Here is a 62140-nt window from a genome sequence, read left to right on the forward strand (position 1 = left end):
TGATATTTTTTCATATCTTAAAATTTGTTAAGAGTTACAGCAATCAAGGACTATCTTTGAGATTGCTGTGGTGTTGTAAGATAACTCTGCAGTATAGTTAATGCTGCATAACACAGTGGTGATGAAATATCTCTTGAGGAATATGAAGTATAGAGGATTGAAAGGTTTTCCCACATCTTTCTTTTACATTAAATTCCATGCTGATTTTATTTTTATATATTGCCTCTCAGGCTGTAATGCAGAAAGCTGATAGTGAGATAAAATCTCATAAGTTTCTTCTTTGGTATCTTTTTCCTACTTTGTTAGCAGATCTTACTGTCAACTATTTGGGGTCCTTCTCTGATAAAAATGGGAAGGAATAAACAAAACTTCCCAGCTTTTTTGGTCTGATCTCACTATTGTAAATGGCTGGCATTTGGCTAGCATCTGCACAGGTTCAGATAAAACTTTTAGGATAGGCTATAAAGGAAGTCATCGTAATCACCTGATTTCTTTCTGACTCAGTTACTGTTGACTGTATGTGAACCATGCATGTATCTTACAGGCCCTTGTTTGCACGTCCTCTGTTAAGTATGATGAGCTATTAGCTAGTAATTCTCCAAGTATAAATGCGTATGTATTGCAGTTCTTGGCAGAAATATATTTTAAAGGGGGTGCAGTGTTGCCTCTAGGCATGACGAAACAAACCAGTTTCTTCAGGGTATGAAGGAGTATTTTGTTCAGTGAGAAAAATTCAGGCCCTCACTCGCTGCACCTACAAAGCGGACCTGCAGCAAAGGAGCTGCAAGCTGCAATCGTAACTGTCCAAAGAAAATTTACAGCCTGGGGGGAAAGGTGGCAGAATTCCTGAAGCACCTTCACAGGGTAAATGGCATGCTAGTTCAACAATGTATAGTTAATGAGTCAAAGAAGAAATATGTGGCCCGTCCCAGGCTTCCAGGGTTCGGTGGGCACCTGCGTAGATGTACAGATGGATGGTGTTATCTGGAGCCTGGGAGGCGGGGCCTCGGGGTGCTGGAGCCGAGCCTGCTCCCTCTGCACCCAGCGGGTCAGTGGGGACGCAGTGGGTATCGGAGTGATTTCCCCCCCCAGTCCTGGACCCTGAGCACTAATTGCACCGCTTAGGTAATCCCTGAATCCAGACTCTGCCCCAGCTAGGACTGACAGATCAGATGTGATTACTGCTGTCAGATCGAATTATGGCCTGTTTATTAAACATAAGGTGGCTTTTCAAGCCTAGTGGTGCTAAGCTTGGTGTAGTCTTCAACTTTAGTTTGTGTGATCACTTTATAGATATTGATTGTAAAATTAAGCAAAAGTCATTAATGAAACTATTTAATGATATTTAATATCCTTCTGAAGGAGGGATAGCTTTCATTATTTTTCTTATCTCCTTTTCCCCCTTAGTGTGGGGGAAAGGGGATGGTTTGGGCAGATTTTTGTTTTTTAAGATAAAGTGCTTTTCCATTTGTGTTGCATAAGCCAATTGCAGGAAAACAATGAGGCACCTTAATACTTTTTATAAATGGCTTTAGTAGAATTAGGATATTACCTATGTAATCTTACCAATGATTCAGAAAGAGCTTATAGAACTAATTTCCAGAGGCACATAATAAAGTTTATGAGACCACTGCAAATTAATTAATAATAATTAAAAAAACAATTAATATAAGTAGAAGAATTACAGGTTAATTGCCATCTAGTCATCTCCTTGGTGCAGGCTATCACAACTCTTTTGATTTTGTTTTTTTATTAGCTGACGTCAGTGGCACCAGGTTTTGTCCCTGTAAGCATCCTGGTTCTGGTAGCAGGCAGATTTCTGCATATGTATAATTTTTGCCCTTTAGAGAACAGAGGTAGTACATAACACAATAATAAGTCACTAATTTACAGGTTTATTCCTGTCTATTCAGAGTTGCATATTTTCACACATGATCATGCTGGAAAGTTTATAGGCAAATTACAACAGAAAGCATTGTAGCAAGGAAGCACTAAGCCTGTATGAAAAAATGATGGGAAGATGCAAATAAAACCTTAGGCAAAAAAAATAGATTTCAAGGCATTTCTAATAAATGTGCAAATTAAAAATAAACTGGGTTTGCCTTGCATTGTCTCTAGACATCAGTCTAAGACAGGACCTTCTTCAGAAATAGCTTTGTTTTTCCAAATCATTGCTCTTTGTTCCCTCCGTCTGACCACCAGGTGAACAAAGATAAGCCAATTAAATGTTCTTTGAATGAGGCCTGGAACACAAGAATAGCCATACTTCACTAGTCAGACCCAAAGTACTTCTGGTCCACCATCCTGTCACTGCCAATAGCCGGTAGGATATACCTAGGGAAAGGGTACCCCAGTCACCTGCCCTGCTTTGAGCAGCTGATGCCTTCTCAACCAGATAACAAGTTCAATGGTTTAATGGGCTTTTCCTCCATGAAATTGTCTAATTGCCTTTTGAACCCATATTTACCTGTGGCCTCCACACCACCTTGTGGCAATTTCACATTGTAACGATGCAAACGTTTGTTCTTTAAAACTTCTGAGTGATTCTGTCACAAATCATTTTGTGGGAATATTTCAAAGAATCCCAGAAAGCCTCTCCTAAGACTGTCTTTCCTTTTCAAAGGAAAACAAGACTTTTCGGATCGGTGATCTGCTATTTTTATGGCCACAGTTAAGATTGTTGCCTGTCACTGTAGCAAAGGGATCAGATAAAAATTCAAAGCGATGCAGGCTTTCTATGGCCTTAAAGTTTGAGCGTCTTATTCCCATGAATTGCAGAGACTGATGGTGCTAGTATATAGCACTTAGAGACACTTGGTGAGAATTTTGCTGTGGGGGAAAAGCTTAGTCCCTTGAAGCTTGTCCATAAAATGGCTGTTGATGTCTCTTGCCTTGATATCACAGGCTTCACTGTCTGCAATTTTTAGGTTAGAAATCCTTCATTACATTTTCTCACCTATTTCACAGCACTGCAAAAAGAGGACTCAAAGTCTCCTAGACACAATTCATAAGAGCCTCAAGGACCTTCATTTTATAACTTCTGTTAGTAATCTTGAGTCACTTCCAATACATCATGCAGGTCTAAGTGCAGGTGCCATCTGGTACCGTTCTGAGAGGCTCCAGGTGACCTGGCTTTTTTCTCACCATGTTCAGAGGAAACTAAACACATGGTTCATAGCCACTATTCAGGCGATGGGTTTCTATGTAGGGCTGTTGATGCTGGGCAGGAGGAACTCTCTGGAATTAAAATCTCTTTTCCACCCTGATGCATATGTTCAGCTTCTTGTTTCCAGGCTGTGTGCTACTTTTATGACATCAAATTCAATTTTTTCATCCTTTCTTGTAAGGTCTTACCTTCTCAAATTCCTGCCAGGCTCTCTCATCTGTGTTTCTCTTCCTCTTCTAGCTTTTTTTCCCTTCTATTTTATTACACTGCTTGCAGACCCAGCGTGCAGGTTCTTCACCACCTCTGCTTTCTTCTGCATTCTCCCTTACTCCATTTCTGTTTTCTGGACTTTGCTTGTAGGGTCGTGCATGTGAAGAAATCTAATCCCTGACTCACCCAGGTGTGCAGATACAATTCTAAGAAAATTGTGCTATAACTAGAGAAGTCAGTTTTTCCCAGAGTGGTAGTATTAAACTGGTTTAAAAAAAAAAAAGAAGAACAGTTTTTCCAGCATAGCCCTTCTAATCTGTGTGTACTTCATCATTATAATCCACCTGTACAGCACTCCTAGTAGAAACATGGCCTATAAGAACTGCTTTGGAAGCAATTTCCTCTTCTACTTGCACTTAATTCTGTTTCCATGCTGCTATTTTATTCTGGATTGTTGCACTGCTTTTTCCAATTTTCTCAGTATTCTGTCTTATTTCTTTTTCAATTCTGACTTTTTGCCAATAAGCATGTCTTGTTTATTCATATGTTTGTTTATTCTGTCAAATGTTGCACTGTAAAATTTAATGTTTTTCAGATTCCTTAAGCAGATGATTTGGAACGGCTTGATGATTATCTTTGAGAGTTACTTAAACAAAATGCAGATTTCTTTGGCATGTTAATCTTGTCTTCTGTAAGGACAAACACAACAGAGGTAGGAGATCCTTCCATGTTATATGAAGGAAGTATGTTTTCAAGGACTGAGATGGCTTAGTCTTTGATATTCACATTTATGCTGTTTCAGTTTTCAGAAACACATTTGAAAATGACAATGTACAAAAATTACTGTCAAGTCGTATATTCCAGTCTTGTATTCAAAAAAAGAAAATGCCCTTGGCTTCTGGAATTTGAAACCTTTGGTTTTTCCTTCAATTGCTCTTGTTATTTATTTCTGGAGAAATAGAAGTCTAAGTTACATCTGAGTTTTAAAACGTTTACTTGCCTGAAGCAGAAATTTGGTAGGTAGACACTTGAAAAATTCTGCATTGCCATTTCAAAATAATAGCTATTGAAAATTCAGACTTGATCAACAAAGATAAAAGATTGAAGATTGCTTCTGCAAGTTACTTTTCCTTTGTTTGCTGTTCTTGCTTATTATAAATACAGTTTCTTTCTAGGGAGTCTGCAAATCTTTGCCCGTCATTGATATTTTGAGGTAGAGCATTTCCAAAGGGCAGTTCACACATTCAGGGATTTATTCTGTTTTATTCAGTATTTTACACAGGTAAAACCTGCTGCTTCTCAGTACTGAAGGCTGTGATCCTGTATCAGGTAGCATGTTAGCAGACAGCTACTGTTGCTCTGTAGACTCTTGAAAGGGCTGCAAGGAAAGACTGGAGCTCAGAAAAATCCCCTATTAATGACAGACACTGTATATGTTGCTACCGAAGTCCTCCAGACACCCAGGTGTGCTTTTTTCCCCATCTCTCTCTCCCCAGCAGCACTGTCCTGAGTGGCTGCAGACTGGTTTATGCCATTAGTACATGCAGAAAGTCCTCTCCAGTCACAGCCCAGGTTGCTGTAGCCCTGCTGCCCTCTGCAGCGAGGGCTTGTACGCACTTCCAAGAAGTATTTTGCAATTCTGATCTTACGTGATTCGAGTGTCCCAGCTCTTCAGCTGTCTTAAGAATTAAACACCGGGTGACCACGTTAGCCTGTACGCCGCGGCACACCAGCTGCCCTAACCCTCTGCCCTCGCCAGAGCCCACTGGGGCAGCTCAGCCCAGGTCCTGCCACATTGCCCTCACCGTGCCCACCCAGCGGGTGCGCAGCCGCTCAGCTCCTGTGTCGCTTGAAAACTGGGTGCGGTCACAGGACTATAAGGCTTTTTTGTGGTTTCAGGATCCAAACCGTAAGAGATTTGTGTCTCGTGACTGTCAATACCGCTTTCACGACTAACCATGTCCGAACTTCACCCAGAGGGAGATCCAGCTCGTGCAGCCCAAGCAGTTGTACGTGGGCACTCCACAGGCAGCTGAACCTACAGAGTGAAATAGAAATGCCGGACGTTTCGTGCTCACCTTTCCTCTTTGGAGACCCCATGACTATCTCATAGGTGTAGTACACCTTTATGGTAGGTCATTCTTAAACATAACAACCATATTTTTATTTTCCAGCAGCTTGTGTGTGCCATAGTTTATACAATAAGGCTTAAATATACTGCAAGATTGTAAACTGCTATATACTGCTATACAGTATAGACATTATAATATTACACTATAAGTTTCCACAGTCTCAGCCAGCAAAAGCAGCAGTCCTGCACTCACTCTGCTGCTCGCCACTCTTTTCCGTGCCCACTATCTGCTCTCTTGTACAACTCAAAGTTTTGTGAGACCAGGCAATGCAAAATTTAAATTTAAAGCTAACCATTTTTATTAGTATTTTATTTTATTGCAAGCTTTTACTTGGGCTAGTTCTTGCAGTTGTTCCTACATGCAACCATGCAAATACTCCTGCTGGCCTAAGGGAAGGGAAGGCATGGGACTGAATGAGCAGTGGCAGTGGGGGAGCAGCTTTTAGGACAATATTGGCTTATGCCAGACTCAGGTGATTGTACGACTGCTGTCTAAGGACAGCAGAGTATGTTTTGGGCTTAGTGGATATCCTCTTTAAGTTGTCTCAGGTTATCCAAGTCAAATCATATTGCAGGTTTGGCCCACAATGTCTGCAAGCAAAGATTTGAACCATGGTATAAAAAGAAGTAATAAAAATGAAAAGTCAGAGAAGACACATTTGTGCTGCAAGACAGCTGCCCAAAAGGTATTCAAATATTAAAATGAGGATAGAGGGCATGTTCTGAGAAGCTTCACTTGAGGGTGGTATTTGAATACCACTTATGTATATGCCTTGTACCGTTTAAAGCTCTAGCAGCTCTTACAGCTGCGTCTTCAGGTCTCATAGTGGGAATTTGCTTCACTTCTCTTGTTCTTTAACATACTCAGCAGCCTATCTTTTTCTTTGCAGCTCTTGTCCCACGAAAGATACAGTGGGAAGGGAAAGCAATTGCAACTCAGTCCACCCTTAAGAGTGACAATATGCTGTGCAAGCTACTGTAAAGAGTGTGTGCATTATCGTTATACATATAGCCCCTGCAATGGTGAAAGGACATTTGGGCTGGAGGTTTAGTTAGATCCTTGTGAATTATTAAAAGGTTTAGAAACTGTCCTCAAAGTCTCTCTGTGTTGCTTATTCAATAGGCAGACAATTTACATAACTTCAGCACTGTAGATGCCATTGCAAATTGGGCCACCATCTGCAGCAGCATAATTTGTCCTCATGTCATGCCAAGGCTCTGAGAACTGACTGGGCGTAAAGACCGTGATCAACTTATAAAACCTTGTTGCTCTAAAACTGGGCACTGGTAATCTTGCCAAGATGCTATATTTACTTAGTCTATATCTGTAGTGATCTGTAAGAGGTTTAATGTAGCTCTCAGAAACAGAGTTGGTGTTTGAATGGTTGTTGTTGGGAAGCAATTAGAGCAAAGGAGAATGAACATTTGGATGAATAAATACTGAAAAAGGGGTTTGGGAATGTTTGACACTAGGGGTGCCTCTGGATCAGCAGATGATATTAATGCCATGGAAATTCATCACTGACTGGTACACAAAATTTGTGAAGGAGTGCCGATCTGGACAGCTTTGTCTGCATGAATTTAAACATGTCCTGGATCTGCCTGGCCTTACTCCAGAAGCTAACAATTATGTTGAACAAGTATTTCACACATTTGACATGAATAAGGTAAGAATTCATTCTTAACTCCATGGCTTTCTTACAGCTGTATAATTTGATCTATTGGATATCACGTCTCAAAGCTCTGAAAATGCTGAGGTGATGGAGGTGATTCAGAGGTGATTAAATAGAAGACTGCTGGCAAAAAAATGTGAATGGCCAACAAACAATTTTGAATGCTTTTCTTCCAGTAAATTTTGCCTTTCTGAACATTATATACAGTCATTCCAATACATGTTGAATAGTTTCTCATCTTTGAAGCCTGAAATTCTATTATTATTTTCAGTGTGTGTTTGCAGTTGGAAGTTTTATTTACACAACCCTGATTACAGTGGGTTTTTTTTGTTTGTTTGTTTGTTTTTTTAAGCAGTAAGTGTTTGCCTGGCTCCACAGGTATTAAAGCTTAGGGAATATGCAGCATAGAAACAACATGATGCCTTCCCTCACCAAATGAAATATTTCGGCATTTGTTCTGAGCACTTTGTATGGCTTAGTCTGGTACCAGTCAATCCCCCTTTTCCAAAGACATGTCTGCCTCGTTTTGATCTTTCATCCCAGTTTTACTGCTTAACATCCCAGGTGAACCCAAAGGCATCCAATGGCTGTTACTGGCATTGCTGTCTCTTGTTCTTCCAGCTCAGTGTTCGTACAAGTTTCTTTCAGCCATGAGACCCATCCAGAAGACCATGCCTTGTTATTTTCCCCTTGGGCCAGAGTATCACTTCCTATCAAATACTGCAAAAGAAACGGAGAGTCGTACGCAATTCCAACAGCAATGTTTGTCCTTGACTGAAATAAGGTTTAGGTTGAATTGCCAATTCCACATCAACACTCGAAGTCAGCTTTCAACTGAAGGAACATGTGGGCACATCCTAATATAAAAAAACTACTGAAAAAAGAAAGCATTACTGCTCTCTACCCATGTCTTGACCTTAATGAATTCAGAGAGTGGTGAAAAATGTGCTATTACATTACATGCATGACTTTAGCAGGAGGTTAAAACTGATGATCCAAACTGTAGACAGAACTATTCCAGATAGCTTCAGTCTTTAGAAATGACCTTTCTGTCCTTTATTATGAAAATTAATTATATTTGTTTCACTGCTTTTCATTTTTCATTTGCTGAAAGTAGACGATACCATGTGTGCATCCTTTGCACATCCAACATTTAATTTGTTGCATGATGCCCAGTAGCCTAAGAATTCCCAGAGCCAGCACTTTTGTTATATGAAGTATTCTTGTTATGCTAATTTTCCCCTAAAATTTAGCTCGTCTTTTTTGGTATTACATAGCTCTCTTTTTAAAACAATTTTCAAGTACTGTTCCTGTAAAATCATATTCCACATGTGGTGCTTTCTTTCCAGACAGTTATTAGATGATTAAACATGCTGGAATGTGATTAAGTAGAATCATGTAACTCAGTAAGCATGCTAATTACACACTTACTGCTGGCTAAGTTGGCCAGCAAACCTCAAGTCCATTAAAATGAAATCTGATTGGGACAAAGCTGTCACTTTATTGTGTTATTTTCAATTAACAAATAATGTACTCAGGCATTGTGCTCCCCAGTAAAACTTTATCAGTGTTTACGTCCTTAAGCGCTGCATGTGGACAGTGTCTGAGCTCCCGAGAGCTCTTTCACTTTAGCTTTACTGTGTGTGCCAAAGGGCCCTTGATGTCTTAGTGCTACCGAAAATTATTTTCCAGAATTTATTTTAGACTAATATTTTCAAGGCAACTAGTGACCTGAAGTGTTTCAGAAAATTGAGCCATTGGTTTGTCTTAGTTACTTTTCAGAAAACTGGAAAGGGAAACAAACACTCCTTGAAAGTCAGGCCTCTGCCAGGGTGATAGCGCACCTGTGCACAACCAGGTACAGGCACAGGCAAACTCAGGATTTGCCATGGCGTGACTGAAGAGGGAGAGGGAAGAGGTAAGGATCCTTGAAGTAGCTTTGCACCAACAGAAGCGCTCAGGAGAACTTGTTGCTCCTCTTGATGTTGGTCTATATATTTTCAAAATGTCTCTTCTTCTTGGTAAATGGAGTATCAAGTTCAGGGAGCTAGAGCAGAATAAGCTCAATCGCAAACTTGCAGGGTACGGTTAGTCTTTCCCATCTTACCCTGCTCATCTTTCTCTACATTTTGTAGTCCTTGTAATGTTAAGTGTATTTAAAACTGTAATGGTTTTCTTCACTTTTTTATAATATTTTTAATACTGAGAATGTGTGTATAGATGCTGCTGTCTGCTTTTTTTATACATTTCGAGCATTATGATCCAACAGGTTAAAGTGCTTTTCCCTTTCTAGGTTATTTAGAGTACCTTTCCATAAGAAAAAAATTATTTTGCCAAGGTCAGTCTGTGTGAAGACAAGCTTTGTGTGAACCTGGGGCTTGTCAAAAATAGGGAAATAATAGGGAAATAATAGGGAAATAATAAATAGGGAAAGAACTCCAAACTAAAAAGGTGGGGACCTTCTTTGGTTTTGTCTTTGTTTTTTTTTAAAGTTACTAATCACAGGCCCTGCCTCCTGGTGCCTTAGCATCCAGTGAGTAGCTTACTGAAGTTATCAGATAAGAGATATGTCTTAAACTTAACAAGTTATACGCAGATCGAATACACAGGTCAGATATACACACGTAACACAGGCTGTTACATGGTTCCATCTATCAGTCTCTGATCTCCTTCTTCTGTCACCCTATAACTGTTTAATCAATTGGCGCATTTCAACCAAATTCGAAGGTACAGGAATTTCAGATACTTATTTTCTAAAGGTTTCATGAAAATTGGCAGCTGGGTAGCAGGGATACACCCAGAACGACTGCTCCTCTCCAGCAGAATTCAGCTTGTATTCATTGTTTAAGGCAGCAGCTGGCTGGCAAATAATCAGGCATTTGTTTTCTTTTGCCTGGTGAGGATAGAGGGTGGAGCTGAGGTACCAGAGCAAGGAGATTTAGGAGACAAAAGACAAAGTCAGTACAAATCGAGGCTGCTTTTGTTTTGCTGTTCCCAGAAGAGCTTGTTTAATTAATGTTCCATGTTAGACAGAAAAAGATGTTTCAATGTTTTATCTGTTTGGAAATCTTCCCCCCATTTTAAAGAAATTAAACAACAATTTGGCTTTTAGGGCTTCATAAAATCCACTGTAAACATGTTACGCCAGGCTTATAACTTCATTATTTAATAATGAGTTCCCAGCTAAAGATCTGATGTTGTTCTGATGCTGCTTTTCCCGTTCCACAAGATGTTTTAACATTCCTCCATTAGCTACTGTAATCCGAGGCATAGATTTTATTGCGTATTTTCTTAATTGAGCTGTTGCAGCAGAAAGTCCAGGAAAAGTTATTTAGAAGGCAAGATTGGAATGGTATGTTTAGAATAGCCATATATTTGAGATTGTATGGTCAGTATCCTTTTGCAGCCAGTGATCATATGAATTATGTGGCATCTACTCCCAGATAAAAAGCTGTCAGGTTTTTCCCCTTGTCCAATCTGTTTGTATAATTTAGTGGCTGGAAAAGATGGAATGCTTAGAGAAATGAGTTTGCTGAACTAGAGTGTTTTACCCGAATGTTTTACTTTTTCCTTTTTTATTAAAAATCTGACTATTTTTAATGAAATGACAATGGTATAACTACAAGATTCAGATATAGCACACAGCACCTGGATGAGTTGCAGCTCAGTTTTATTTCTCCCTTGCCTTGGATAAAGTCTTGTGAGAGCCTTACTGTAAAGCCTGTGGCAAATGAGAGCCAGGATCTTTTAAGCCACATGCCAGGGATTTTATTAGCTTCTACTCTGGGATTCACTCTGACTCTGCTTAGTTTGATATGATATGTATATTTTTCTGTTGTAATGTAGGTTTCCTGTGAAGCTATTTGATGGGACTGCAGTCAGGCTTAGCAAACCAATTCAAGTAAGAAAAAGTGATCTGCTGGCATTTTAGCCATCTGAGAGTAAAGTGTATGGGATTTTTACGGCTTGATACAGGCTTTCTCAGTAACCATATCCTCACTTTGTACTTGATCATTCTGACTACATCGACACTTCTCTAACCAAAGTAATGTCTGAGCAATGAAGAAAAGTCAGTCGTGGCAGGAGGAGACAGCTATAACTGCCAAAGATGGGTATAGCACAGTTGAAGCCTTATGTTTGGGAAGAGTGTTGTTAATGTAGAACCTGCAGGCATTTGAAGCAAAAAAATAGTTCATAGCAAAATTTGTCTCAGTATAGGGTAAATTTAGTCAGAGGAGTCCCCAGGCAATGTCACCTCAAAGAAATGTTGGAATTTTGTCCTGAAACATTGGCAGATCAGTGAAATTTCTTAAAACTTCAATGGTACTAAAACCTCTTCTTGTGACCAAACCCCAGAAAGGTTTCAGCCCTGATATTCATGGAATCACAGAATGGAGGTCATCTAGTCCAACCTCTTGCTCAAAGTAGGTCCAGTTAGATGAGGCTGCTCAGGGCCTCATCTGGTCAAGTTTCGATCACCTCTCAGCAGTGAGGTTCCTCAGTCTCTTTTGGCACCTGCTCCAGTGCCCAATCTCCCTCATGGAGGGAATTTTTTCCTTGTATTGAGTCATAATTTCCCGCGTTCTAGCTTGTGCTTGTCTCACACCTCTGGAAACAGTCTGGCTCCATCTTCTCTACACCAGTCCAGGAGGCAGTTGCAGGCAGCAACAGGGGTCCCCTCATCCTTCCCTCCTCCCAGCTGAAGGAGCTCAGCTCTCACAGCCTCTCCTCCCACGCCCTGGACTCCGGCCCCCAAGCAGCTCGGTGGTCTGCAGCTGGGCTTGCTCCAGCACAGCAGGTCTCCCTTGTACTGAGGAGCCCCAAACTGGACACGGTGCTCCAGGGGCAGTCTCACCCGTGCCAGATAGAGGGGTATGAGCACTTCCCTTGACAGACTGGCGGCGCTCGTGCTAACGCAGCTCTGCATGTGGTTGGCTGCCTTTGCTCCAAGGACATGCAGCTGGCTTGTGTGCAATTTCCTGGTCACCAGGACTCCAGGTCTGTTTCTGCAAAACTGTTTTCCAGCCAGGCAGCCCCAGCCCATGCTGCTACATGGGGTCACCCCAGTCCAAGGGCGGGATGTGGTGCTTGGCTGTGCTGAATGCCAGGAGGGTGCTGCCAGCCTGTTTCTCCAGCCCCCCTGGGTCCTTCTGAAAGGCAGTCTTGCCGCAGTGTATCCACTGCTCCCCCCCGAGTTGGTGTCTTCTGCTGAATTGCTGAGAGTGCACCTGATCCCATAACCTGGGTCACTAATAAAGATGTCAAACAGTATTGGCCCCAGTATTGATCCCTGTGGGACGCCACTAGTAGCCAGCTACAAGCTGGACTTTGTATTGCTGATCACCACCCTTGGAGCCCAACAGCCAAGACGCTTTCCTACCCACTTTATTGTCCATTTATCTAGTCCATATCTCACCAATTTTAATTTCACTTGATAAATCTGTTGTTACAGAAACCACATCAAAGGCCTTGGACAAAGTCAAGGTAAACAACAGCCATTGCTCTCCATTCCCCATTCTGTTCCACAACATCTCTGTTCAGTTCTCCACTGCTGAGCTGAAAGGCACATGCCCTCCTATTTTGAAAGGCAAAAATATATGTACTTCCTTGCAAGTGAATCATATTCTGAATCCATCTCAGTTGCACTTGAACAGTTTATATTTACTGAAGATTTGGTCTTGAGTGTTGAGAAGAAAACATATGGAGTAGTGCATTCTAGTAGATTAGATATTAAGTTTGCTTGTGCTACAGAAGTTTTTTATAGTCCTAAGTGTATTGCTGTAATTTGTTTTAAACAAAAAAACTTCTGTTTTAAAATTTATCAGAGGCTTTGAAAGGAAATGTGTAAAATGGAATTGTGTTTATTACAATTTTACTTTCTTCTAGGTGTAATTTTGTGGAAAAAACATGGGACATTCTAGTTTAGCTTCTTAGAGTGTTTTAAGGTCATGTCTCTCACCCTCCCTTCCTTAGCAGTTTCAAGATTTCCATGGGTCATACTGGAACAGCTTATTCAGGAGAAAAGAAATTCAAGGAATGATGTTCATTTCACCAAAAACCAAGAATGTTGCTCACTGATTAGCACAGGAGAACCAGGTTTTATCTAATAAATACGGATGCCTACCCTGTAGGTATCTGCTACATTTAAGCTTCTCTCCCAGGTATAAACCAATAGAAAGAAAGAGGCGCTTCTAGTTTGTGATTCATCTCGTTGCAAGACACCTGTCTAAACAGGCCAGATGAATCACACACTGGAAACCTGTATTTCTTTCTGTTAAACGAGCTTTACATGATTTACAGATGTTGTAGTGATGTGAATCCTGATGGAGGAGAGTGGACAATGCTGTAATTTTAAAACACAAGTTTTATATACACCCTTGCTGACTGTAAGAACAGATTTACCAAGCGAAATTAAATGCCCATCTAGCCTTGTATTATGGTCAATAGCAGATGCCATAGGAAAAATATAAAGACAGGACAACTATACAGCAATGCTTGCCCAGAATACCCTCCCAGTTTCCATGAATTTGTGGCTTATATTTCCAGAGCTAATGGTGGCAATTTTGTATTGAATAGCCATCAATGAGTTTTTCTTCTATGGATTTGTCCAGTCCATTTGAACACATGCAACTCATTTACCATCCACTGCATTGTGGGGCAAGGAGCTCTCCTGTGGAAACATCATGAGATTGCACAGAATAATGTTAGAAAAAGGATCTGTCCCTAACTGTCTCTCACTCTTTAAAATTTGAGTTGAAGTAAACTGTGCACTGCTCAGGAGCACTTCTATTTTGAGAGATTTTTCTAGAGAGATTTTTCATGATGCATTTAAGCCAAATAACTGTGTCTGAAGGCTTTATAACTGGTAAACCATGTTAGTGTGTTTTGCTGCTATGAATTATAAGAAAATAACCTTAGTTTTTCACCAAGTAGCTTCCAGATTTATGAAGGCAGTCTAAATTCAGTGGTTTGCCTATTCTTAAATGTTTGCTTTATGAGTAAACTTGCTTCTAAAACCTGACCTGTGTATAGTACAATCACAGTGCATTTGTCTTCTGGATTCTGGTCTTGCTATAGAAGTCCAGCTCAAGATCCTTTCTATGCTCAGCAGAGCCAAAGGATCTAATTTCAAGATGACTCAGCTCTTCACAGGGTTAGATGGACCACATGCGCTCTCTCTTCCCTTATGCTTTGGTGCAATAACAACCTACCCGCTTTGATCAATAGAAATTATTTAGCTCTTTCTTAACAGAATAAAGAAATACAATTTTTAAACTATTTGTGAAAGAAACCCTACATAAGTCAAGGTTCCTAAGCCCTCTGAAGTATCATAAGATTTAGGCATGCAAGAAGTCATTATTGTTTACACTGGATTGTCCACTACAATGCAATTTTACTTCTAGGCTTCTCAGAGGTTGAGAATTACAGGGTTAGTTTCATTTTATATAAAGTCTATACGTTATTTTTCTTCTGTTGGAGGATCAGATTTTGTCAGCTGCTGTGATGGTAAAATCAGTGCCAAATCTTTGACATTGCTGGATGAGGAAAAGAATTTGGGACGTAATCTCTCATAGTACACCTTTGGCATTCAGGATATGAGATTACAAGCAAATAACAGACTTTGGTGGGCCACAGGCTACTCCCTGAACCTGAAACCACTGAAGGTGTCCTTATAAACTTCCACTTTCCATGATATTGAAAGAGCCATACTTCAAATACTCAAATTTCTATCCCTGTATTATCTGAGTACCCGTCACTGAGACTGTATAGCCCTCACTGAGACTGTGTGAACAGAATGTGCATTAAGTGGATTATGCATATGAAGTTATATAATTACATTTCAGTGTCTCCCCCATGCTCTTACTGTTTCAGGATGAAAGCAATAAGAAAGTGTTGCTGGTTCTTTTTGCCTTAAGACCATATGGAAAGCAGTTATCTCAGGCTTGGTTTAGATAGCATAGATAAGTCAAATACAAAGCATGCATTTTTAATGGAAGAAAGAGTCATGAATGCCTTTAGCAGAAAAGCCTCCTTCCTAAATTTCCTTAGCTCTGTTTTATATAGTTTCTGAACAACTTTCAGGTTCTCGTGTGTGAATTTCACCAATTTTTGACTTTAATCTGACAGTTCATGTGAGAGATTATCAGAACATTTGTTTTCAAAACTAATGTTACACCCATGTGATCTGTTTGCATATAATCCTCCTTCAGTAGGATGAACACTTACTGGCACACACTAACACCAGTATCTCAGGAACTAATTCTTCCTATGCTAGAGTTGTTATATACATTACAAGTATTTTGCAGTATTTGTGACTCTCCCTATTTTCCAAGGGGCTGAAGGCAAAGTCCTCGAAACAAAGTGCAGCAACACTATTTCATGGTTCGGGGATCATTCAAAATCACCATAGCCAGCACATTTTTAGCGGCTGGAAGTTAGCGAGAGTACCATGGCTGAGAACACAGTGGCAGCAAACCTGGTGCAGGCTCTTACACAACATGAGCACAAATTTCATGTTTTGTCTTCAAGAGCATCTTTGCAGCAGTGGTGAGCCCCAGGAGCACTTTGAGGTGTTGGGTAGCTCTGGCCAGAGGGAAGGATCCAGATACTGACAAAACCTGCTCACGTTCAAACAGATCTGGAGGTGAGAGCCCTCACAGTTTCTCTTTCTACCTCATGCAGACCTGCAGCAATCATTAAGAGGTTTGTGGTGGTTTTGCAGTTCCTAGTTTGTGGCTGAGCTGGAGGCAAGCCCGGAAAACGCAGCAGCACTGCATGCCGGCCAGCAGCGCAGGTTGGGCAGGGATGAGTGGCAGCTGGCGCCATGGGTGCCAGGGAATCGGTTGGGGATTTTGCTGCTATAGAAAACCATCAATGGTAAAAGAAATTTATGAACCAGTGCCCTTCTGGACAGCTTACGCAGGAGTTTAAGGCAATACTTGGTTTACATGGTATGAACCTTCAGGCAATCATGTATGTTGAGCAAGTGTTTCATATTTTTGATGTGAATAAGGTAAGAAAGTTTTTGGACTATTTTTGTCATAAAATGCATACATTAGCGTGCACAGTAGAAGACTTTGTTGTAGTGATATCTAATAAGATGGGGGTAGATAACCAGGATTTTTTTTTCTCATTGATTTCCAGCAGCTGTGCAGCACTACTTAAATTCAGAAAACTAGATTTGTTGGCCTCATTTCAATGTTGTTTAGATTGCTACGAGAAGAGCTCTTCAAAAATCTACTAAATAAGATGAAGTTAGATTTCTTGCAGTTAGGACTGGACAAGAATCTTAAAATACTCATGTTCCCTCCCTTCCACTACTGGAATGTTATGTGAGTGTTTTTTGTCTCTACTTCTTCTTTTCCACCTTCTCCAAAGCAAAATCTCTTCAGAGCTACATGTTTTGGACAGCTGCAATGAATCCAAATGTTCTTTTTCTCTTTTTTTTAATTACCATTATTTTTACTATTATTTGAAAAGTTTATAAAACAGTAATACAGCTATTTTTCTTCCCTGCCTGCCCTCTAAAAGAAAGCAACCTTTAAAGCAGAGCAGGGGAAAGAAAATAGACTTGAGTTAGCATGCAAAAGATCAGAAATCTGAAGAAAGATAGTGCTATTTCTTGTAAAGGATAAAGGGAAAGAAGCAAGAAGTGCAACGAAAAAAGTAGAGCCAAAAAGTAGGAATAGACAGGAATAAGATAAGTAGGTACTGGCCTCCAGAAAGGAGAAGAAATATAAAAAAAAAAGGTGTTGTCCTGCAGAGAGAGCCAAGTCTACATTTCTCAGAGACAGAGGAAAGCACTGAAACAAGAACCATTAAACACAAATGTTGTGTTATTTAACAATTGCAACAAACTATTGTAATTTGAACTGGAGCCACAAGGAGATGCAAGTTGCTCAGTGTCTGTTAGTGCCGGGAAAGACAAAACATCAAGGAGAGCATCTCCAATCGATGCAACAGCACCTAGTTAGAGACAGTCTCTCCTTTTAATTAAATGTTTACTGATGTGTCTCTCCATTGGCTCTGTTTCCCCTCTTCCGAAATGCTTAAGTCTGCGGGCTTGATTGCTGGTGGAAAAAAAAGGGTATTTTAATATCCGAAGTTCTTTCAAATAGCTGTGCTGTGTAGGCAGATAAAGACAAAAAGCTAGGATTTAGAGTTGTTTAGGAATCTATAATGCTGTTAACTGGAAAAAGGCAATTTGTCTAAGCTGAAATCCTTTATGAAAACAGCTTGCAGCATCAAAATCTTCTCGTGGTGGAGGTTAAATCAGAGATATGACCCATAATACAGAGATTTTTTGGCACTCTAGAAACAAAAATTTATGAATTTAAATTGAAATAACATTTAAAAAATAAATTTAAACTAATGATAATTACAGAAGGTTGAAAATCAAGTGTTTAAAATTTTTTCAAAATTAAATATTTGATCTTTTTTTTCCTTCCTCCCCAGATTATCAGCATGCAAGAGGGGTTACTTTTCTTTTTTTATTTCTCACAGGTGGAGTCAGGACACCTTTTGGGCTTCTCAGATTTTCACTGAATGACAGAACCATTTCTTTTTGTTTCTAATAGGACCACTTAAAAGTAACAGTTTAACTGTCTTTGGACTGTCTTTCTGTCCTTATTCAGAAGTTGTTGGGCCCACTTGCTGTTCCCTTATGCCTGCAAGGCAATCCAGAAAAACCCATGAATTTGCAATAGCTACAAAAAAAGAGTATTCCTGACTCTGTAGGCATAACTGTCGTAGGAGAATATAACTTTCGAATGACTAGAAACCTTGATGCAAACAACAGTTTCAGGAGTGAGCCCTTAGTGCTATGTCTTCAACTCCAAATGGAAAGCAGAAAGTCAGTATCTCAGAGTACTTTCCATAATCATTAAAATGAAAACAAATGGACTATAAATGTGTTTTGGGGGGAGCGTAAGACTTGTTATTTCATTGCGCTCAGTCTCCTGGGTATTTATAGATACTGTAGTGTGCTGTACTATGTGTGGCTAACAAGATCAAAAGAGTCATATCTGTAAGTGGTTAGTTTAATGACAAAAAAGCCTAGGCTAATCTACTCACAACTAAGATAAGCACAATTTCCTATCTCATCACCAGGACATGTGTCACTGTGCTGTACTTAAAATCTCTGAGTCACAAATAATGGAGCAATAGCACAAAAAGGAATCAGACGTAACAGGCTCCTATAGATATCTTTTCATATGGTCACTGCCTTCTGTTTGTGTTTAAAACCTTTCACAGACCCAAGGAGTTGATTGCTGGTAGAAATATAATATCAGGTGTACAAGGAATTGGATTGTCACCAAAATTGTGCCAGTGCTTGATCAATGTTTTCAGTCAGAGAATGATCAAGCGATTGTACACATATTTCCACATGCTTTGCTGTGTATGCCATGGTTAAAATGCCACAGAAAGTAATTATGAGTTCTCTTTTTCTCTTCCCCATGCTTGTGTTAGGAGGAAATTGGTAGGTCCTCTCTTCTGAGGCAGAGATATTGGAAATTGTGTCCTACTAGAAACTTGCCTCATCAGGGTTTTTTCTGGTTTGCTTCTGGTTTATAGAGGAGAGGGAATCAATCCTTAAAAGCAAGCCCCCATTCTGATGAAGATACAGGAGGAAAGGCTAGCTTGGTCCTCCTCCTTATAACGTACATAAGGGGAGGAAAGTATGGTTTAGAAATTAAACACTCCTTCCAATTAGTAGAAAAGTGGAGGGTGGGCTAAAGGGAGAAGATGGTGATGCTCAGTTTGGGACTCCAAAAAAAAAAAAAAAAAAAAGTTAAAGCCTCCATGGGGTGAGTTTTCTGATCAGGGTAGCCCATTCCATCTCTCCAAGGAGGAGAATCTCCCCTTTTTGCAATTTTGTCTGCTGTCAGATGACTCTTTTTCAGTTGGTTAGCCTAGGTGGACTCTCAAACACCTCACCTAGCTCCAGTTTGAGCCGGGAGGTGGTGTCTGCCTTAGGAGACACAGGTGAAGGCTGAAGCTGGTGGGAGACGTGTCATAGCCGTAAACACATTGGGAGCTGGCAGTGCGTCCTGTGGAGGTAGCTCTCCTCTGCCGCTGAAGCGAGCAGTGGCAGGTGCCTTGTGAAGGTGCAACAGCAGCTGCAGATGCACTCAGCATCAGCAGGACACAGCGTCCAATAGCAGTGGGGTAGGGGAAGGGAAGGCACTGGAAAATGGGCGAGACAAGGGCAAAGTCCAGAAGCACGGGCTGAATCATGCAGGAAAGAGAAATGGCCCTTTTCAAAGCAAATGGCAGGTAGAAATTGCCAAGGAAGCAAAGAGGCATTTGGGATGGAGTGAGCTAGAATGGATTCAAAAACCAAGAGGAAAAGACAAAAAGTGAATTGGAGAAGTGACACAACTTTTAGAGGAGAATCATCCTAAGACGCTTTAGATAAGTTTTTTATTTGAATGCATTTAAAACTCAGCATTCATCACTTCAAGCTCTAGCAGTTGTCTCTTTTTGTCTTACACTTCAAATAGGTGGCATTCAGCTGAATCTATCACGGTCAAAGATGTGTGACCTCCTTGTTTTACAACACAGGGATTTAGTATCTGCTGTCTACAACTGAGTTACCACTGCTTTCATAATACCCAAGGGAATGAGAATATTCTCTTTTTCACTTACCTGCCATTTCTGATATCAAGGTGGTCTCTGAGAACCCTGCTGTGAAGTTACATAAAAAGCAACCTCTATTTTCCAACTCTATCATAAGACTACCTTTTTTTTACTTGGAAAGAAATTCAGATGACATCGTCCCTTCCAAAACTGATGAGATTTTATACTATTTTCAGAGCAGGATTAATGAATCTGATTTTTTTCTTGTATTTCCCTGCAGAGATAGTTTGCTATCCACAGTGTGCATTTTCTGTGCGCCATCTTCCCACGGTTTTGCAGTAGTCTGCCCTTGAACCAACAATCCTTCTTATTATATGGATGTCATCTTCAGTACAAGTACGCAGTTTAACTGCTGCCTGTTTGAAACTACTGTTTAATTTCCAGAGTATTATAGAGACTCCAGAAAGCTACTGCAGCTTCTTAGCATGACTAATGTAGTTCTCAGGAGATGCTGTCATTTTATCTGCATCTTTTAGCATCAGACCAGTTTGGTATGGATAGCTCATTTGCAGGTGCTTCACCGTGCTTCCTCTACACAAACTGGTCTCTATACCCTTTGTTTGAGTTCTTCAAAACGCCTTTGCTATATTCATTTCTTCAGCTCAGCCCCACATTGTTATGAATTGTCCTCTATTTATGAAAGTAGAAATGTGCCATTGCCATTGGCTTCAGGAACAGGTGATTTCTGTAGAATTACTACTCTTGCAGCACCTGCTTTCTCTGTGTGGGTTTATTAACAGCTGTCAAACTATGCAGCAGATTATAAATTTTAGCTTTTTTGTGCTCCATAAAACTCACTTCCTGTTTTTTTGTTTTGGGGGATTTTTTTTTTGTCAGGTGTAATATCGGCTCTTATATACAGTTCCAGTTTCTCACTAGGGGCAGGATGCTGTTAGACTAAACTATGAATCAAGTCACTTTTTCCCTGGGCATTTTTGCTGTCTTTTACAGGTATTTTAGTTATTGTTAAATTAAACTAACTAAAGGGGTCCTGAGAACAGGTATTAAATTAAAGTTGGAATGATCTTAAAGTTACATTTTCATCTAAGTTTTCTACCATACTGTGCAATATTTGACAAAGTCTGACTGGTGAAATATATGAACACAATTTCATTTCTAAGACCTCATTTTGAAGCCAGTGCAGCAGTCCCTCTAATTTGCCTCAGTTGCTAAGGGTACATTTTCCCAAGACTTGTTATTTGGAAGCTGGTAGCTGCTGTGTGGTGGGGGTTTTTTTTGTTTTTTTTTTTTGGGGGGGGGACAGGGGAGGAGAAATATGGGAGAGAAGGAAAAGGGATCTTCACTGATGTGACCAACTGCCAAGTTCTCTATGCCTCATTGGGATCCTGGGAACAGCGTTTGCACAAGGTGAAGAGATGCAAGAGCACTGTCATATTCTGAGTGGAACAGATTTCTTCCATGTCCTTCCAAGAAGAAGGATGATGAGCACTGGGTGAGTTACTGATGGACAGTTCTTCCCTAATCATATTAGGTAAAGTGTGTAGCCTACTTAAGTCACATTCTCTGGTGTTTGGTACAATGATTTTTCATTGCTTCAGGGACCTGGGCATGATAGCTGAAGAAGAAATGCAGGGTTTGGTCAGACTCTGCATACACAAGAGGCTTGTCTGCTCCTTTCCCTTCGGCTCCCTTGCCCGCGCTTCCTTTTCCTGTGTCACCCACGCTACTCCAGCCGATATTCGCCTGCAGAAGAGCAGTGGACTTGAGTGAAGGCACTTACCACTCTGTAGAGAAGAGCATTTCACAGCATGGCAGGGACGCTGTTGTGTTCCCCCACTCCCTTTTTACCTCAGCTCAGAGGCTCCCTCAGCTCTCATAGGTGGTCCAAGCCATGCAAGGACTCTCCTGCCCTCCTAGCCATGGCAGCAGAGCTGAGCTCTCCCAGCCCAGGGGTCTCCCCTGCACCCTCAGGCACCACTGAAACACAATCCCTGGGATCAGGCAGCTGCTCTAGGGCTCAGAGATGGTCCCTGAGGGAAAGACGGCACCACAGAAGCCACCCAGTTTGCTCTATGTGCTCTGCCTACTCAACCAGGTTTGGCTGAACCCATGACAGTGTTCATGTCGTCTTCCTGTGAGATCTTCAAAAGTTCTTGGGCGATTGAGGAGCATTCAAACTTTCTTCCTCCTACACCTCATTAGGAAGTATATGTTATGAAACTTAATGATGTCCTTGTGGAGAGAGCTGTAGAGTAACCCATTTTCAGCATGTGGAGTCCTCTGCGAAAATTGACCTGATCCTGTAAAATATTGATTGCTGTCTGGCCTAAGCTGGGCCTGAGGGAGGCTGCTGTTTTTCATGAGGCGCTCAGCACCTCACAGGACTGTGCTTTTTAATTCCACCATGTGATTGTAAGTGAAAAGGATAAGTGGGTGGGACTGTCTTCTCCCTACATCTCTAACATCCTATGATTTTTACACTGGTATTTTTAGCTCCAGATTTGCCTTTGCTATAGTAATGCTCCTGAGCCGTTCATCTCCCTGTATAGCAGCTAATCAGAGCAGAAGTGTTTTTGGCATCTAATCCCTTCCCTGACCTTATAAAGGAAGAAAAAGTTCAGTCCTGAAAGCCAAAGAATAAAAAGCAGAATACAGCATTGACCAACAGCAAGGAAACTTTTATTTAATCACTTAACAGATCAAGCTAATTCATGTTAAAGAAGTTACTGTAAAAGATTCCTGTTCTGCTCAGGTTCTGGTACCAGACTCATCACCAGTTCATTGCTGAGAGGAGGAAAATAGTATGTAATTGCACACAGATACAAGAGACAGCACAGCATATTCATGGTAGGAAGTGAATATAGGAGGAGTCCAAAACACTGTCTTAAGAAAGGCTTTATCCACTTAGGTGGGAGAGGATGTAACAACAGGCATGTCTGTTTACACTCTTGACCTTTTCCATCCTTATTTATAGCATAAATTGTAATTATTATTTAAAGCCAATCCAGGATTAGACTTTTATGTGTTGCTAATGGTTTGCAAATAGTTTAAAGTCAACCAGGTTGAGGGTCTATTTTTTCCTTTTCTAACATGCGTATTCGTAGTCAGTGGGAGAGACTGGATTTTCATAAATTCTAATTTCAACATGGCTCTGTTCACTTGTACTTTAGCCACGTTACAAAACCTCAGCTGGTTTAAAACCAGGCATTAAAGGTAATCTCACATGGGTACAGATGATCACTAAACAAAAATAGAAGCTTATGCTGTAAGAGGTTTACCATAGCCATTTAAGTGCAGTATTTGTCTGAATTCTGGTCATGAGCAAGCCTCTGAACCTGAGAGGTATAAATCCAGAAAAGAAAAGAAACATTTGCCGTGTAATAATATGGGTGCCAATGAATCATTACCAGGTGATGGCCCTGTCCCAGAGATGCACCATTATTACAGCAAATTTATGAGAGAGTGCCCATCTGGGCAACTTAGTCTGCACGAATTCAAGAAACTTCTGGGTCTGCAAGGGCTGAATCCACAGGGAGATTTATACATTGAAAGAGTGTTTGATGTCTTTGATCTGAACCAGGTAAACCTTCTTTTCTCTATTTCTTTAATCTCATACTATGATTGTGTTTGCGAGTTGCAGCCTGCAGGCTCTTCTTTGCACTCTGCTCACCAAACTGCTGCTGGGGAGGGGTTTGCAATTACAGTGCACTGGAGGTAAAGATGTGGGGCTGGTCTTTGAGGGCTTTGAGTAGGACTCTTGCAAGTACTTTCCTTTAAAATATGTCAAGACACAATTGTGGAAATGAGATGCAATTTGCAGTTCACTGTTTATTCTTCTATCATTTGCTTATCTCCGTTGTACGTGGGTGTATCAAAATATTGGTATGCTCAAGTACAAAATAAATGTGTAAGTTTTCACAAGAGTGTTAGACAGAGAGGGAAATATGGTCTCCACTTAACTGATGAGGAAGCACAGCGCAGAGAAACAAATTTGCCCAAAGTACTTTACTGAATCTGTGGCACAGAGGAAGTGTAATTAGGATGCAGAGATAACACCCAGTGCCCAAATTACAAGACCAAAGAGACTACTGAATGAAGAGGTAAAGCAGCCTCTCTGGGCTACATTTCTAATTTAGTCTCCCTGCTCCCACAGTAGCTGCTTGTGATTGCAGTCAGCTGTCCCTGCTGTAGCTGGCTCCCAAACAGACAAGATATTTTCTGTATTTGTATAGAGAAGGCCGAAGCCATGGCCATCTGTGACCTGTGTGTAGCACCTTTCACTGGGTGACTTTAGACCATGGGGTTGTGGAGGGAGAGGGAAAAGATATCAGAGGATCTAAGGACTGATAGACCAGAAGGCAAGTGGGGTGTCTTCTAGATCTATTTTGGGGACTGCCTTAAAATTTTAGGTCCTGGAGCCAGGCAAGTTGAGCCCTCCTCTCACTGCAACACTGGGATGCCCCAGGATACTGCCTACCAGCACGTCCTCCACACACTTGTCAGGCCTGCAGATTCTGGGTTAATCTAAAAGTGAGAAGAGAGAAACGAAAGCAGGTTCAGAAAGAGCATTTGCTCACCTTTAGCCAGTGAGGCAGCAACCAGGTGCACTTAAATAAAATGGCCATTTTGTCAATAGTCACTTCTCTCTCTAGCATTTCCGAGCTGTGTTGCTGACTGTTTAATACCCCGCTCTGCAGACTGTCATCAGGCTCATAGATGAAGCTGTCGAGTTGGTGGATAGCAAAGCAACTTTTCCCATAAGAATGAATGTAAGAGAGGGCAGGTACATGTGGGGAGTTAAGAAATACATCCACTTTAAACACAAAGGGAAAGCGTGTATAGCGTGGAGGACAGAAAGGCAGAAGGAGCTGTGGTGGGATTGCCAGCTGCAGGACACACTGACTTTTCAGAAGGGGCTGCCATCCTGACAGAGCTCAGCTGCTTCATCTGTGAGACCGAACTCCCCTCTGTTACTCTTGGAATATGAGGCACTCTTGCTGTCTCTTTCTGAACTGGTACCTTATCATTGCCTTCATCCCCATCCTCCTCAGATGAGCCAAGATCAATCAAGGGTGAAGGATGGAAAAATGGGGTAATGGTCAGGAATTTAGTGTCACAGAAAAATTGCTTTTCTACCCATTGTACTGCTAATCATCATACTTTTCAGGAATACATCCTCAAGGGACAGCAGGGTATGGTTAAGCAGCCAATATGAGAGAAAGCATTTACTCCTACTGTTTTCTTCCATGTCTCCACTCAGTAAAGTTCAGGGCTCACAGATACCAGGCCAAAGAGGGATGGCCAGCTGGGTTACTGCAAGCTAAGGGGTTTGGGATGGCCATCCTTCCACCAGCAAGGGCTGGCTATGTCCCACACCAGCACCTCCCCATCCTCCAAGCAGGGACGGGGCCACTCACCTCCACTGCCAAGGTCTTTTGCAAACTATCAAACACTTGGCCATTGAGCAGAGACTGTGATCCTTGAACATCTCCTGGAGGGCCTTAACACAGCCCCTCTTCCAGTCCCTATATATACTCTTTTCTGGTGTTTCTTACCTAGGTCTGCTGAAAGTTTCAGCACTCTGTGTCTTTGTAACTTGGAGCTAAGCTGTGGTTACAGCAGGCAGATCCTGGAAACACTGAGCCTCCTGCAGCAGAATGGAAAATTCAGTTGTGGTCATAGGCAGAATTCAAGCAAAATCCTGATCTGCAGATTAGCTTCCAAGCCAAAAAAAAAAAAAAAAAAAAAAAAAGAAAAGGCACCCAAGTTCAGAAATGTATGCTGATCACTAGACTCCAAGCATTTGCAAAGGTATGTCAGATATTGAGAGGATCAACCAAGCTAGGGAAAGACGTTAGGCAAACAGAACCAAACCTGGTACATTTGAGACCAGCATAGATTTTTACCCAAAATAAAAATTAATGTGTTAAAGTGTTAAAGAACACTTTAAGATGCAAGATTTGCAACCTGAATTCACGCCAGCTTTTTGTAGCGATTTACAGATTTGTTGTGTTTGAGTTTCTATTAAGTATAATGATTGCATTTCTTTTACCATACAGCCTGGATTATTTTGTTTCCTTTTCTGACATTGTTAATGGCACTCTGTTTTTATAAGTTTAATTACATTGTTTATCCTTCATTCCTGAGACTAACAACCCCAATTTTTTAAGGTATACTTTTAGAAAAAACAAACATCAATCAAACACTTTTCAATACGTTTCTGATGCCTTTTATATGGTTAAGCTGGGAATAAAGTGGCAACAGACTAGCCTCTCGGGGCAGGAGAAACAAACAGTGTATGTTACCAATGAGGTAAAATAAGGGGATCTCCTCTTTCCATACATTTACTTTTTGTCCTGTACCCTTTTTACAGCTTTTTCTTCTCCCTGGGGATTTTGGCAGAAATACAGGCTCTAGTCCTGAAAAGTGCTATTAATGAAGTACTTTTAGTTAAGTACATATGTGATGAGTGGTCAATGGAGAGCTGACTGGGAGTATCACAGTATGTGATCTTAAATAGTAGTTATGATTGTACAGATAAGGGGTCATTATCCCTCTGTGACATTATGCAGAACATGCAGGCACTCTACATTGCTAAATAGATAATAATCTTTCATTTGCAAGCCACAAAACTTAATGGAAGTATGTGGTTGCCTGTATAACCCACATGAATTCAGAATTAATTTGGTCATCTGGGCTTTTGCTTACATTCGGTTTCCCTCAGTATTATAGACTCCTCAGATTTGTAGGCCAAAGTTTGATTTCCTTTGCTTTTGTGCTCTTCTCTGGTTGTTACTTTCTAATAAAGGGGTCATTATCACAGTGAGTGGTGGAGTATATAAAACTTTTTGATAGAATTGTTTACCTTTTTCTTAATAGTACCTTTTATATGAAAATGCTGTAGAGCTAGATGGCTAGCAAACTTGAACCTTCTCCTGTCCTTCCCCCAGCTGACTCTTTTATAGACATATGATACGATTTTTTGCTTGTCTAACTTTTTGTGGGTAGACAATATCAGGGTTTAAGAGCGTGGGTTTTTTCCAGTTTAAAATTTTTATAACTTCTATTGCTGACACATATTTAAAAGCAAGGGGAATGGTTGACAGTTGATCTAAATCTAAAGAAACTAATTTTGGAAAACTTTAGTTATTTAATCAGACCCTCTACTCTCAGCATAAGATATTTTGTTCTCATGTAGGCTTCTGTTTTCTCATGAATAGGCATCGGCTCAGAAAGCTGTGTTAAAGTGTTAGGTCTCAGATTAATCTACAATATCAATTATAGCAGCTTAATGCTTCCTGAGTTAAGTCAAGGCCACTGATGCTTAGAGGCAGTCTATCATGGAGTAAGACGATAAGACATTCTTAAAAGGTACATGGGCTTTCTCCTCTATGTTTAAAAAATAGCCAGTTTAAAAACCTCTCACAGGCAAAGTGAGGAATCTTAACCTCACCGGAAGCCAATGGGACTTATGTAAAAAAAACAACAGTAGTGGATTGCATTTCACCTCCTTGTTAACCTTGTTGCTTCCAGTTGAGGTCTGTTACAGGCATCTTTCCCCTACCTTTAAAAAGGATTCAATGGATTTCCATTCAAAAAAACCCCAAACTGTCAGTAAGCTGGCAGTGGCAAAAAAGGATTGTGGTAGTGCGGCAGTTTTTTCCCCATTTGTGATTGACTGAAAGCCTCAGCAAAGCCTGATCACTCGGGTCATCCATACAAGCACCAACAGGAATTCAACTGCAAGCCAACCTTTAGCGTTGCCTGGACTTCTTCAGGTTGGAGATAATAAAGGAGCTCAGCTCCCCGCTGGTGGAAGTGGCTCTGTTCAGTGGGCATATGACAGGCAGGGGAACATCCCTACAGCACGACTCAGTGTCATGTAGAGATACTTAGGATCCCTCTGGTCTTGGCAGCAGCCAGACCAGGTTAGCTCAGAGCATTGCCCTAACCTACCAAGCTGTAAGGGCAGTGCCACCCTGGCTGCGGGGCTGTGGGGCCTCAGTCATCTTGCGTGTTTGTATATGCTAAATCACTGCGCTGCATAGGTACTCAAAGCCCCTGGCTCAAAGGGGGGGCACCTGTTCAATGGATGAAAGCTATTTCCAGTCAGTACTCACTTCTCTTGGGGTTTGGTGATACTGCCTATGTCCTAATTCTCTTTTAGAAAAACTTTCTTCTCAGGAACGTACTTCATAAAAGCTAACTGTTGCTTGTGTGTGTGTTTGTGCAGACTGCCTCATATTCCAAAGGCAAGTCAAAGGCATGAAGTATGCAGCATGTTTTTAGTTTTTCCAAGTTTATTAAAAACAAAGGTGCTAAGTCAAAGCTTTTCATCCCTTCCTTGATCTCTGTGGAAAGCTTTGCTAAAAAGTAAATAAATAAATAAGTAATTGTGCTATTGAGTTTGAAAGTTGCTCTTCATCATTATTAGCTCCACTGAAAAAGAAAAATGCTGAACATTCAGAACTGTAATTGCACAGTAAACTTTTCCTGAGTTATCACTAGGAGTGCAGGAGTTAGCATTTAAGCAACCGTTTTACTCATGACTCGTACATTAATACTAGCAAGCATTATTTATACAAGGGCAACAGCAATGTAATAAATGGTGGGTTTATCTTTTGTCACAGCTTTCCAAGGAAAGTCTTCAAAAATAATGTTCTCATTAAAATACAAGTGCAACAGAGGTCATTTTTAAGAGAGTCCTTTTATTAGGTTGTTTTAGGGGAAAGTGATTTCAGTCTTCTCCCCTCTTAAGCTATTTGTAACACAACAGTGAGAAAGCTCCAACCAAATACAACAGTTCAGCAAATAAAAGCACACTGACCTCCTCCTGCTTTTTTATTCCTTCTGCATCTCAGTCCGTGTATTACTGTCATGCAGTCCTTGTTCATGCAGCATGCTGATGAATTTCAGAGATGAAAAAGTTATGTTTATCTAAAATATTTAAGTGCTTACCAAATATGATGATGTATATTTGCTTTTCTGTGCGAATATGTAATATGTATTTCTGGCAGATTTTTATATTATTCAAGACTGAGGTTACACCAGTGCTAAAGGAGAGAGCATTTCTAGAAGAAGAATGCCTGGTATACCAATAATACATTGGTAGTGGTAGTTGTTGTTAAATGTAACTAAGGAAAAACATCCTATAGCTAACACTGCTACTAATTCATACTTATTCTAAAAAGTCTTCTCACTTTAAATCAAAAACCTAGATCATGATACTATAACAGTTTATTTCTGTTTATTGTAACTAGAAAACATATACTGAAATCTTAAAAGTAACTAACTTTGGGGCTTTCTATTGATGAGATTTATTGTGACATTAAAAGTTATCTGGAAGACTTAGGTCATTTAATCAATGTATTGTCATCCACCTTCAATAGCTTGTAGTTAGGCTTGCCACTCCTAAATGTAATAATTGAATAATGCAAGGATTGATTGGTTGGGTTCTTGTGACCTGTGAAGAACAAAATTCACAGTTATTTAACATGTGAAACAATGTACTGGAAATGGGATGCTACCATTGTAGTTCTCTTATTGCTTATTTTGGCATTAATTGAAACTAGCCACAGGAATAAGTGTCTGTCACTTTGTAGGAAAATAATTGGATTTTAAAAGGTAGGATAAACTGTGAAAAGTAAAGAAGATTAATAGGATTTTGGTATGTAGCACTAGAGGAAAATTATGCAAGTCCAAGGGATTTTCTGCTAGGTCTTTGTAAAGCACTGGCTAGTCTCAGTAGAGAACAGTATTTTTTGCTACACTTCTTGAGTAGAGAGAGAAAGTTGGTAGATGCAGAAAAATGGACACTCCACAGCGAAGAGTTTAAGAAATCTTTAGATGAGGAACCACCTATTGATGTCAATCTTTGGTCATCTTTCTAGTTTGTGCTTTTTCATTTAGTATTTAAAGTAGCTCTGTGATAAACTAGAGTTGCAGACTAGACTATTAAAAAATAGATTTAAAAAAGAATCCATTTACAATCTTAGGAAGAAAGCTCAAACAGGCTGCTGGATGTAGAATAGATAATAAAGTAAGCAAAAATGGGTTACTTAAATAGAACTTAATTGTGTGAGAAATGACTATGCAGTAATGTAATCTAAATCTCAAATTATGTCTCTTTTTTTCTTCTGAAGAATAAGAGTTTCCCTTCACTCCTTGTACTTTATACAATGCTGACAGGTGAAGTATTGGAAAGTAGATCACCATTCCCTTTTCTCCTCATCCCCCTTCCTCCCCCACTGTCCTTCTGTGTCTTTATAGTTTTGATTTTCAGGCAGACTTATCATCTGATTCTGTAGTCTGACTATAAATAGGTGTTACCCTTTCTTGTTATAGCAACATGAGAAGGATTAGCCATGTATCTTTTCAAGAGTATTGTAGTAGAAGGACATATTCATCATTTCACCATGAAATTCTCTATAAAACCAGTGGTCATGCCTCATATTCCAAGAAAAGCATACAAATGCTCACAAAATGAATCAATATTGTTCATAGATGTTTTGATGATTAATGTAACTCTTCATTTGGCTTTCAGTTGTTTTCTCCCCTCCTCTTTTTCCCTCAATTGACAAATTGCAAGAGACAGAGGAATATTATTTCCACTGATGTGAGACCGTTAATTCTAAATCTGTGCTAAAGATTCTACTCAAGACATTATTTTGTTCAAGACCGGCATGGCCCATGGCTATCACTAAGCGACAGCAGCCTTCCATGTTCTTATGAATGCATAGTAAGCTCTTAAAGGAGTAAATAAAATGACTGCTAGTGAACAATACTTCAAACACTACCTTGAACCTAAAAATTAAGGGTTTCCTCCTCTTGTGGGATGAGTTAGAATGGTTCAGGGTGTCTTTGCTGTCTCTCCTTCTCTAGAAACTCTTTTCGCTCTCCTGTTGGCACTTTCTTTCTCAGATCGTCTTGCTCTGACATGTGCTCAGGACTGGATTTAGCTGCTGTGATATGAACTGGCAGGCTGCCTGAGAAACTGCCAGAGCTGTCGGCCGCTCCTTTACACCTCTGGGGGCATTACCAGCGTTGGCAGTGATAGCACTGGGTGCAATAGGTAATATCTGGCCAAAGCAAGGAGAAGGAGAGAGGATGATAATTCTAGGAATATCTTCCCAGGGTTTTCCAAACAACTTTCCTTTTTTGTATGCTAAGTCTTCAAATAGTTGTGCAAAGGTAAGCTCAGTTGCATGCGTAATTTTGGGGATGTCTCAGGCTGGAATGACTCTCTGGCCAAGTACACTTTTCCTAGCTTACTCTAGCCAGTGAGCTTAAGCAAAGCAGTGAGGTTGTAGCAGCAGCATATGCACTAGAAACCAGGCTATGGGGCCAAAAGCCATGTACTGTGGTTGGCAAGACATGCTAGGTTTTATGCTATTCCTTCTGCACTTCTTCAGTTATTTGTGTTGCCCCAGGACACACAGACAGCACATGCTACCACCTTGCCCAGAGAAGTATCACTCTTGTCTTTTCTGGTTTTGAACCCCTTTTCACTCTCACAGTCACCCCTAATTGAGTCTGCACACCGGGAAGTATTCATAAAACATCTTTTCTTTTTTCTTTTCTTTTCTTTTCTCTTTTCTTTTCTTTTCTTTTCTTTTCTTTTCTTTTCTTTTCTTTTCTTTTCTTTTCTTTTCTTTTCTTTTCTTTTCTTTTCTTTTCTTTTCCTGAAAGTCGTAGTTATTGCGTTGCAGAGCCAGCAATAAAAGCCTGTGTGTCAAAAAGTTAAACAGCTTCTAAACTGAGAGCTAGATGAAAATAAGAAAAAGATGTCTCTTAGCCAGAAATAACCCTTCTGTCAGAAGTCAGAAGTGCTTATTTCTTGAAACACTACTTGTTTTTTCTAATTGGCATGTATATGTACATGTTCTTTCCCCATTACTTTTGGACCCAATCCAACAAAAGCAACAAAAGCAACAAAACCAGACCATTTGCTTCTCCTTAATCTGGAGTAATGTTGCATAAAATTATCTCAAATATAAAGTAACCAGCCTGATTGCTGTAAATAAGGAAGATGATAGTAAATTATGGTTTGCTGTGTTTGAGGTGGCGTAGCTATATCATTTTTGGCAGTATGTTTAAGTGCCTTTTAAACGTACTGTACCTTTATAAAAATATTCCATGGAAGTAACAGAAAATAACTTTTGTTCTATGAATATTTTTAATCTGGTTCCATGGAACACTACTCTATTAATTTATAGAATGTTATAAAGAAGGTCTTTGTTCTACTTCTTAACTACCTCCAGTTTTGTTTTTGTTTTTTTTAATCCAATTTATGTATTCATTCCAAAAAGGCTATAGGAAACTATTACTTTGTAAGGACTTTCCCATAATGGTAGGTGCAATTTCACAGTCTTAATTTTGTTTTCCAATGGTATGGCATAGGGCTTACCACTGTGATAGTACTAACTTATGCTATAATAACATGTCATTACCAGCTAAAAGCCTATTTTAACCTTAACATAAAATTGTCACTCCCAGGGCACCCTGTGGCATGCCCCTGTCTCATGCAGGAGTCACTGCCTTAGGGTCTGTGCACAACGTGGGAGTGATGGGCAATTGCTGCCCTGGGCAGTGGGTCCAGCACACAGCTGAGCGACCAATATTATACCTCAAATTGAAGCAATGGCACTTTTTCAGCAATGTGGACAGGGTGGGGGGTTTCTTTGAAAATTTCATCTAAGTAAAAACAAATTAGCATGCACTCTGCAGCTTTCACTAAGCTTAAAAAATGCTTGGAGTACATGACTACAACTACTAGCTAATGCTGTAATTTTGTTTCATTATGTGAAGATTAACAATTGTACAATTAAGCATAATTACTTTGTACAATTATCATTGTACAATTAAGCATAATTACTTTTAAATATTATTTTTTGTTAAATTATGATATAGATAAAGGAGAAAGTAATTTTAGTTGGAAATAGCTAAGGAATCTGTTTCTTTCTTTACAGAAAATTTATGTATTTTTAAAAAGTGCAACTGTCACCTTGAGAATGTTTTTTCTATTTATTGCCATACTCATTATTGGTAGAGTAATTAAAGGCCACACCTGGCTTACATTTTCTTCTGTTTTCCCTTTATCACTCAAGTGTTGCTTTAATATGTCCAGAAGTATGCAATTGTGAATAACACATACTTTGGTGATAATAGAAAATGAACCAAACTTTGGAAATGATAAGAATTGCATAGAAATGCAACAGAAGTCGAACATCTAGTTTAACTAATTTAGTCACAAAGTTATGTAGTGACACTAAATTGATAATTGCTTTCCTGTGACAAGACATGATCTATCATCTTCCATTTTTTATGGAAATAAAAATGTCAGTGCCTGTTAAGTAAAGAAATGAGTGTACTAACTTTTTCCTTTCTTGAGGTTCTTTATCTGATAAGGTCTAGTGAAAAGGTAATACAGAGTAGTTGAGGGAATGATAGCAAATGTGCTTAACTTTTGGGAGGATTCTTGTACACATCCCTTGAGACATTGATTCATAAACACACAATGTAGGAACACCTGAGACAGTCATCCAAATAGACTATCTTTGCCACTAGAGGACGTGTATCTCTTTAAAGCACTTTTTCTATAGGCTTGTCCTGATTCATTCTTGGGTTCGTCAAGCAAGCAAAATTTGCTTGAATTTTCAGCAAGAAAAATTTTGCTGAGAAAATATAAGACTATGTGGTCATGGCTACGGTTTTTAGTTTTCTTTCTCTTGCCAACTGCTTTGTTTTAAAAGGAGAAAGGGGCTCCAAAAAGCACAGGCAAAGACTCATAATTAAAGGTTGAGAAAGATGAACTTCACCATGCAGGAGGTGATGGACTGGGTCCTTGAGAGATGTTTGCCTTCTCTACAGCCCTCTTGGGCACTGCTCTGTCATGCAGCAGGCTGAGCACAGCTCCCAGCCCAACATCTCATCTCCCTGCTTTTTCAGAAATCTTGAAAGAAAATGGTAAGTAATGGCAAGGTGGTGGTGGTGGAAAGGGAGCTGTTAATTTTTTAAAAAATAAAATTGTTTATTGTCTTAGCACTTAGGATTTCAACAGGTCTTATCAGGTGGCCTATGAACCTATCAGCTAGGGAGTATAGCTGGCTCTACATTTCCAATTCCTCTAACACAAAACTCCTGATATTTTCTAAGTTCCCAATACTTGCAGGTCCTCTTCATTGGGGTGAAGCAGAACCTCGCGTAACAGCCTGGTCAACGTAGCCTTGTCTCTTTATGTAACGGCGGGTATGCAACTTTCACGTAATCACTTAATAATTTGTTGCTCCTAATTTTCTGCTTCTTTCTTCATCCTTATCTAATAACCATTGTTTGCCAACAGTTCCCCCCCAGTATAAATGCCAGCTTTCTTCACCTAGGACACTGGTGTTTCTGGCCACAGACTGTGTGAGTTCTGGAGTTCTCTTTAAAGTCCACAACTCTAATATCAGATCCAAGGGATGTGTCAAAGTAAGAGAATCACACATAGCTCTGTATTTAAGAATGTGGACACAGCTTTTGTGGAATAGCTAAAAGTCTTCAGAAGTAAACAGAAAGCAAAGAAATGGGGGAAGATGAAATGGAGTGAAATGCATCCTCCGTTAGTTTGCCCAGGGCAGAGAAAGCAGTGCTGCATTCAAAGTGGGGGCTGGATAGAAAGAGAGAAGCACGTAAGATCAGCTATAAATTGCATACAGTTTTTCTGAGCTGCTGTAATCTGCTGTTTGACCTGAGCCAATATTATAACCTCTTCCTTCTGCTTTATTAGGCTTAAGTAGTATTTTAAAAGACTAGGGGCGGGGAGAGAAGGTGGCTTAATGTTCCAAGCGTTAGGTCTGAAATACCTAGACTGTCTGTATTTGCACACTTGTTAATCCTGATAAGGTTTGCTGAACTATTTATTCTCCTGGTGCCAGGTTGAGTTCTGTGAAGTTTAGAGAAGTTTCAGAAGCAAGTGTAAAACCAAGACGCTGCTTATTTTGCATAGATTCTTAATAAAAGTCCACAGCACTCCTAGTAAAACCATGAGTTCACTACTCGTAGGGTTTTGTGGAGACAGAAATTGGCCCTTTCTGTACACATAGCTGTTGTGCTTTGCAGTAGACAGCTGGCTCCATCGTGGCTATCTCAGCGGTGCTGCGTTGACACTGTTAGGAAGCTGTGTTCAGGTCAGCGTTGCACAGCTACAGTGCAGCGCTCTGATCGTTCTGGCTGAGCCTTGACTTACTGAACTGTTTAAGGTCAGTTGTGCATTCACAGCTTTTCAGTCAATTATTTTTTTATCTGTATTCAAATAATTTGAAGTTGAAAAGAGTTTTCTAAGGACCCATGAAGATTAGCAACACTGTTCTAGGTACTGAAGGATAATGTTCTTCTTATGCTTCCAAGGCCTGAGTATTAATTATTGTTGCATAATGCTACAGCTCCTTCACCTGCTTTTCCTTCATGGGCCACAGATCTCTGTCCCGACTGTATAACAGTGAGCAGCCTCCAGCAATTGCACATAACCTGACACTCTGAAGCAATAATATCTCATAAAAGGATAAAATTAAATTGCCCTGTTCTCAGGAGATCCAACAACTAATGTGCAGCCCCTTTTTTACGTACTGCTTTGCCCTTGTCCAGCTGCATGGACATCTCAATGTATCTGACACAAAGCAGATGGCACTTGGAAAACTACTTCTTTCTAGGTAGGTTTTCTAACTAGTTACATTCAAACATGTAGAGATGCTTCAAATAATTCAGTTTTCAGAAGATAAATCCTCAGACCTCACCACCATTCTTTTCATTACATGGGCTGTACCATTCTGGTTAGCTCAACCTAGGCAGAAGTGAAAGGAGTCTTTTTACCCCATGTTGTTTAAAACCAATTTAGTTGCAATTTCTCCACTTGAATCTCTTCCTTTCAAAGCAGACTTTCACAGCTCCAGCTCAATTTTGCCGTAACCTATCAAATATCAGGAAGCTGAGCTCAGACTCGCAAGTCTTCAGCTGTAATATTTCTTTCTCCAGTCCTAGTGTCACTAAGCTTCTTTTGACTGATTGATTGAGAGATGAGCAGTGGGAAATGTCTCACAACTTCAGGAGCTTCTGCTAGCAGATGTGAGGGCTGATAACAGAGTGAGACCACTGACCATCTCTTTTGCCTGCATTGAAACCTGTTCTGAAATTAGTTTCATGCTTACCAGTCACAATGCGCTAAAAAGAAAAGGGACAAATTCTGCTCAGTGTAATCAGAGAGATGTTTACTGACTAGAAGAACTTGTTTAATAAATGTACACCTGACACAACTTTATGGCTGTAATTAGCTTAGCAAGTTCAAATGTATTGTTTCCAAAGCTTTTCACCCCAGTGTAAGGGTCTGTCTGGAGTCAGAGATCTGCATTGTTGCTGTGATATGGCTATGCCTGTGATTGATAGACTTCAACGCAAAAACCTGCAGAAGCACACACCCTCCATGAAAACTGGTTTGAGAGCAGGAGGTTTGCCTTGGTTGTTTCAGTGACCCAGATGTGTTTATCTGAATTCCCAAAGCTTGTTTTGTGGGTGTTGATTTAAGAAAAAAAGAATTTCTCTGTCAGTATTCATGAAAATAGCTAGTTTGAGAATGCCATGATAAAGAGTGCTTTAAGGGTGTACTGGAGTATAGCTCTTTTCCTTTTCTTTTCCTTGGGCTTCCTTTCCTTCTGTAGCTACACAGTGTACAGTCTCACTCATAATGTAGCAAGAGTTAAAGCAAAAGGTCTCTGGATAACAGCAGGCCTGTTCACTCTTCTTCCTAGATGTGTACGTGTTTCTACAACTGTGACTAGAGTAGCATTAGAAACGCCAAGCACAGCAGATGCTGAGCACTGTGCAGGCCCCAAAAGGGCAGAGATGGAAGGGCTTATCTTTTCTTCATGAGCAAAAGGAGATGGGGCCAGAGAGGGAACCAGAGACAAGGCTACAACAGGGGGCCAAAGTCCATCCACGAGACAGGGCCAGAGCAGAGCCCCAGCAGATGTCCGAGGGGTCCATCCAGGAGACAAGTTAGCTACAGCACAGGCCTGAGGTCTATCTGGGAGACAGGCCAGGGACAGAACTGAGACAGGGTTACCTCGAACATAGCTCAGGCAAGGACTGAGGGCCTCGTCCTGAGCTTAAATGGCCTCCTGGGCCCATGGCAGGGTGTGGATGGAGGCCCCCGGTGAGGCTGGTCGGGGCCGTTAAGGCCTATGAGTGTCCTCAAGGTCCTGGCAATTAGTTTTATATAATCAGCAAGTTCTCTCTCCAGTTTTGGAGTCTCCTTTTGTGTTTGTCTTGTTAATCAAACTCTCAGTTTCAAGGGACTTAAAACACACTATTGTCAGTAAAAACAAAACAAAAACAAGTTACAAATACACAGTATCAAAGGAAACAAACATGTATACAACTGTAATGCAAGTTGATATGTCCTCATGCTTCTAGTCCATCTGATCAAGCTATTAGAGACAAAAAAACCCACAAATCTTTTGATTAAATCAACTAAGCTAAGCTGTAAGTCCAGAGAGGTCAGAGAGGGCCAAAATTTTGTGTCTGGCCCTTGGTGACATGCAAAAGGAGTTTTGAGTATTTTTTGGTGGCTCTCAGGGCTGGTTCCTTGCATCATGAAACTTCCTTCTGACTGCAGGCACCAGGCACTGCTGTTTGCCAGCGAGGCTGCCAATCTCAGCAGACGCAGAAAAGCAACCAGCTCTGCCTCCCTAAACAGCAGCCCCTCAGGACCGTTTGAGGAGATTTTCCTCCTCTTTTTCATTATATCTTGAGAGAGTTTCTTGTAACCCTTTCCCAGTTGTACGGGTGGAGAAAGAGCACACTCATTTTCCTCTGGGACTTGTGTGGGATTCCACCATAATGTGCTGCAGCTGAGGAAGGGAGGGGCAAGCTCCACATAGGCACGAAAAATGAGCCTAAACACAAACAACATAAATCACGCAAATCTGTCCTGTGTCCTAAGCTGTCAAATAAACAAGTTTCACCACCATAAACTCCATTTAACAAAAAATGTTACAAACTAGCCTTTTGGAATAACTGTGTAAAACACTGCAAGTGAATTCTCTGTATCTTCCGTCACTGGCCATCAGTTCTGCTTATTACTTTTTATGGTAGCCCTTTGCTTGTGACTGACTGACTTCCTAAGGAGCAACAGATACTCTCCTTTGTCCACTGTACAGTGTGAAGTTTTACAGAGTCTGGAGATACACAAGGACCTACCTACAGACTTGTCTTGTGAAGGGTTATAGAGCAGCAGATAGGTAAACCAACACTGCAGGATTTTCTTAATAACATCATAATGCAATAACTGCTCAGTATCACAGAACCACAGGATGAGCATCATATGTTACTGTTATGAATGTTTTCATCATTTAATGCACTCTTCTGAGGCTCTTGGATGCTACCATAGCAAACAGTATTTTTCTTTACTTGAGAAATCTCTGGATATGTGTAACAAAATTACTACAGCCTTCTACATCAAATAAAAGTTTTCTTTTCTATCTATAATACATGCTTTTGGGTGGTGACAGGAAAAAAAAATCATTATTTCCTGTCAATTCTCTGTGCGACACTGGTTCCGTATTGCATAAAAATACTTAAAAGGCAGACAAGATTGTTTATTTCTAGTGCACCAACTGCTGAGGTTAACATGTGGTTGATGGTCTTTGCATGTCTGAAGACTGTGGTCGGGACTTTATTAGAAACTGCAGTTTTTCTCACATGTGTTTCAGATGTGTTCTTTCTACCTTGGCCTGCCTCCCTTCCTGCTTGGGATTGGCCAAAAGATCTATCAGAGCAGCCTTCGATTCGCCCAGCAGGTTATGCTGATGGTACATTTTCCAAAGAGCAACAAAAGTGACCCCAAAACACAGCAAGAAAGCAAACATAATTCTATTCTCCAAAATCCAAGGTGAAACGTATGGGAGAAAGGAGAAAATGAGTCTGGTCACAAACATCCAATAAGCTTAAAATTAATTTCTGGTTTCAATAAACAGTATGAACTTCAATAAAGAAGCAGCAATGTCAGCTGGATCTGACCATGTTCTTAATAGATCTATAAAATGAGAGGATGGAAATATAACCTGGACTTTCCATTAAATATTTGATGTTTCTTGAAATTCAAGAAAATGGAAAATTCAAAAATTGAAATTCAAGCTGGTGTGCCAAAAGAAGCAAAGCTTTCAATACGGGGCTTGATCTTGTCAGAAAACTTTACAAAATTACTGCCAAATTTCATTTCATTCTGAAGAGTAGCTGAGGGGTATCTTTGTCTTTGCTGGATTTGCAGTTAGAGGAAACTCAATGATCACAGCAGAACCTGTGCAGAGAGTCTGTGAAGCAATGGTCATCCTACACATGTTCTGCATGTACGATTTCTGCATGCATATTGAATCCAGTGCATTTGAAACATCGGATTTACCTCTTATGTGACACTCTGCCAAACAGCATTGCACCGTAGGGCTTCTGCGTTCCAGTAAAGGACATGTCAAACCTAGCCAAACACCACTAAACAGAAATCAAAACAAACACTGCAAGTATGGCAATGAGTAGCACCACACCTTTACAGGCCTTATTTTCCTTTAGTCTAGTGGAGTCTGGACAATAGACTAAAATCTATTTGCAAAACCACAAAAAGGCAAGATCTATGTGAGTGTATGACAATAAAAAACACGCTAAATCTACTAGATACTCATCCAATCTTCTCTTGTTAATCACAGGCCATCTGAAACTGGTGACAGTCTTTCCAAGGTTTTCCAAGGGACTGGATTCTGGCCAATATAAAGATCACAAGATTAAATTTACCAGCTGTGAATTCTTTTTATATGTGAATGAGAAACATTTGGAGCAAGTATTGTCCAAATTCAGCAACTGTTTCTTTCATCTTCAACACATTTTTAAAGAAACAGAGGAACTGCCATACTGGCTTAGACCATTCGACCATTAAGTCCTATCCTTGACAGGTTTTCATCAGATGCTTCAGGGAAAGAAGCAAAAAATATGGGATTAAATCAATCTGAAATGCTCTGTCCCTATGAATATCCTCCAGTCCTCAGTATTTAGAGACTGATTTATGACCTGAAGGTTTTATATCTCTTCCCAAATGTGTTAGTCAGAGAGACTTGATGTTGATATGGATAAACCACAGTATCTGGAGATCATTCCAAGTCGTTGGCTACCATGTAGAATATTTACTACATGATCTCTCAGATGAGTAACACCTGGAGCAGCTCTATTGCACTGGAAACCATTTGCATTTCTATGCAGTACCTACCCATATGAACGTAAGCAGCACTACTGTAGAAATTTCATTAGTACCAAACCAGGTATCCCAGAATTCCCTCTTTTGCATTCAGAAGTCTACCACAAAATTGTTTTTTCTTCTCCTCAAAACGATGTCAATATTGATTGCTTAGAAGAGATTCGCTCCCCTGGCTTTGAGGAGAGAACAAAACTGTCTGTGCTAACACTGTTTCTATAGTGCTTTCATTTGAGCTCATCCTTTTTAAACACCGCAGGAGATTTCTCTGTTAAGGTGCTTTATAAATCAGCTTGTTTTACAGGGAATTTGATGACCTGTTTCTAAGAAATTGACAGAATGAAAAGAAAGCCAATGTTGTTAAACACTTTTTTTTTCTATCTCTCTTAGGATGGATTTATAGACTTCTTGGAGTTCATAGCTGCAATAAATTTGGTTATACGAGGGAAAATTGACCAAAAATTGAAATGGTATTTTAAGCTGTATGATGCTGATGGAAACGGATGTATTGACAAAAAAGAACTATTAAGCATATTCACGGTAAGCAAGTTATGCATAGCAAGTGCATTTGATGTATCATATTGCCCCTGATGCAGTGGCTTGTCATCTGTTGTAAATGGAGTGTCTGCATTTTACCAAATGTTTTACAGCTGTAAAACCAAAATTGTTCTTGCTAGTGACATTCTTGCCATTATTTTCTTGCTTGTTGAAGTAAACGTATCTGAGCAGTATTTTACTTTAAACCATAGTTCTACAGTTATAATGCTTTATTGAAAGTGAAAAACTATAGGAACAGCAGAGAAATTATTTTGATAAACTATACTATAAAGCAGGAGGGAACTGAAGCAGCATAATGAATAAAACAGCTGGTCACAAGTGTTTGTGCCAGTGTGGTGTTGTTGAAAAATGGCTTCTCAAACTCAGCTTGTGAAAAAAAAATAAATAAATTAAATATTGGAATATTTTAATGACATTTATATTATGATATTTTCATTGTTATTGAAAGGCTGTTAGATTTGTTTACTATAAATCTCATTATCATGTTTTCAAAAATTAAATTGGGGAAACTTAACTTTATCATCAAATCATGCAGTGTCATTTTGATACAAATATTGTAGAAAATTTTGCAGAAAATGGGTCCATTCCAAACCTATAAAACCAAAGCAGTATAATTCTTTCTTGTAAAATGACTCCCCTATTTTTCAACTTGCTCCAGTGAAATAATATTTTGCGCTTCAGTAGTTGCTTTCATTGAAAAGATATTATAGGGTGCTCTGCAAATATGAATGACTTTTAATACAGCTCCCTAAATGTACAGAACTTGTTACAGATCAAGGTTTTGCTGCAGGGAGCGTAAAATCTAAATAAGGATTTCATGTCATAATAAACAAGGAAGGCACTTTTCCTCGATTGTGCATTACTGCTGGTATCTGGCTAATCACTGTTAGAGACTTTCAAGAGCTGCTGCCCAAATAAAAGGAACTGGAGCCAGATTAGCCATAGGGTCATACAAACAAAGCTGATGCATCTCTTTCTAAAGAACAGCTTTCTAAAGGCAGAAGGAGAAGCTGCATGGCCTAGATTTCTCCTCATTTGAGACTAACTAGATATCTGTCTAATGTAGATATTCTCCATCACATTTTACCCAAAGGTACTGAGGCAACTGTTTTTGTCTCAGGCTTTATCTGAAAAGAGAATTAGAATCCTTTTAATATAAAGATCTCTTTTTTAACTTATCTTGTTTTAAAACCAGTTCAAACCTCTGCGTGTTTTCTCCTCTTTTGGAATAACAGAGCCTTAACCTAAACCTGCCTAAGTCATTTGACTTAGGCTAGATCAAAATAGGTAGGCTCTAAATAAAAATAAACATATGGGCTTGCAGCCATTAAGGGTTCTGTTTATACTGAGCATCAGTAAACAAGGCCTTGTCTAAAAAGATATATCAAATCTGAAACACTAATTTAAACCAAAGAAGTACTGTTACAGCTTCATTTGTCCCTACGGCTATGCAAACTTTGGACTAGCAGATCATTATCAACCATCAAAACTCTTGGCAGATAACCACGCACCCTGTCAGTGCCTTTAATTACCAAGTTAATTTGTTTTATTATTTAAGGTGATGCTGTGATAGTCAGTGATTAAGAACTTCAGGAGTCACTGCTTTACTCGTAGCACGACAACAAAATTAACTGTGACAGAGGTACAGCTTTCTTCTGAAAGCTGCATTGGGGTTGCCCATATAGAATACCCAAAGTATCTGAAGTGTGCCTGAATAACACAAAAGTTTGTGTATCTATTTATGTAAAATTCTTGCTGCCTTTTGGAACTCTGTGTAAAGTAAGATAAAGACAGTGATGGTCTAGATTTCCACACTAGTGGAAATACACTTATCTTACACTATTCTTAAATACAATGAGTTCTATATAGTGACTAACATATGCAGATATTAGAATAAGTATAGTTTATAAATTTGCAAGAGTTTTTATCTTACACAACACAGTTCGTCTGAACATAAATCAGATGTAGAAAAACAAATTCTATAATATGTACATTATAGAGCATTTATGCATGTGTGTAAATTATGTAGAGGTATATACGCATTTTCCTAGTCACTTAGTAATTGTGATACTGATTCTGAGGTCAACTCAAGCCTAAACTTAATTCTGAGGCCAACCACATGCTTAAACTTAAACTCCTGCTTTAATGTTTGCTGCATCTGGACTGTTGGTTATACAGGCTCCTAATTCATTAACCAGAATGATCACTACAATGCAAAAATTGTGGTCTCAGTGAATGGGATAAAAAATTTTGCAAAGATATTAATTTGCCCCTTTATTCCAAGTGCTGGGTGTCTTTACCACAGAAAAGGTAGAGAGGAGACTTTTTAAAAAAATTTCTTTGGAGGATACGTAAATTCTTCCAACTTCCAGGACTGCCAGTCTGACTTTATTTGTGATTACCAAGTTAAACATTTTTTTAATAGAAAAGTGACTTAGGCTTTCTCATCATGTGCTTTCAGCTGTGGGGAATAATACTATATTTAAATCACATAGACCATGGGGCACTCTCCAAAGACACAGAACTCTCCAGGGCAAGATAAAAATGCTGGTGTGGAATCTAAAGTGTGTTGCAGAACAGAGGCTCACATGGCTTCAGAAGACCTTCAGAGATATGTAAATTAGCTCTGTAATCTTCAGGCCGTGTTATGTTAATTAAATTTTGAATCCTCATTACTGAAGATTTACTTGAAATAGCTATTTATTTAGTGATTTTTAAAGGCCTGCTGAACTAAAGGTTTGCATCCCAATTACCACAGTCACCAGTGTAGTTTTCACTACTTGATGAAGAAAAGTCTGAAAGAACTTTCCGCGTTTCTGTTTTCAGGCTATCCAGGCTATTAATGGCCACACTGACATGTCTGCTGAAGAATTCACAAACATGGTATTTCAGAATATAGACATGAACAATGACGGCAAGAATTTAGGTTTTCTTGGCATTGGCAGTTTTTTCCCCCAGAAGAAAGTGTGGGATCAGGAGGGGAGTTGAATACACTATTGAAGAACTGACTGTTTTAGGTGAACTGAAGGCCTGAATCTGTTCTTCTTTACCCATATGTCAACAGAATTACTTCAGATTTTCAGTGAAGTATAAACCAACTGACACTGTTAATCTGGCATGGGAATTAGTGCAGTAGTGGCTAAGACATGGAGCTCTTGCACTGTTCATCCAAAATGCCAGTGCTCTTACTGCACAGCAAAATAAAGGTGTGATCAAGGGTTTTTTTTAGCATATCTGTGATGGCTTAATGTATCTAGATAGATAAGAAAAACAACTGGGATGCATGGCTGCACATGCTCTACCATGTTCTAAGGACTGGACAGCATATCTGATGGCCCTTGAAGTCTGATTGTTAACATGTGCTAGAACACATGGTGCTGTTGTTTCTCATGACAGCTAAATTAAGCTAATTGGACTTGCAATTGGAAACTAAAACTTTAATTCTGTGCTTTGGAATTGTTTCTAATAGAAAACATGTCACGTGAACATCTTCCCTCCTATTTGTAATCATGAAGATCCTCCTCCTACTTGCAATTATGTTATACATCAACTATGGCAACTGCTGACAAAGTAGGAATATTAGGAGAACACTGCAGAGCAAGACAAAGTCCCAGCTGGGGATCTGGGGTGCTTTTTTGTTCATTTTTGTGGTCTCATTCGGTACATTAAGGTTACTTTAAAAAAAAGCTGTTTACAATATATAATCATAATACAAATAGCGAACCTGTGATGCATGTGAATAACTTGTAGAGGGCTTTTCCCCACCTGTTTGGCCCATTTTTGGGGCGAATGCAAATTACAGGCTCCAAATAAATATTTACATTCTAAAATCTAAAACCAATTCTATGATTATTTCTACTTTGGCCTCTGCTTTGCCTATATATTTATTGCAAGTAATAGTTGTATCTGAGCTGGACCATCAGCTGAAAAGATAGCTTGTGTGCCTTTCATTTTAGCAATGCGATGTCAGAACATGAATTATTCAGCGTGTTCCTCATAACACTCCTGTTTCAAACTGCCTTCCATAGTTAGCTATTTTTCAAATAGCTGCAAAACTGTAAGACAGCAGGATTGACTCAAACTGCCCTCAAAGGGGCAAATTTCCCCAAGTGTAGCTCCAACTATGCTACTTCCTTTAGTCCTTGTCATTGCTTATAGTAAAAAAAGACAAACAGACAAATAAGTTGAGTGTTCTCCTTCCTCACACTAAAATACAGGAAATAATTCCCTGGTTGAAGGGGCCAGACCAGGACCCCCATCCACCCAAAGACCCCAGGCAAAGGCAAGGCAGAGGGAGGGAGAAGGGAAGTAAGAGAGTGCCTGGGGTAGGAGGAGGGAGAGCTGAGGAAGTGACTGGCTGAGTAGCAAAGCAGGAGGGAGCGAAGCGGACAAGTATACTGAGACAGCTCATTCTGCCTCTGCTCCTGCCGTGGTTATGTTAAGGGCACTGGGGTGCGGAGGGGAGGAATGAACAGCTGCAGGGCACTGCATGCCAACCCCTGGAGAGGGCCTGACTCCTCTCACTGAAGCCTAAGGACCAAGGCTTCTGTCAAATGCAGTCTTTTCAACTTAATAGAGCGTACACAATATTGCTCCCCAGTGCAGGGAGGACCCGTAACACTGGAGAGGAAGCAGCATTTACTGCAGATGTGATCTTCACATTTTTCAAATGCTGATCATTTGCCTGTTTTACATCAGAGGAAACTTCCAAAGTTGCCACGAACAAAACCCAAAACTCAGACAATAAAATTCCAGGGAGTACTGAAATCCCCAAATAGCCAGAAGCCATCTAGCTAAACATTCACCAGAAGTGTATGTATGTGATTTAAATTGCTGCTTGCCTGTACCCTGGGGCATCCAGCTGTTTCGCTCTTTGCCTGGCCTCTTTTCATTTCTTATTTCAGTGAGAAACCATTCATTTTAATGATTTTAATAAGAAGCCTTAAACTGTTCTCAGAGGGAAAAAAACTAACTTTAAACCAAACCCTTCTTTTTAAACCAAGCCCTTTTTCTCTTCTCAGAGAAAAAGACTATCACTGGAATAATTTCTAACCTACACTCCTGTGTAGCTTGCCAGCAGAAATACACCTAGGACTGACCTAGGACTTTGCTGAAGAACAGGAGAGGGAGCAGGAAAAGAGGAAGAATGCTAAAGGATATTCCAGTTCCTCAAAAAAGAGATTTCATACTTGTCTTGCAACTTCCAAAATATTACCCAATTTTGAGGTGGGCCCCCCCAAAACAAGGTCTAAATCTCCATTTCAGTTGCTTGGAAGAATTTCTCTAATCAAACCACTTAACTCATTATTACTACATCTTATCATGGCTCTAAATAATCCTAGTAGTCAATACAGGGAGGATGCCTGGTAATCCTCAGTAAATAATGTTCTAATCTCTGTTAAGGCCAGGACTGCCAGCTATAGGCTAAACTCCAGTTATCTCAGTGAAAATAGGTCTGTGCAGCTAAATTCAGCCTTGATGCAGGCTTCATTAGAGCCATTTTTCACACACTTCTGCCACCATAGATGCTAAACACTTATAGTTGTCTTTGACTTCTGCGAAAGCTGTGCTTGATCTCTTTCAACAGAGGAAAATGAGCCACAGTTTTAGGATCAGATGCAAAATGGGGAAACATTAGAAAATATTCTTCCTGCATTTGCAGATCAATCTAAAAGAGAGGAAGAGGGAATCTTCTTGGGGCATACAGTCTGGCATGAATGGCCTTGTGTTGGGCTGAGGGTGAATGCTAGGTTCCTTGGTTTCTAAGAAGTATTTGATTTCCTTTTAGGGGAACTGACTTTAGAAGAGTTTATCAGTGGTGTGGAAAGAGATGGGAATCTAATGGATTTGATTACAAAAAGTTTTGACCTTTCCAGCGTACTCAAAGTCATACAGAACAGCAGGAGGCACAGCATCTGAAGGCTTCAGTGATGGATGTAGCATCTGTGTCATCATTTGCAAGGAAGATAACATTTGATACAATTAGGGAGATTCATCTTGTCAAAGCCTGCCCGGACAATACCAGGCACCCAGCTCCAGGAATAATTCTCTCTCAGAATTTTCACTTTTGACTCCATGTCTTTCTTTCCTTTTCTTTGTTCTTTCTCTCACTAATGACTGTGGTAGCTACAGGACACAAACCTTTGCCCACACATAATAGAAAAACTGTCTTATGCAGTACAAATAATTTATTTGCTCTCTATGAACACCATTTAGACTAATTGAAAAAACAATGGCAATATCACAAAATACAACCTTTCTAGAAGACACAGAGTTAATGCATTTGTTCTTTTACATACAGGTTCTTTAACCTACTATTTAAAACATGGCAATAAACTTCTAGATAGGATTAGCTTCTATCTGGATCAATTAAGAATGAAGCCTTGTTTGCATTAACTTAACATTTGCTCTAATCAGTGCTCAGAATAGGACTGGACTATCTGGGAAACACCTCAGTCAGCTTAATATTCCAGAGACGTGCATCCTCTTTAAAAAGCTGTTTACTGCTCTTGACTGTATTACACCTGTAAATTAAAATAATGGGATGTTTTCCTGTTGGGGGAGGTGTCAGCTACTCTTCTTTCAAACTGACCTTTGTAGAAGGACTGGAATGAAAATTTTTTACATTAATCTTTGTAGAGTAGAATTAGAAGTTCAAAGAATAGCTAAAACCCAATTATTTTGTAAGCACCGGAACGAATGTCATTTGATTTCCCAGAGATTTGCGTCCTTTGACTTCTATGTCCTCCTTTTCAAAACAATCCCACTTCTCATGGGGCTCTTTGCCACGGCTGTAAGAGACAAAAGTTAAGAGGTGTCACAACTGGTACATGCGGTTGGGACTGCTGGCCCCTGTCAAACAAATTGTTTAACAGCTGAATTCTTCCCGCCTTTCCCTCACAGGGAATATTAATTTAGGTATTTTTGCTCTGCCCAGATACCTGGGCAAAAGCTTTTAACAATTCAGTCTCTCTGAGACTTCTACCTTCTTCCAAATTGGGTTGCAATCATCTCTGAATCTTGTAGCTGTTAGGAGCAAGGGGAAGGGATTCACAGGCTGGATGATCACATATGCCTCATTTTCTTGGGGAACCACACTAAAAACAACTCAGCCCTACTGTATAAGTAACAAGATTAATCTACAAGCTGAAAAGAAACTGCATGAGCTGGCTGCAAAGGGAAAACTGCAGTTCTCTCTGGTTCTGTTGGGACTGATTCTCTCTCAAGTCTGCAACAGGTTTTATTGAATTATAAAATTATATCGTAACAGTAAGTTCTCCTTGGCTGGCAGTGTCCTGCAGGCATCACAATAATACTAGTTATTGTCAGAAGCATTAGCTTTATGCAAAATAATTTGTGCATGAATCGTTGCAGGATGAAGGAAACAATTATTAAGACTTCAATATGAAAATGTTTTTCTTGCAAATGCACTTCAAATCCGTGTCCATTTGCACAAGATAAAATGTCCTCCTTCTCTGTGATTATTATCCTAGTTTCTGGTTTGATCAATAGAATATACTAAGAGTATGCAACAAGCATCACTTGACATTATAAACAGTTCTGACATTATAGTTCTGACATTTGCATTTTTAATATCCTTTCTAAAAAAAGAGAAAGATGCATGAGATTGCTGGTGGGTTAGGACTTTAAATCTGTCTATTTACTTATCATTGACACGTTAATATGTAACTGTCAGTATCAGTTTTCTCAACTCAGACTTCTAAAATATCACTTTTTAATGTAATGCTTTTGCATTTAGATTCTATGAGGGTGGTGTTCTTCAGAATTGGCTTTAAAATATTTAAAATAAAATGGTCCAGTCTAATCTATTTGGGTGTATGGGAACAGCTGTGTTTTGGATTCTTGCTTTTTAACTAATGAAGTTACTGGCTTTGAAAAGTGACTGCTGTTTCTGTACACTGACTATTTTTTTATAAAGGGAATTTAAAAGAGAGTATTTCCATTTAAGTTTGCATATTTTTTCTGTGTAGTTGTAGTTATACGATGTGAATTACCAGTTCAGGAAGACTACTGTGTTTAAAAAAATAATGAATGTAAGGAAATTCTTAGCCATCTTTTTGTGAAACTGTATTTTAAAGGAGTGTCTGACACGCTTATTTTTCACACTTTTCTATGAAATCATTTAGTAGAAACCTGTGTAATTAAGAAACAAATATCTTTTCTCTTTGATATAAACACTTTGGCGTATCATTTCCAAAATATCATTTTCCAAAAATTTACCTACAGCAACTCCGCATGTGTTTGGGAATACTCCTAAGACTTTATCTATAATACTAGATTTTTTTACAAGTTGATTAACCTAAATTTGCTTTGACTACTGAAGCATCATTTGATGCACAGGTGCTTGAAATAAATACATTATGGCCAGAGTTGGCTATTGATCTCATTCTTCTAAATCTGACAGCGGCTTATCAGGTGCAGCAGTGAAATCAGGTGGCACACAGAAGAGCCATCAAAGCTGACTCCCCAAAGTCTTGTTCAGAAACAACTTGAAGCCACAATGTGTAGTCGTATTGGTCAAGGTGCTTTGTAGTAATGAAGGAATGTTGTAAGCTGACGCACAACTACTCATTTTGTCACCATATTCACCTTGGAAAAAATCACAAGTATGAAACCCAGTCTGCGCAGCTGGCTGAGCTTGTCACCAACCAACAGGGTAATTGGTAGTTCCTCCTCTAATAGAAGCTCTTTTGCTGTTAAGAAATCCTCATGACTTTATGCTCGCCTTATTGCATCTGAACAGCTAAAGGTAATTAGTGTGACAGTCCCCTTTTTCAAACAACTCGTAGTTGTCCTAACATTATCTCTTTTTTTTTTTCTAGTCACTCAATATACTAAGAAAATAGATGGGTAATTTTTCTTCTGAGAATCTGGAATTCAAAGCCACAAACAAATCACCTTTTCTTGTAGATATGAAATTGCTTAAGCATTAGTAGGCATGATTAAACCTTATGCCATAGTTACACATCCCTGAAGAAGTGGGAGGAAAGCTTGCTATGGTGTGGAAAAGACATCAGAGCTGCATTTAATTTCTGACCTTACGTAAGATTAGCTGCACCATACAGACCGTAGCAGCTAAATATTCAAAGCTCAGGTTCCCTGTGTGCTGGGAACAGGTAGATATTTACTTGAGGAAATGGGCTCAAGATCTACCACATGGAAAGATTTCTAGAAGACTTGCAGGATTATAGAAATGACTGAAGGAATCAAGGAGGGATTTTTAAACACCATCTTAAAAACTTCTGCTAAATACAGCTGAACATTCCAAAAATAGGAAATATACATAGCTTTACATTGGACTTTTTGATGTGCTCTTAGTAGAAAGCTGAGTGAGAAAACAGCTTAAGTATATGATTTTAACACAGTTAAAATAGTAGCTTTTCTACCTGAGAAATAGTGCTGGGCCGCTATTGATTTCTCTTGATTTTTCAAATACCAAAGGAATTTACCACTCAAAATGTCTTCTGTTTCTTCACAGAGGGCATTCAACAGCACAGCAAAATAAACTTACCTTCTCTTTTTCCTCTTTAGATTATTTTCAATAGCCATCCAAGCTACCAACGTACCAAGAGGCGTGTTTTACACACAGCAGAAGTTTGCATGTTGTGGTGAACTGTTCACTTAGGAAAGACACCAACTTCTTTTTGCTCAGGTCACTAAAAATTCTCTGAATGGCAATGATATTCAAACATTGCTTTTCACAGCTGGGTATGAGTAACTGATGTAAGGAGAAAACGTTTGGTATTCCATCTTTCTATCCCTTGAGCCATCTAGTCTTCTGGCTCTTTGAATATACATAGCAATTACAGATTTGTTACACTCTACCTTTCTTGGAAAACTCAAAGTACTCTCAGAATGATATAGGAATGTGGACTTAGGAACCCTTTATGGTCACATATAAGTCAATGATTCCAGTGATTGCAAACTGGAACAAAATTTCTTCATGCTAACATCTAAAGAATATATCAAACTCTTGATTTATTCAGAATCTTATTAACCTTTTATGAAGCACTATTTCTGTGGGCCACTGCAGAGATGTGGAGGGAAGGAATGAAATAAGTTTTGAGAACACTTAAAAAAAAAAAAAAAGAGAGGAATGTATTATCACCACTATCATTTTCCTTTTAAAAACCAATGAAATATTCATGAAAAGGATTGACATAGTTTTGAGTGAAACGAAACTCCCATCAGGCTTTGAGCATGGGTTTTCTTTCTTAGCATCCATTCACATATTCCTTTCATCCCCTCTCCCCAAAGCAATAAAAATGATGGTGTTTTATATGGCAGTGTACCTCTAGCATGTAGCTTTAATGGTTCTGGACAAGATGGGAAGAGTTTGCACATTACCTCCTCTTTTTATTTAAATTATAAATATTTGACAAACTGCTTCTATCCTGGAGGAATTCAAATCTCCTCAGATTTAAAATACAGATAGATCACTTTTAAAGAGCTGCTAACATTTGGTGGACATTTGCAATTCAATAAGGTTTTATTGCTCTTGCATTGTTCCTTTATTATACTAAAGGTGCCTATATGAAAAGAGCATCTTTATTCCATTTTTCTTATCTACTTTTTAATTAGGTCAGTCTTCCCTTTAGTATCCTGCTCACAGACTCAGCCTCTAATAAAAATCTCAGCTAGCGATCAACTTCTGGTGAAAACCGTAATAACTCAGTCATCTTCTAAGTAATGAGACATCTTCCAATGACATTCCATTAATAGTGAACATCAAGCAGCTTATAAAACACAAAATATAACTTAGGAGCAGAACTACCTCTAAGCAAAATAATTTTTCAGTTTTCCAAGAAACTTTGGGTTCTTCCCTAGGACTCTGAAGTGCACAGGGGACATAAACACATACACACAAAAATCCAAGCTATCTAATTATAAATTATTTTTTCAAAATATCTAAACTGGTGAAATTCCTGAGCCCATAAGTTAGGAGCTGATTCGTTAGACAGTTAGTGGAAAGAGAAAAGCATCTGTAGGGGTAGGTCAGTATGTTGAAACTACTGTCTGAAGTGGTTGATACGAATAATCCAGCAAAATAAAGGCATAGTGCTGGTACCAAAAAAAGGGAAGCTCCAAAAACGATGAGTTCTGCCTGCAAGGGTTAGTAAACGCCTCTGGAGAATATAGTTATAAATCCAGATCTGGTACTTCCTGGTGGTTTTTGATTGTTCCAGAAAATACATTTATGCCCATTTAGCTAGCAGATGCATTCCACTGTCACCTTTTCTGCCTCCTGTCCAGCAAAGTGCCAAAAGTTGCCAGGTCTCTGAATAGCAGCCAAATGCACAAAATAGGCAAGAAGCTATTCCCAAGACCACAGGCAAGCACCAATCAGTGATCTTAAGACAGCCTAAAGTGGGTGTGGATGTGTAAGAAATGACCATAACTGCATGTCCCACAGGTACACAAGTTAAGGGCAGATAGTTCAAGAAATAAACTGTATCATTGTTTCAGATGGTAGAGAAATCCTTGAAGCAAAATCCCCCCCAGACTCCAAAGTTTTTCTTGAGAGTCATGATGCCAATATACGTTTGTGACAAGACAGTCTGTTGCTGGCAGGAGGGAATATTTTATGTGACATGAGTGAGCAAATGAGATGTGAATAGAGCATGACAGGTTATTTGTTTGTATCTTTTTGCTATCCCCCCTGTTTCAGTCTGCTTGTGGCTGAAAGCCTTTTCTCCTCCAAATTCTTTTCGTTTTTTGCTATTAGTACTACTGGAAGTTTGAGAAAGATGGAGTCTGACCCTGAGAACAAGCAGGAGGGGACAGATAAAATCAGCTGTCCAACATCTGGGGATTAGCCTTATGCTGGAGGGAACTGTTTACTCAGTGATGTGCTACTCCTGCTGCTTATTTTGCTTTCTTTGATTTCTGCTTTGCATTGACATTCCAGGCACACTGAGAAGATGATCTTTCTTCCTTACTGTAGAGAGAGAGAATAAAGCATCTTTTCATATACATCTAAAACAGAGACATCTGGAAACGAGAGCCATGGTGCAAGAAGGTCTTGTGACAGCATTCCCATGACAAGGCTTTGCTTATCAGACTGAAGGAAGGACGTCACATGTTGTGATGATTTGCAGTAAAAATTGCCACAGATGGTGTTAGCGTTTGTGGAGTTTATGAGATTAGTATTTGGCTACAGATCTTTCTCCAGATGTTTCTGTGATACCGAATAGAGTGTGTAAAGTTACAGAAGCCTGAATGAACATAAATGTTTCTTAAAGACCCTCTTATTTAGAATCAATTTCACTATAATCTATTTAGTAGTGTGGTCAGTAGATACAGTGAGCTATATAAATACAGCTCTAATTTCCACTCTAAAAATAATCCTAACTATAATAATCCTGTATCTGGAAATGATTCCTCATTAGCTTTTTTCTTCCACATGCTGCTAACCTATGTATGATACCACAAGAGGCCTTCAAAACATATAAGCAAGGGATATGGTCTCTGTAATAACAGCTCCTTTTATACTTTCTAGCACCCATCTCCTTATTGTGCTGTTCTTACCCCCACTCACTGTATGGGTCTGTGCCTGCCTTACTAGGCAGGGCTTCCAAGCATCCCACGCTTTGTGCATCATTTGACTGTTCAAGGATGTTTTCCAGGCTTTCCCTGTTCCTCTTGGCCATGCTCCTACTTGTACCTACCTCCGCTTAGGCTGCTCCTACCAGCATGTCACAGCTTTTGATTTTCTACCCAGCATTTGGCTACCAAGTCTTTATCCATGCCCTTTGATTTTTTCTGCCACCCAGTCCTCCAGCCAACTTCAGGCAGACCCTACTCTAATTGAAGTTTTTCCCCCACTTCCTTGAAGAAATCCCACAGAAGAAAGCAGTTGGAGAGTGGGGGGCAAGAAAGGTGACAGACAAATTCAGACTCCACGCACTGATGCAGGCATCCCTTGCACCTCAGAAGCGAAAAGCTTCACAAAGGAAGTTGAAGCCTATGTGTTCAGATGGGTTTAACTCCTCCCTTTGCAGTCCACAGTGGTCAGATGTCAGAGATCTGAGACAAGCAGGACAGGTTTGTGAAGCAATGCTGCCCGCTTACCCTGCTGCTAACCGCAAATTCTTATGAGCTTGGTAATGGGGGAAGGACATTCCCTTCCCTTCCTTATTTTGGGTAGGATATAAGTCAGTTTTGCAACACGTAGGAGCATGTGCCATGTAACTCCTAATTTAGTCAGCTACCTACCATACAAAAAGCTCCGACCCTAGAGCAGCATGGCAGGCTGTCTGAGGGCTCCTGGAAGGTGTGTGCAGCAGAGGCCAATGCCCTGGGCCACCTCTCCGTCACTGCTACTGGGACAGTGCCAGCTATCTGGGAACCAGCTGCATTATGGCTGCCTCTGCTGCGTAGAGGCATTCACATCTCCATTTGCAGGACAGACCCCGCGATAGCTGACTTCGAGGAAAGTTCGACGGAGCTGCTAGAGAAGCAGAGGGTTGAAAGAGGAGGGGGAATGACAGCTCCAGGCATAGTTCTGTTTTCTTTTTGTTCTCCACAGCAGCGAGCCTAGCTTCGAAAGGTGTTAATCTTCTGAGCTGGAGCCCATAGAAAACATTTCCTGTTTTCTCCTAGCAAGCACTTTTTTTCTGTTTTTAAACCACATAATGCTTCTACATCCAGCCACTACAAGAGTCCTTGTGCCAAAATGTGCCATTCTGAAAATGTCCTTTCACTCTCTACATACAGTAGGTCTCTCAGGCAATTGTAAATGTTTGTGGGCAATTTTCTAATAAGGACATGGACCCATTCTTTTAATGAAACTCATCTTTTCTAGCTGAGGAATAGTTGTAATTTCATCTGGTCCAAGTGACCAAGCATATGTTGGTGAATCATGCAGACCAAATATTTACTTTAACCACTTCAAAAATTGTGGGCTAATACTGGCTTGCCCAGCTCTTTGTTAAACAGCTGCAAATGAGAAATAAATTCAAAAAAACCTAAACAACAGAGCTTGTTTATGCATAATTTGCACACTTACAGTAGAAAGGGCTATGTATCTCAGCTAAATCATTTGCAATGAATAATTCTACCATTCTGTACAGATGCAGAGCTTTGGAACCTACAGAACATTATAGAAATGTATCTTCAGTCCTCAGGAGATGTGAGAATTTTAATTCCTGGCACTGAAGGCAGGCTTGAATGAGAATATGATTAAACTTTTATAACTGCTTGATGTTTTCTTGGCTCAATCAATATTCTTTTCAATAAGCCCTTGGCCTGCTTCAGAAACACTGCCAATATTTGTTGTTCACTAAGTGTGGTTTTATTTTTCATTCCTGCTGATCTGATCAACAGAGTGACATTGATCATAATGAGTGCTGTGTTCAAACATTTTAAAACAATTGAATCTCCTCATGCAGGACAGAGGTTAGGTAGCCGTGCTGATTGCAGCACATCTTTTAGTGGCCTCTGTTACAGATGAATATGCTTTGATACCACCTCCAATATATCTGATTGCAACTATTCATCTGCACAAGCTGGCAGGAATGGATGGGATCATGCTGAATGGTTGTTTCCTCTCCTTCAAGGGAAGTCCTAAAGGGACGTGACAGATAATCACGCATTCTTGGGGAGCACTGGCATCCAGGGGATAGACCCAGAGCCTTCCATCCTGATGTGTGTGAAAGTGCTCAGGGGAATTGGCTAAGATTATTCAGATGTTAATACTGTCAAGCAGCAGGATGCTAGACAAGAATTTAGGATGTGCCTGAAGCCTATTCACTGATCTGCCAGCAGTCTGTGCTTAACCTTGGGCAAATCACTTAGCTCTGTGCCTCAGGTTTCCTATCTATCAAACAAAGATGGTAATAATTCTTACCATGTTTTGTGAAACAGTTTGAGATCTATTTAAGAGAGGCGTGATGCGACCGCTGAGTGGTGGCATTCACTCAGCACATTGGCAACATTCAGTTCTTTGCCAATCCAGGCAGTAGCTACTTCTACAAAATGCCAGGTGAGTGAAGGGTTTGATGTAAAAGCCAATCCAGACAGTGTTTGCTGATGCTGAGAAACTGGGGAAAGTGGGTAATGAAAGAGGCAAGAATCACGCACTCTTTTTCAAGGAAATTCTCATTCTTTGCTTCAATAGTAGTACAGTCTTACTGGGTCTGATTTCCAGGCTTTGTGCCCTGATTCCTCAATGATAAAAAGTGACTTTTGTTCTCCGTTCTCCATTTCCAGATGTGGTGGAAAAGATGACTGGTCATTCCAAGGTAATGGTTGCCCTCGTAATTGCTTGTCTCTCCTATTCTCAGACATGGTGGTTGAACTTGGGACCTGCCTTCAAAAGTGAGCTTACAGTGGCAAATATTTCAGTCATCAGATGGTTTTAGATGTAACCAGGCAAGAACTGAAAACAGCAAGAAGCCACTAATGCCCAAAGCCCCAGCCTGGCAGAGGACTGATTACACTGGAACTGATTAAATCCCTCCCCCACAAAATGAAACATGCTCTTCAACAACTGAGGGCAGGGAACAGCCTTCACAGAAGGAGTGAGCCAGGAATTGCAGCCTTTGAGCCTATACTGTGTTTGGGAGCTCAGCAAAGAATTGGGCTTGATGGGCAAGAGCTTCCCTGACTTTTGCTTCATATAAGCCTGTAGCCAACTTTTTTTTCCCCCTTTATCTTATATGCAAGCAGGGTTATGGAGTGCTTGGGTGTGTTTAATTATGATAAGGATTGAAAACAGTTGTCTGTTTTAAGAGAGACGCTCATGGGGGGACTGCCTTATGTGAAGGAAATAATTTGTGACGCTGGATAGAGTTGTGTGAGTAAGGGGGAGTAAAATACTGTTTCTATCCTACCTCGCAGAGAGGAGGGAAGGCACTGTTCCTTGCAGAGGAACTGGAACACGGTGCCTGCTACAGCATCTGTCCTGTGCAGACTAATTTACTGTGTGTTTTTCTGGGGTGTTCACACTGTTTTCCACAGGCAGCCAATGCCTCTCCCTGCCTATAGCCATTCCCTACTCCACAGTTCTCAGTGACTGGGTTTTTCACATCATCTGAAATGTCTAATTATATTCACTGACTTGGCACAAGCTGAGCTGTGCAAGGGTTTCTGGGAAAGAACAGTTATTTTATACCTTCATACTCCCTCTGTACAAAGAGTGAAATCAGCATGTCTAAAGAAATACACTTAAGAGATATGAGTTTGCCATTTAAATAGTCAATATGATGTTTTGGCTGTATCTGAAAATCAACATTTACAGAGAAGAGATGTATAAATCCCTTTTTATATGGTTCTTCAGAGGATGCATTCTGAAATGATTTACTATTCTGGATACTTAAATACTAAAAGATATTGACTGACTGGAGAAAGTCCAGAGTAGAATAGTAAAAAAGATTACTTAGTGTGGATGTTTTGATTTATTAAAAAAAGATAAAAAGATTAAAGGGATAAAATACAGCTTGAGGCCAGGCTAACTGATGAGTTAGAGAGAACACAGCTCTCTTCCAAGTGATGGAAACACCATGAATAAAAGAGTTACATATGGCAGTGTACCATAGGGTGAGCAATGGCACGTACGACTCAGTCCTACAAATTATTCTTCTATAAGCCAAATTAATTACAGGGAAGTTGAAGTTAAATCTTCTGTCAAACATTTCTGCACAAATTTATTCAACAGAATTGCAGAAGAGGTGAAGCTAGGACACAAGAGCAGGAGAGCTTCTAAGGGACAAAAGATTTTTTTCTTGAAATGTCTGTGTGTCTGCATCATATCAAATAGTAATATTTTCTTTTGCAGCAAAAATGACACAGTGTTCAATGTTTATGTAATCATAAGGTTAAAAAGATGCTGGCTGTCTTCATACCATAGGAAATCTCCAGCTGACATCAACTATGCCCTTTCCCTGTGGCAGAGCAGGAGTGGGAGCCTATTTAAGTGCAAAGCTTCAGAAATCTGTTTGGGTGTGTATAGACTGCTCGACCAGGACATTTTCACCTCTCTGCTGACACTGTCCAAGACCCATGCTTTCTCATGGCACAGAGGACAATTATAAGTTTCCAACCCAGTCATCCCAACTCAGATGAGGACTGCATCTGTCCCTCCCTGCAAAGCACTTTGCCAATCCTCAGTTTATTCATGGTTTCAGAAACAGTTTTCATGATTTATTAAGTATCCTTACTGACACAGAGCCTAAGAAGAGTACTTGGTATCACTAGGTGCTGCATAAACCCAAGACAAATGGATAGCCCCTGTTAATTTACAGTATCAGTAAGTAGGAAGGGATGGCAAGCAGCAGACACATAGGGAAGTACCAAGGAACACCAAGAAAAGATTGGTCATTTCCTGGTCACACAAGCGTCTGCTCTGTTTCTTATAGGGACCTTAACAAACAAGGTTATAACATTATTGCTCTTTCTTGTTTCCTTTTTCTTGCTTGTTTACAGTTTGATACACTACTTCCTTTTGCAGCCTGCACAAACACACCCTCTAGGCAAAAGCATTACCTAGTATTTGTTGACTTTATGATTCCTAAGGTCATGAAGGTTGAAATTTTTGGTTACATCTTATTAAATATACCAGTTACTACTGGTTTGGGAAAAATTTTGTATGCAGGCCACTCTCATTTTCTCACATGGTTTGTAGAATAAATTCTTTGCAATTGAGCGCTCCTGTCACTCTTCTCAAGTGCATCATAAATCGAGAACAGCCGAAATTAACTACTGAATAGATTGCACTTACTGACTGATCTTCTATCAATAAGACTGAAATAACAACAACATACCCTTATTTTCCTAGGTTAGTGATCACCTCAAATATAAAATAAGTCTGGGGCTATTTCTATTATTTCTAGTAAAAAATTATATTTTAGCAAAATTAGAAGACATTAGGGTTGTAAAGTGAATGACCTATAAGTTAAGGAATGTCAGAGGAAAGAAATTAATCTCATCCTGAGTGTGCACTGTATTTCAGTCTTTTAATTATCAGATCAGTGCAATGGGATCACAGAACCCCACTATGAAGGCCAGAAAGAACCTAAACACACATGTGGGATCAGGTAAGAGACAAAGGCTCCACCTAAGGAGAGGACTGAGCACAACAAACAGTTCTCAAGTTGTATTTACCAATAGTTTTGTAGACAGTGGCTGCCTGTAACAGAGCTTAGAACTCAAATCTGGGCGTAAGCATAAAGCCGACAGCTGAGGCACAACTTCTTGGCTGCTGTCTTTCGCAGGGTAATGCTGGACTCTGGCCCCTGGCTAACGGCAGTACACAGCTTTCAAAGTGAAGCATCAGAGACTTTATGATGTTTTGTTTTTCCCCACAGCGCTAGCATTTTGTTTAAAGAATTGCACAGTTAGTTATCCAATACTTCCTTTTATCCCTCTCATTAAATGCAGGGTTTCAGCTCTTATTTACACATCACCTAAAGCTTGCCCTGAATACAGACTTACTCTATTACTCAAAAGCTTCCTAACAGTGTTCTGGCCTACCCCAATATTTGAGCATTTTGAAAATATTGCAGAATTTATTTTTCCAGTAACTCAGGGAGTACAAGTAGTAGTAGTATTCCTGTTTTACCCAGGGGAAAAGAAAGATTAGAAGGACATGGGTCAAACTGTGGAGTGTCCACTGATTTTGGCATCCAAACCTGAGATACATAGAATCTGATTTATTCAGAGTACTTAGCATTTTTTTATCTTAAGTGTATATAAGCTTTTAGATATTCAAAGCATAGCTTCCATCAAAGTGAACAGCAACAGAAAGTGCTGAGAGCTTCTGCAAATCCATTCCCAGGTGGACATGTAGAAAACAAAGAATACACAATTAGATGATCATCAGTGAGATTCCGGGTTTTAGCTGATTTGTCCTGCATTCATTCAACTGGGAAGAGAGTGACAAAAATAGTGGTGAAATCTAGTTCATCAGCTCTGAATTACCACACTCATCCTTTCTCTTCCTTCTGCCCCCATCAACACTTTACTACTCTGGTAACTGGCTTGTTCACTGCATGGATGTGATTTAACCCCTGAGCACAAGGGTTCATGTCATAAGGGCTCAAAAATTGTACATTGTTGACACCAGAAAAAAAGACAAGGCCTTTCTTCAAAACTTGGGAACTGTGAGACCTTCTGAACCACATGATCATAAGAATGTTTCAAAATAGGTTAAAGATTGTATTTTTCTTTATTTCTGCCATATCAAAAAAAATAAGATTTATTACAACTGAGCTTACAAAGAGTAAGTAGATAAATATAAATCAGGTTGAGACAGGAAGCCATGCTGAAAAATATATCCACATCTTTATGTTGGCCAAATGGCAAACATTTGTATAATGGGACGTTCCAAGGAACTCGATGTGCTGACAGTACTTTTAGCTTTATCCATAATAAAGGAGTGGTTGTTTGGGGAAGATACAAAGTCTCTGTGCTGGTGAACAGGTAATGCTTTTAGTGGTGTCAGTCATAATCTGCCTCCTTAGTGACCTCAGGACCTCAACCATATAGGACTAGTTAAGGAACAATTAGAAAAGGCATGACACATGATGCATTGTCGCCATTTAGTATCAAATTCTCCAATCTTTAATCATGACTATTTCTGCTGAATCTAACAGAAAGCTTATATACAATTTTGGCTAGAGCTGTCAGGGCCCTGGGAGCACTAATGGACCTCGCTGCCCCTGCCCTCCCACCCTTGAGTTCAAGGAAGTTTTCACCATGTTTGGTAAACATTCATCAAATCAGCTGCCTTATCCAAACAACTTTTTGTTATGTTTTGGTTCACTGAAAAATATCCAACAGGCTCTAGTAAGGCTCTATCTTCTGTTATGCTCTGTTATGCACTTATTATGGTGGTTAGGCATCCAAGTTTTAGTTACAGATTCAAATAGACAACAGGTTTGATTTCTTCTGTACAAACAAAGGATGAACTTAAAAGATACACAGATGGGTAGAAATGTGTAGAGAACTGAGCCATGGAGGAGTCACGCAGGAGAAGCAGAGAGATGGAGAATTTCACCAGTACTTTGCAGGGAGGGGAGCTGGTTGTTGTTTTTATGTTTAAGCTTTTCTTCATCAAGATACAGCTAAGAGCAAAAGTTAAGTTTTTAGCCTTCTGTGCATAACAGCTGTTTATTACCATTTCAGCAACTCTCTCATGAAGATGGCACCTAGATTTTCTGTTAAAAGGAAGGGAAACTGGTGTGCTGCATTTTGGTGGAAGGATCCGAAGTAGGGGACAGCTTGGGCAGGAAGGGTCTGGTGGGCAGAGGTAACGTTGTGGCTGAGGGAGTAATGGATAAAAGGCAGATGCAGGCAGAACTTTGGCCTGAGAAAAAAGGTAAACATGATGTGCAGAGAAACTGCAGAAGATCTTGATTGTGAAGGATCAAAAACAGCTGCTCTATAAATGCTAAAAGCATGCATAAGGCAAAAAGAGTGGACCAGAAAGAACTGGTCAGAGTTTAAAATGGGACCTTACCCACTCCACTAATTCTCAACACTTGCTTCCCACAAAGATATCATTCTTCTGGGTTGACCCTCTTTCAAGTGGGTGGGCCAGGCCTGGCTAAGCCACTGCTCTGGGCACCGCTTGGTGGGGCAGCCGCAACTACTGCAAGATCAAGCGCCTGCACCCTAAGTAAGTCCTTGGATGCTACTACCATGGGCCTGGTCCTTTCTCAGCCTCTTCCTGGGAGCTCCTGTTCTCCGACATGGTCCTTATAAGTCCCACTCCTTGGTGAGGCATCTGGCACGGCTGTCTCCGTTTCGGAGCGCCTGTAAATTAGACATTTGATTCCAGCTTGAGGTGGTGGTGAATTTCACAGTCTTGAATTGTCTTTGGAGAAACTGGCCACTATAGCACCCCAGTCCTGAACTGTAAATAACATCGTGGTAGTTTTCAGATGTAGAACAGAAACTGTGTATAGTAGAGCAAGGACTTTCTCTGGATTTGTACTAAACCTTTGTGTGTCTGCTTTGACTTCAGATATGCTGCTGCTCTTTTGTCATTTTGTGAAGAAGTCTGGTGCAGGATGTGCTTTAGTGACACAGGCATAATAAAATGGGATTGTACTGTTGTGCTAAGATTACTGGCAAGTACACAGTATAAATTAACTTCGCATTATTACACAAATTAACTTTGCATGGCCCAAAGACCGCAACTGCATTGTAATATGGAGATGTGACACATGCATGTATTCACACATGCAGCATCCTAGGGAATAAGTGGCACGGGATGACTGGAAGTGCTGTGTGTTTTTGCGGCCTCACAACCTGTTGCTAAGTTTATACAGCAGTTACTTATTCCAAGGCCCCTGAGTTGCCCTGCCCAGCTCAGCGCCCCCAGCCCAGCCCAGCCCAGCCCAGCCCAGGTCCCGCCGCCATGACTGCCCCCCACAACTCAGCGCCTTGGCGGACTCCGTCGGCAAATGCCCCCCGTGACCAATAGCCGCTCACACTGATCCCGCGTCCAATAGGAGCTCGCAGTCGGCCACTGTTGCTAGGTAGAAGAGCGACTTTGCGTAGAGTCCAAC

General features: G+C 40.0%; 1 protein-coding gene across 1 annotated transcript; it reads left to right on the top strand.

Annotated features, from left to right (window-relative positions):
- Positions 1-6966: 6966 nt before the first annotated feature.
- GUCA1C (guanylate cyclase activator 1C) lies at positions 6967-46526 on the top strand. Its single transcript, XM_013950066.2, is given in 5 exon segments — positions 6967-7029; positions 7031-7174; positions 40440-40589; positions 43434-43521; positions 46396-46526. Coding segments are annotated over 5 exon segments (576 nt in total).
- Positions 46527-62140: the final 15614 nt, after the last annotated feature.

Source organism: Apteryx mantelli, chromosome 1, assembly GCF_036417845.1.
Source record: "Apteryx mantelli isolate bAptMan1 chromosome 1, bAptMan1.hap1, whole genome shotgun sequence".
Lineage (NCBI taxonomy): Eukaryota > Metazoa > Chordata > Aves > Apterygiformes > Apterygidae > Apteryx > Apteryx mantelli.